Consider the following 72,089-nt stretch of genomic DNA (forward strand, 5'->3'; position numbering starts at 1 on the left):
AATTCTTTTCTTTAAGAATGTTGAATACTGGCCCCCACTCTCTTCTGGCTTGTAGAGTTTCTACCAAGAGATCAGCTGTTAGTCTGATGGGCTTCCCTTTGTGGATAACCTGACCTTTCTGTCTGGCTGCTCTTAACATTTTTTCCTTCATTTCAACTTTGGTGAATCTGATAATTGTGTGTCTTGGAGTTGCTCTTCTCAAGGAGTATCTGTGGCATTCACTATATTTCCTGAATTTGAATGCTGGCCTGCCTTGCTAGGTTGGGGAAGTTCTCCTGGATGATACCCTGCAGAGTGTTTTCCAACTTGGTTCCATTCTCCACGTCACTTTCAGGTACACCAATCAGATGTAGATTTGCTCTTTTCACATAGTCCCAGATTTCTTGGAGGCTTCGTTCGTTTCTTTTTATTCTTTTTTCTCTAAACTTCTCTTCTTGCTTCATTTCATTCATTTGATCTTCCATCACTGATACCCTTTCTTCCAGTTGGTCGAATCAGCTACTGAAGCTTGTGCGTTCATCATGTAGTTCTTGTGCCATGGTTTTCAGCTCCATCAGGTCCTTTAAGGACTTCTCTGCATTGGTTATTCTAGTTAGCCATTCGTCTAATCTTTTTTCAAGGTTTTTAACTTCTTTGCCATGGGTTTGAACTTCCTCCTTTAGCTTGGAGAAGTTTGATCATCTGAAGCCTTATTCTCTCAATTTGTCAGAGTCATTCTCCATCCAGCTTTGTTCCATTACTGGTGAGGAGCTGCATTCCTTTGGAGGATGAAAGGCACTCTGATTTTTAGAATTTTCAGTTTTTCTACTCTGTTTTTTCCCCATCTTTGTGGTTTTATCTACCTTTGGTCTTTGATGACAGTGATGTACAGATGGGGTTTTGGTGTGGATGTCCTTTCTGTTTGTTAGTTTTCCTTGTAACAGTCAGGACCCTCAGCTGCAGGTCTGTTGGAGTTTGCCAGAGGTCCACTCCAGACCCTGTTTGCCTGGGTATCAGCAGCAGAGGCTGCAGAACATCAAATATTGGTGAACAGCAAATGTTGCTGCCTGATCGTTCCTCTGGAAGTTTTGTCTCAGAGGAGTACCTGGCCGTGTGAGGTGTCAGTCTGCCCCTACTGGGGGGTGCCTCCCAGTTAGGCTACTCGGGGGTCAGGGACCCACTTGAGGAGTCAGTCTGTCCATTGTCAGATCTCAAGCTGTGTGCTGGGAGAACCACTGCTGTCTTCCAATATGTCAGACAGGGACATTTAAGTCTGCAGAGGTTTCTGCTGCCTTTTGTTTGGCTATGTCCTGCCCCCAGAGGTGGAGTCTACAGAGGCAGGCAGACCTCCTTGAGCTGTGGTGGGCTCCACCCAGTTCAAGCTTCCTGGCCACTTTGTTTACCTGCTCAAGCCTCAGCAATGATGGGAGCCCTCCCCCAGCCTCACTGCTGCCTTGCAGTTTGATCTCAGACTGCTGTGTTAGGAATGAGCAAGGCTCCTATGGGCATAGGACCCTCCGAGCCAGGCACGGGATGTAATCTCCTAGTGTGCCATTTGCTAAGACCATCGTGAAAGCGCAGTGTTAGGGTGGGAGTGACCCGATTTTCCAGGTGCCATCTGTCACCCCTTTCCTTGGCTATGAAAAGGAATTCCCCTACCCCTTGCACTTCCCGGGTGAGGCAATGCCTCGCCCTGCTTTGGCTCACACTTGGTGTGCTGCACCCACTGTCCTGCACCCACTGTCTGACAATCCTCAGTGAGATGAACTGGTTACCTCAGCTGGAAATGCAGAAATCATCCGTCTTCTGCATTGTTCACGCTGGGAGCTGTGGACTGCAGCTGTTCCTATTCGGCCATCTTGGAACCGCCCCATATACAAAAAATTAACAGCATTGAGGCCAGGTGCAGCGGCTGACTTCTGCAATCCCAGCACTTTGGGAGGCCGAGGTGGGTGAATCACTTGAGATCAGGAGTTCAAGACCGGCCTGGGCAACATGGTGAAACCCATCTCTACCAAAAATACAAAAAATTAGCTGTGTATGGTGGCACGTGCCTGAAAGTCCCAGCTACTCAGGAGGCTGAGATGGGAGGATCCTGGAAAAATTTTTAAAATCTGAATAAAGAAAAGTTAAGTACTAATATGTCACTGTATCTTATCAATGATCGTGTGCATTCAAACAGAACATGCTTAGAAATTAGTATTTTCTCATTTTCTGAGACCTATTGAAGCAAAAAAAGATAGGCCCCAATTAAAAAGCTATGCTCAAGCAGCCCAGACAACACAAAGGATGTATACAAAGCCTTCTCACATTGAAAATTTCTACGTATTTCTTAGAAAATTACTACTGCCTCATACCTAATTAGCAAAATGATAGATAGATATAGATAGATAGATAGATAGATAGATAGATAGATAGATAACTTAAATTTCATTGACTATAATCGCTAAAGGAAATTCAGAGAAAGAAAATGTATCCTTGAGTACAGCTTTTCAGGGTAATCTGTCCCACATATACAATGGCTTCTTTTATCACTTTATTACAAGTATCTAAATCAAAACACTGATCTGCTACTAGATATCTCCAGAAGCATAAGAATTTGGCAGTATTCTGGAGCTGGCTTATGGAGCTTGCAAGAGATGACTCCTGTGCTTCAGTTCCTAATTCTGCATTCAGCGGCCTCACATTAGTACTTGAAATTGGCTGGGGTAGATGCATTTACACCACAGAAACTGGCAAGTACTACAAATTAGGAATTTTTCCCTCAGAGAGCAAATTATTAAACATTTACCAGCACACGATTGCTAACTAGCCAAAATATATCAACAGTACTAATATCAATTATGCTCTGTTTATAGTAAATGTGAATTATATAATAAACCATGAATTCACTCATTCTAAGAGTTTCCAAAATTTATACATATATACAATATATTTTATTAGTTTAACGTACTGCAAATTATACAGTTGATATGCCTTAATTATGATGGATTAAATTATAGACCTGTTTCATTACTATTCATAAAACTTCAAAATATATACCAACATTTGACATAATTAGCTAGCTATCTCTGATGTGAAAACCAAATTTACTAAACTTTCAGACTTAAGTGATTGGCTTGGTATGTTTTTCTACTTATTTTTTTTATGTGAAAATGAATTCACATATTTCAATGTTTTTCCCTAAATTTCCCCAAAATCTACATCATAGACCTTGAGCTTCTGTGCCTATTACAATACTATTTGTGCATTTCATTCTAAAGATTTGACTGGACATTTTCAGGAGCTATAGGTAATGTTTACAGCAAGAAAATTAAAGTTAACAGAATTAAGTATTGTATTTGTTTAAGATATTTACATTTCAGTACATTTATTTTAATCATACATTTTAAAACAGTAAAATTACCTTATTGGTGCTGCAATACTCTTTTTTAATATGCAAATCTTCTTCCATATAAAATAGTAATCTTAGAAATGTATTTTATAGCATATTGAAAAACTTTAATAATCTAGTACATTTATAAGCATCAGAAAGTATCAAGAAACATATTATTTTCTGAAATAGTACCTATTGAAAGGTCTTTATCCACCTCTTTCTGCACACACATGCACGCACACACACACACACACGTGTATAACTTGTTTTTAAAAATCACATAATCTAAAATTAATAATGCAAGTCTCTTGATAGGAGAAAATAGAGAATTCAAATTACCAACAATGAGGGTCAACATAGCTAATAACTTTTGTTCTCACACGTGCCGTTTCCTTCCAAGTTGCCAGAGAAAAGAAGGTAGAGAGGGTGAAAGTTGTATATGCCTTACTATTGGAAAAATAAAAACTGTAGCTTTTCCAGGGAAATAGCATTTCTCCTTGCTTAATTCATTTAAAGAATGCATCCAATAAATACTTATTAACTGACTACTACATGTTAGGCACAACACTGATGCTGAGCCCACAGAAATTAGCCATGGAAGGCAGATATAAACATCAAAAAAATGGAAACAAGTGTAACGTGTGCTGTGCTGTAATGGATACAGATCACTGTGGGGCACCAAATAAATGAGTAATATATTTAATCTAGGAGGAAAGTTTTCATAGAGATTTGTCACCAAAAGTCTTTAAAATTAAATGTACCTTTGTATGACAGGCATTTCAAATACAGAGTGGCACAAGCAAAGGAACAAAAACTCATAACAGCAGGGCACATTCATGGAACTTCCAGTACTTTTAGTTCTAGTGGAATATAGAGTTTGGGTAGATGGAGAAAGATTGAAGGTCACAGCACACAGACAGTAGCAGATAGCAGGTGAAGAGAACTGGAGACATTAACAGAGTCTACTCTGAGAAAAAATAAGCCTCATCCTCAGGCTAGAAAGAAAAGAGAGTAATAGGAAGAAAGAACATATTTCTAGACACAGAGCTCTCAAAGAATGAGTTAGGAAACTAAGACATTGTGGTAAGAATAAGATATTATAACTTAATCTTTCAGAGGCAAACGAATTCAAAATTCCTTCAGATCCAGAGAATTTCTATGGAGTGAGATGACCATGGTAACAAGAGCGAAGATAACTGAAAATGAGGAACTCACAGAATTGAGCTTCTAAGGTCTGGCTAGAATATTCAAATAAATCATAGGAACTAGGGAAATCGGGATCCATAATATATCTATGCTTCTTTTGATCTTTAAAACACTGTACATTATTCAGTAGTTAAATTATTTAACTTTCTTCAGAAACTTTTGCATGTAAATGGTGCTGGAGTATGATTTGCTTTATTTATCTTCTGACTTGTCACTTATGACAAACTGCCACATTCCCTTGTGCATAAGTGTGTGTGCAAGTGGGGAGAAAGAGGGTGGTTTGCATGCTCCAGCTTGAGGTATACAAAATAAGAATGAAAGAAAGCAGGTTGGGATTTGCAATCAAATGTGGGTGTTTTCTTTCTGTCTGGCACATATTTAGATCCTATTATTATCACTAGTTTTCCAATAAGGATGGAGACTGAGAAAAGTTTAAGTAAGTCTATACTATCAGACTAAGCTTCCCCCCTTAATATTGTAGTAGGCTAATTACTTAATAATTTACCTCAGGATAACATCTACATTATAAAGGTAGAATTATTAATTAGAAATAAAGACTAGAAGTGGTTGAGAACTGTCAGTTTTCTTTGCCTCCAGGTCAGATGTTTGTTTATAAATGTGTGAGTCAACATATATTTGTATGTTCTCATTTATTTGACAACTCATTCTAAAAAGAACTTTATAAGTGTTCAATGAGTATGTAACACCTTGAACTATAATGACTGAATTTGATCATGCACAGGCACAAAATAATCACATTAAAGAAAATGAACTTGGAAAACATTTTTACTTCTTTATTTAAAAAAAACTAATAGTGCTTTTAATGTATGTAGGAAAGTTCTAAGCAAATTACCCATTACTTTATTAACTCAATAATATTTATTACAATATAATTAGCATCAACATAAACCAGAATCAAATAAATATAAAGGCACCTAAACTATTTTTTTTGACATGGTTTCATTCTCTGTCACCCAGGCTGGGGTGTGGTGATGCTATTACAGGTCACTGCAGCTTCTTCTTCCCAGGTTCAGGTGATCCTCCCACCTCAATTTCAAGACTAGCTGAGGCTACCGGCATATGCCACCACGCCTGGCTATTTTTTTTTTTTTTTTTAAGAGACAAGGTCTCACTATGTGGTCCAGGCTGTGAACATTTTTTAATAAGATATTTTTCTTTGCATTTCACTTATCATTAGTGCTGTTGAGCACTTTTTCTTATGTTTGTTGCTCATTAGTATATCTTCTTTTGAGAATTGTCCATTAATGTCCTTAGCCCACTTCTCGAAGGGATTGTTTATTATTTTCTTGTTAATTTGTTTGATTCCCTTGTATATTCTGGATATTAGTCCTTTTGTCAGATGTATAGATCGTGAAGATTTCTCCCACTCTGTGAGTTGTCTGTTTACTCTGCTTACTGTTTAGTTTAATTAAGTCCTACTTATTTATCTTTGTTTTTGTTGCATTTGCTTTTGGGCTCTTGGTCATGAGATCTTTACCTAAGCCAATGTCTAGAAGGGTTTTTCTGATGTTATCTTCTAGAATTTTTATAGTTTCAGGTCTTAGATTTAAGGCCTTGATCCATCTTGAGTTGATTTTAGTATAACGTAAGAGAGGAGGATTCAGTTTCATTCTCCTATTTGTAGCTAGCCAATTATCCCAACACCATTTGTTGAATAGAGTGTCTTTCCCAACTTTATATTTTTCTTTACTTTGTCAAAGATCAGTTGGCTGTAAGTATTTGGCTGTATTTCTGGGTTCTCTATGCTGTTCCATTGGTCTATGTGCCTATTTTTATATCGGTACCATGCTGTTTTGGTGCCTATGGCCTTATAGTATAGTTTGAAATCACATAATGTGATGCCTCCAGATTTATTCTTTTTGCTTAGTCTTGCTTTTGCTGTGGGAGCTCTTTTTTGGTTCCAAATGAATTTTGGATTGTTTTTCTAGTTCTGTGAAGAATAACTGTGGTATTTTGATGGGAATTGCATTGAATTTGGAGATGGCTTTTGGCAGTATAGTCATTTTCACAATATTGATTCTATCCATCCATGACCATGCCAGGTGTTTCTATTTGCTTGTGTAGTCTACAATTTCTTTTGGAAGTGCTTCATAGTTTTCCTTGTAGAGGTCTTTCACCTCCTTGGTTATGTATGTTCCTAAGTATTTTTTTTTATTTTTATTTTTTTGCAGCTATTGTAAAAGGGGTTGTGTTCTTAATTTCATTCTCAGCTTGGTCACTGTTGGTGTATAGCAGAGCTACTGATTTGTGTAAATTAAGTTTGTATCTTGAAACTTTACTGACTTTATTTATCAGTTCTAGGAGCTTTTCAGAGGAGTCTTGAGGGTTTTCTCAGTGTACAATCATATCATCAGCAAACGATGACAGTTTCACTCCCTTTTTACCAATTTGGATGCCCTTTATTTCTTTCTCTTGTCTGACTGCTCTGGCTAGGACTTCCAGTACTATGTTGAATAGAAGTGGTGAGAGTGGGCATCGTTGTCTTGTTTCACTTCTCAGAAGGAATGCTTTCAACTTTTCCCCATTCAGTATTAGGTTGGTGTGGGTTTCTCATAGATGGCTTTTATTACATTGATGTATGTCCCCTGTATTCAAATTTTGCTGAGGGTTTTAATCAAAAAGAGATGCTGGATTTTGTCAAATGCTTTTTCTGCATCTATTGAGATGATCACGTGATACCACCTTACTCCCAAAAGAATGGCCATAATCAAAAAATCAAAAAATAATAGATGTTGGTGTGGATGCGGTGAAAAGGGAGCACTTCTACACTGATGGTGGGAATGTAAACTAGTATGACCAGTATGGAAAACAGTGTGGAGATTCCTTAAAGAATGAAAAGTAGAAATACCATTTGATCCAGCAATCCCAGTACTGGGTATCTACCCAGAAGAAAATAAGTCATTATCAGAAAAAGACACTTGTGCACACATGTTTATAGCAGCACAATTTGCAATTGCAAAAATATGGAACCAGCCCAAATGTCTATCAATCAAGTGGATAAATAAACTGTGAGATATATATATATATACACACACACACACACACACACACATATATATCACAAATCATATATCTCGTATATATATCATTACATCATATACGTGATGGAATACTAGTCAGCCATAAAAAGTAATGAGTTAACAGCATTTACAGCAACCTGGAAGGGATTGGAGACTATTATTCTAAGTGAAGTAACTCAGGAATGAAAAACCAAACAAACATCGTATGCTCTCACTCATAAGTGGGAGCTAAGCTACGAGGATGCAAAGGCATAAGAATGATACAATGGACTTTAGGGACTCAGGGGAAAGGGTTGGGAAAGGAGTAAGTGATAAAAGGCTACAAATTGTGTTCAGCATATACTGCTCAGGTGATGAGTGCACCAAAATCTCACCAATAACCACTAAAAATCTTATGTAACCAAATACCTCCCATTTCCCAAACACCTATGGATATATATATATGTATGTGTATATATATATGTGTGTGTATATATATATGTGTATATATATGTGTATATATATGTGTGTGTATATATATATGATTTTTTATGCTGTTTACCTGGATTTTTACAGTTGACAATAAGAGGGGTGAAGACAGAGTACAAAAGGTGGGTTTGCTAATTATTAGTGGATATGTTTGAAGCATTGGGGGAAGGTTATGGAAAGAGAAGAGTATAGTATGCTGACAAAAATTACTCAATGTTTGCAATAACATCCAATATAGTAAACAATTTCCTCATCAATACCTCCCACTTTTTTGCAACATTCCAAAAGTATCAAGTCTTTAGTATTAAGTCAAGTTTCAACTATATTATTTTTAGTTATAGGAAACTTAAAAAAATTAACCTCTTTTCTAATTTAGTAGGCTATCAAACCATTGTTTTTGTTGTTTCAAGTGAAGCTTATCCCCAGGAGGAGTAAATGAGGCCACTAGAGAAAGAAGCCAATTCTGAAGATGGAGAGAGAGAGAAGTGAATGAAACTACAAGCATTGATACCCCTAGATCAAGCCATGACTGCAATCCACTGACTTCTTAATGGCATGACCCCAAATTTTCCAAAAGTTAGCTTGAACTATTTTCCATTTCTTACCATCCAAAGAGTCATGTTTAACAACTTCAGATATAAACCACAAGCTGGTTTCTAATTCCAGCTAGTTGTGCAACCGTAGGCAAATCACATCTTCTCCCTGGATCTGAGCCTCCTTACTTGTAAAATGATTGAAACTGGATTGATCCCCAGGTTGTCATCTTTCCTGACGTTTCATGATTCTGTGATTTATCATATAATTAATTTCAATAAAAGAACCACTTCACACTGTATCTTAGTTTTGCTCAAGTATCATTTCATCTCTGTTTTTCTGATTATAGCCCTGTATTATTCCTACATAATGGAATCTACAAAGAAGAAACAGAGCACACAAGGAAAGCACAACCAGTGGTTTTTTGCAGGTTTTAATATTGACTAGACACTGTTTTTAGTGGAATATGCACTGTAGATTAGTTACCTCCCAAAATAGTTATTTATTCTCTATGGAAACATTCTGAGTATGTTTCTTTAAGTGTATTACTAAACAGTTTATCTTAGAACTTATTATCTGAGCTGAAAGCCCTAATAAAGTCTCTGCCAATTAGATTTGATTCAGAAAAGTTTATTAAACACTTATCCTGATGAAAAATAATTTACATATCACCCAAACTGGGTCTCTTTGGTCTCATGCTTTGTGCTTTGCTTTGCACATTAGACACTCAATAAATGTTTGTTAAATTAAATTAAATTAAATTAAAGGAGTTGCTTTTACTGCAGCTTACATGCCCTTCTATGATTAATGAATCATCACTAAGTGAGAAATTAATGAGTGTGCTTTGCATATCAGGAAAAAAATGTGTTCTGTTTCAGAGAGGGACAAAATTTTACAGCAGGGGAAGAAGACAGGCAACTCCAGGAATTAACAAGAAAGAAGCTTGCAATTACCGCTACTGACATGTGGATAAACTCAAAATAGCTGCCAAAATCACTACCTGTGAGATGACATACCCACTAGCTTCGATTTCATCAAGGCTTCACAAATCCCTTCTCCATACAGTTAGAAAGGAAAAATAGAAATGGAAGAATCTCTCCAGGACAGTTCCAAAGCAGAGAACACTCCAAAGTTCAGATTTTTCACCACTGCCGTGTTTCCAGTCCCTCGGCACATACTGTCCTTCCTTATTCTTATAATCAAAGAACCATAGCACACAGCAAAGGTCAGACAGTAAAGTTAGGCTGACAAGAATAAAAAGGAGAGGCTACTAGGGATGGATCCCAAAGTAAGCAGAGTAATTCTGAATCCACATGTGGCATGTTAGGGAATTATAGCAAACAAAGAAATGTAAGCTGTCAGGCAACCCAGCCTGGAGCAGCAGCTCCTGAAGACGGAACACAACTACCAGTAGAAAGCAGCTGCAAGCAACAAGAAGTCTGTACATGCAAACAGAAAAAGTTGCAAAGGCCTTCAGGAGTTTGGTATTAGGTAAAGCTGGATAAGATTCAAGGACAAGGATAAGTTATGGAAAAATTAAGTAGGAGCCAGGGAAAGGTCACACTTTTAGTCAAAGGCTTGACAACACCAGTTATTACAAGTGGAGCACAAGCAATGGGCAAGGCCATTCAGGTGGATGGCCTGATGCTGAGTCAGCAAGTCATTGTGCCAAGGCTTTTTAATATTTTTCAACGTTGAACAGAATTGGTCTTGGGCTTGGATCACTGGGAAAATTATTGTGATGATGTGTGCCAAGTATCTATCACAGAGGAAACACTTCACTAGTGCCATTCTCTTTCTTCTTTTCTTTTCAATTGTATTATTTAGGAAACTGAGGGGAAGAAAAATCACACAAGTAATACCTTCTACAACATATAACCAGTCCCACAAACAGCTGACCATTTAGAGGTTTAGCATTACATTCCCCTTAGTTGTTTTGCTGTTACTGACAGCACCATGCTCTAATAAGCTACTAATGTTAGCTATATGCTGTGAACAGACAACAAACACAGAATTAGTGGCCTTGGGAAATAACGAGTAAGGCTAATGATAAGAAGAAATAAGCAGCAAAACGTGGTTTTCATAATCCTGGCAAAGTACTTGTAGGGCCCTCTCAGAACACTTAAGTATCTATACAGGTAGGAAAGAGTTCACTCTTACTTCTCATGTGCTCCATGGATGCTGCTCGATGTGGTCTTGAGCATTCATTCATAATAACTTGCATATTTACACATGTAGAGAGAGTAAAAGAGCTGGATATAAAATTATACCAATGTCTCCATTATCACTTTTCTATTCCAAAATTACCCTTTCACTGATATCCTCCAACTCTCCTTCTTTCTTGGGTCTGATAAAATACAGGGCTCAACAATTTACTGTACAAGACTGTCCCACTTGTTATCAATGACCAAAAAACATGAGTGGTTGCATTTTTGGGTCAAGGTGTGTATGCGGGTATAATAATAGTTTTCAGATTTGACATTGACTCCCATTAACCTTATAATATAATGGCAATTAAAGATAATCCTGAAAAAATGGAGAGCATAATGATTCACTGAAAATTATTTCTTCTACTATTGTCAATTAATTATAGTAGTTTCTCCTTTAGTTACAAAGTTACATTCACCCACAGCCACCTTCACATTGTCACAAACTTTTTGGTATTTCAAAATGTAACTTTCACATAGTCACAAACTTTTTAGTATCTCAAAGTGTAAAAATCCATGTGAACTACTTTTCTTCAATTATACTACGATTTATTTATCCTTTATAGCAAGATACTACCATCATAATATTTTTAAGGGTTATAATCTTCATTCTTTCCTGCTTAAGGCATGATTCCATCATGAGGATTTGATTTGGTTAAAATTATGATGAAAAATGTTAATTTTATGACTCAATTCTACAAATGATGCAGAAATTTAAATCCACAACTTTTTAAAATACAGTCTTGATATGGGATAAAAGAAAACTTGTTAAATTTTACATCAAAATAACTACTAAAAAGAAACTATGAACAGGTTTAATATAGGACGTTGTAACAATTAGTGTTCACTCCTGCCAACAGGTTATTTTCTTCATTTATGATTTTAGGTTTTACAATGTAATTGCCAGGCCAGCAATAGCTAATCAGGGCATAAAATAAAGTTAAAATGTTTTACCAGCCTTATAAACATTTGTGCTGCCATATTTTTCACTAGTTGAAAGCAACAAGACAGCCTGTTAGGTAGCTGAATATAGAGTATATTGGAATTGCACCATATGCTGTTTCAAAGCAACATCTGACTTAGCTAAGAACACGCTTTTGATTTATTAGCTGACTTCTGTGCAGACATATGTGATTTCTTGATTCTTTTATTCGTGTCACACTTTTGATGCAATCAACCCTTATATTCTCGTCTCCTTTTCTTCAATTCCTGGGAGAAAATACAATCAATCACTGGGGAAATGTAGTAGGGTAACAGCCCTTTTTCTAATGCAATTTTCCTTTTTTATCTTGCTGCTTTAAATATATATATTTTTGAAAGAGAAAATAAATGAAGTGATTTAGTGGTGATCTTTCTTTCTACACATTTTCAAATTTGAGCTGCCTTGATTTGTTAGTTTTGATATTGGAAATTGATAGAAAATGATAAAATTCCTCTTACTTTTATACTAATTTGTTACTTAAAAACTGTTTTAGTTTGTCAGATAATCCAACCAATAGAATTCCAAAATAAAAATGAGGTTTAAAAGACCAGATAGTCAATTGGTATATACTTCAGATGCAAGAGGCAGATCTGATACTAAAGAGAAAAGGAAATACATTTCATTCTGAGTTAATACTTATTGAAGACATACTGCATGCTGAGGAATATTAAAGCATTTTACCTGGATTATCACAGTTAATGCCCCCAACAATCCATAGGCAAATGCCGGCCTATGTCCAGTTCCACTGTTAAATTAACTGAGTCTCAGGATTTAGGTCACTGTCCAAGGTCACACAGCTAGTAAGTTACAAAGCCATGATTGCAGACATAGGCCATTTGGCTTCATGGCTTGCAGTCATAAATTGTTCTCCTTCTTAACAACTTTAAAACATGGGAAATCACCTACACTCTCTTAGCTTACGCTTCCAAATCTCTAAAACATGAATAATATTACCTACCTCCTCAGACATTTTGGAAAAATATGTTGATTTTTTTTAATTGTGTGAAGAGCTGAGGGCAATAAGGCATTGACTTTTATGGATATGAGAAACCAGAAAGACTCTCTCATTTCAGAGCTAACATTTTCTTAGTAATTTGCCCAGATACCCTTACAACTAAGAACTTGACTGAATCACACAATTATTTTAGAATCAGGGATAGAACCCAAGATTCCCATCAACTATTTTTTTTCCAACTGCCTTGAAACCAAACATGATAATTTCAGCCTCTTAAATCCTAGTTCCAGCTGGCATTTGATTTGATAGGAAGAAAAACACTCTGAATTAGAAGGGTAAGAAAACTGTCTCCAAAATTAAACTACTTAGTGCTAACCTTGAAGCTAAGTGGTGAGGTAAAATACAATCATGGTTTCAGGGGTTCTACAAGCAGATCAGACCAATGAATGAGATGAAGACAATGTATTAAAATAGATATAATAACCCTATCTCTCCCACTTTCTAAGGAAACATCCTTTGCAGCTCTAGCTACTGGGATGGTTCAGTTTTGATTGAGATAATTGGCAGAGATGCAGAACTGAAGAAACAAGGAGAGGGGGAGAAATTTATTTACCTAATGAAGAAACAAGACACAGATTCCATCTCCTCTTCAACCCATTGCAATTAGGCACCAATCTTATCACACCACCCAAAGCACTCTACCCCAAGTCACCAGTGACCTGTGTGGCTAAAGCAAATGGTCAATTTTTGGTCTTCATCTCATGATAAATGAGATATCCTTAACTGCATTGAGGACAATTGCTATTTTCTCCACTTGGCATCTAGGACACCCCACTTTCTTGGTTTTCCCCTCCTTTGTTGGTTGGTCCTTCTCAGTTTCATTTGGTTCCTCTTTTTCTCCTTGATACTTACATATTAAAGTGTCTATAGATATGGTCCTTGTTCTTCTTTTCTATTTGTTATAGTAGAAGTGAAAAAACAAATGAGTGAGTTTCAAGCACAGTGAACTAAAGAAAATGGGAAAAAGTGTGGAACTGACATAGATTTCTGGCTTGTTTGTGGAAAGTTTGAAAAAGCATGAGAGGGAAAATGAAGATTTGGAATCCAGGAAGTGTGTGAAGGTTCAATTAACAGCATTGTCTGAAACATGGTGTTTGTAATATAGAAAACATGGTCAAGTAACAACACTTCAAATGGGAAGATGAAGCCTAAAAGAAGCATGAGGATTCTAGAAAACAAAAACTGAGCAAACAGGCAAACTGAATGAGGGTCAGTGTAGTATTATGTGAGTAAATATTCTATAGCAGAATGAAGTAAAATTTTTCCATTGGTCAAAATAGCTCAATGAAAGACATCTGAAGAAGTGGCTCTTTCACAGAAGATTAGACTTTAAAGTTACCAACAATTAAGTTTAGAGAGAGGGATATCTTCCAAAAAGAATCATCAGTGTACAACTGGCAAATTGTGCTAACCAGAGTTAGATACAAAAGTGTTTTGAGAGAATTGTACTATGACCTACCTGAAGAAAAAGAGATTGTGGTCATTTGTTACTTAATATGTCCTTTGGACTCCTAACATTCAGATGCAGAATGCAGGCGCTAAGAAAGCTACTCAGGGCTGGGTGCGCTGGCTCACGCCTGTAATCCCAGCACTTTGGGAGGCCGAGGCAGGTGGATCACCTGAGATCAGGAGTTTGAGATCAGCCTGGCCAACATGTGAAACCCTGTCTCTACTTAAAATATAAAAAATTAGCTGGGCATGGTGGTAAGCACCTGTAATCCCAGCTACTCAGGAGGCTGAGGCAGGAGAATCACTTGAACCCGGGAGGTGGAGGTTGCAGTGAGCCGAGATCGTGCCATTGCACTCCAGACTGTGGGACAAGAGCAAGACTTTGTCTCAAAAAAAAAAAAAAAAAAAAAAAAAAGAAAGAAAGCTACTCAGTACTCCATCCCTGATGCCCTCTTCAAGTGTGGTCATGAAGCCTGATGCAGAAGAAAACCAGAGCTAAAGATCACAGAAAACAGAAGAGAAGGGAGCTACTTTCAGGGAATAGAACTGGAGCCTAATCAAAGGACATTTCTGCATTCCTAGGCTAGGGAACTATGTAAGACGAGGTCTGAAAGAAGCAGATTCCAGGACAGAAACAAACATGAAATGATTTTATTAGGGAAAATTCCTATGTGGAAGGGAATTGAAAGGGAGCCGGATAAGGCTCTGAGAGTCTGTCAGACAATGATACAAGTCTGTCCCTGACTGAAGAAGAGAAAAAAAGTTTAGGTGGAATCATTCTAGACTGCCATTCACTAGCAAACCCACTGAGGAGTTGTCCTTGGGCCAAAGTGGGAGTCCACACTGTTGGTCCCATAAATAGCCTCTGTCTCTCCCTCTGTGGCTGCTTCATTCATGTGCCCACCATGTCAGTTCTAGGGTGGCCGTCATTGGCTCGTATTACTTGGTCAAATTATTTTTTTTTTTTTTTGAGGCAGAGTCTCGCTCTGTAGCCCAGGCTGGAGTGCAGTGGCACGATCTCGGCTCACTGCAACCACCACCTTCCAGGTTCAAGCGATTCTCCCGCCTCAGCCTCCCAAGTAGCTGGGATTATAGGTGCTTGCCACCACTTCCGGTTAATTTTTCTATTTTTAGTAGAGATGGGGTTTCACCATGTTGGCCAAGCTGATCTCAAACTCCTGACCTCAGGTGATCCATCCACCTCAGCCTCCCAAAGTGCTGGGATTACAGACGTGAGCCGCGGTGCCCAGCCCTGGTCAAGTTATTTTCTGTGCTTGGTTTCCTAGTGCCTCTTCCATGATCGGTACCTTCTGGTGGTCATTAAGGATAAAGAACAATTTGCACTTTGTTCACACTCCCATACGTTTATCCACATGCCTCGCCTGCAGGTCTCCTTATCTCCAACCTTTCAGTCATTTTCCTTCCAGACCCCTGAAGATCACCTGGCCGCTGGCCACTCTGCTGGCTGGGAATCTATGAATATTCTCACCTCAGGCTATGTCTCCTTCCACACAAAGCAGACTACCAAATACATTATTTTGTTTTTGTTTGTTGTTTGTTTGTTTTTCCATTGGGAAGCTTTGCTGCCTCTACTGTCTGTAGAGAGACAGTAATATATTCTACTTCTGGCTGGCACTCACTACCTACCCAATACGCTGATAATTCAAACTTGAACTTTTTCTTCCTCTTTCTACAAATGAATATTTCACCTGACCCATACAAATGCGAACTGTTTCTGATTTCCTTTTGTCATTAGAATGAAAAATAAAAGATTTGCCAAATCATTGGCTACATCCATGTACCTGAGGTCTTGTTGATCTGTTTTAGCAACAGTGCCAAATCTGGCGCAGCGGCTGCAATCATGGCTACTACTTGTTTAGCCTGCATTAGTCTACAGCCGTTTTCCTGGCTCAATCTTGTTGCTGCAGGGGCCAGAGTGGCATTAAATTGATACGTGACAGAGACCTTTACCCCTGTATCATCTAGCTCTTTAATAGTGCCACTTATCTCCACCATGTCCACTGGGATAAAATATTGTTTTGATTTACTATCTTGGCTGGGGGTTAGGGAGAGGGAATTTCAAAGTTTTCTCTTTAGCCTCCCCTATTATAATAGGTTTTTCTCCACAGAACCAATGTGAGAATTCAATTGCCTGGTATATCAATTCTGATTACACACTTGGGGACTGGAAAAATTACCACTGAGTGGGTCATTGGGACAAGTGGACTCACTGTGACATGGATTTTAGTTAGATCTTCATTTATTACCTGTCCTCCATAACCCCACCTCAACAGGAGGCCATGATGACACTTTGGGTCTCTGGCTATCAATGTCAATTCAGACCTTGAGTCCAATAGTCCTCAAATATTCTGCTATTCCGCTTTATCCAGTGTACTATTTCCCAAGTACATGGAATTCCTTTTGGGGAAAGATGAGGGGATTTTCAAGGTATATAAATGTCATAGAGTTCAAGAGGGCCTACTCTTAGGGACCGAGTCACCTCTTCAGCCAGTGGGTTCCAGACTTGAAAATTGACTGATGGGCCGGGCACAGTGGCTCACGCCTGTAATCCCAGCACTTTGGGAGGCCGAGGTGGGCAGATCACCTGAGGTCAGGAGTTTGAGGCCAGCTGGTCAACATGGTAAAACCCTGTCTCTACTAAAAATACAAAAATTAGCCAGGTGTGGTGGTGCACGCCTGTAATCCCAGCTATTTGGGAGGCTGAGGCAGGAGAATAGCCTGAACCCAAGAGGCAGAGGTTGCAGCAAGCTGAGATTGCACCATTGCACTCCAGTCCAGCCTGGGTGACAGAGTGAGACTCCGTCTCAAAAAAAAAAAAAAAGAAGAAAAGAAAATTGACTTATGTCTGGGGACAGAGAAAGGGACCCTTTTTTTTTTTTTTTTATTGGGCAGGACAACTTTTCAGCCTCTTTCTACTCCATCATCTGTTTTCTCTCTCTCTCTCTCTCTGGATCTGTCTCTCGCTCTCGCTTTCTCTCTGCCCCCACCATCAATGTTAAGCAGCAGGCTTATTTGCCCCTGGGACACCATATGTTATTCATCATCTCCACAATTCCCTTTGAGCTCACCAGTTTTACAGTAATTGTGGCCTCTTGGCTTCTGCTGGTTTTCCACCACCGCCAGCCTCTACTATTGATGGGCCCCATAAGTCATCAATTCATGAAATAAGCCCAGTTCTATCTGTGCCCACCTCTCCTACTTCATCCCTGAAGTACCTCTCTCACCAGCACATTCCTAATGGCTTTAGTGAATGTATGCCCTCTGAGCCTCTCATGGGACATAATCCTTTCATGGCTCTTCTGGCTTTACTTTATATATCCAATCCAATATGCCCACTTTACTCAAGCTTTGTTTTTTTTCCTTCTTTTAATATCTGCCAAGTTAACCAAGCATATCTAATTTACTGACAATTGGCCGTTATTTTTTCCCGGTTTCTTTTTTTTTTTCTTTATTTTACTTAAGTTCCAGGATACGTGTGCAGAACGTGCAGGTTTTACATAGATATAAGTGTGTCATGGTGGTTTGCTGCACCTTGTGCCAGGGGCTATTCATCTCCTACCTGCCTATCAGGGCAGTGTCCAATTTTCCATTGAGTGGTTGGTAGGCCAGTGCCAAATCTTCATCTTACTCCTATTTTCTTAAACCAAACTTACTCCCACTTCTTTTAGTTTAGATCCTCCAACAAGCAAATGCCTAGGCAAAATTAAGCATGTAAGGATTTTAGTAGAGCAAACACTTGCAGGCAAAGAAATAGGGAGAGAGTTAGACAAGGGTGGGAAAGCCATTAGACTGTGAATGAAGGAAAGCGAGAGAGAGAGTGTGTTGAGGAAAGGTGCTTAAACTGCTTTACAGAGGAATAAAGGCTCAGCAAAGCTGCTAAGGTTGGTCTAAAAAGGGGTACCAGGTCTCCCAGGAGCAATTCTGTTTTAGGATTCCAACTCTCCCTCACGCAGTCTTTGGTGAAGAGCAGACCATGGCAGACATGGCCTCTACTCCAAGGCAATGAAAGATGTATCACTGGAGCTCCTCTAGGTCAAGTGTGCTCCCCTGTATTAAAACCTGCAGACACATTCTCATGGCCTTCACAGCCCCTCACATTGTTTATCTAGTAGGACTTTACAACCAGTTGCAGAAATCTATCCAAGCTTTAAGGTCTGTGTCAGTTAGCATTTGCTGCATCACAAACAACCACAAAACTTTTCCAGTGTGTAATAGATATTTATTTAGCTCAAATGTCTGCAGGTCAGTGAGGTTCAGCCGATTTGGGTTGGGCTCAGCTGCACAGCTCTGCTCCAAGCCTTAGTCCAGCTGGACATGGCTATTCATTGAAGTTTGGGCTCAGGTTTGTCCACATGTGTTCATTTGGGGCCCAGCCAACAGGGAGCTCTTCTCATGATGAAGAAAGAGATATAAGACAATGTGCCCAGCTACTAACCATATGTCAATTCCCTGCTTGTGGTCACTTTTCTAGTGGTCTATTGGCCAAGGCAAATTAACAAAGCTAAGGCAAAAGTCAAGGAGAGAGGCATGGCAGGAGGGGTGGGAGAGGGGACCTTTAAACAGTAATCTATCACAATGCTCTTTCCAGCAAAGACAGACTATCCATATGCGTTGGTAGAAGAGCCAACTTGGATACCTCCCCTGACACACAGTGTCCATCAGCATGGGCCTTACACAATTCTTTGGCATACAGGAGAGGATGATGCTCCAGTGGGGAGGGCATATGAGAACCAACCAGGGGGATATTCTGAAGTGTTTCCTTTCTTTTATATTATTATTATACTTTAAGTTCTAGGGTACATGTGCACAACGTGCAGGTTTGCTACATATGTATACATGTTTCCTTTCTTATCTCTTGCTATGTGAGAAACACTTTGTAGTGAGCCACTATTATCAATTCACTCAGCAGATACAGACTAAACAACTACATATGACAGACTCAAGGTGGGGCCCTGAGGAGACAGGGAAGATCCAGCCTCTGCTCTTACGTGGTATAGTAAAAGAGACAGACGTTAGGAAAAAATAATAATAATTAAGCAAATATTTAATTATAATTGAAATAAGTGAAATAAGAAAATAGTAACAGGGAAAACTGAGTTCACCTGGGCATTGAGGAAAGTTTACTTAAGAAAGAGACACCTGAACTGTGATCTGAAGAATAAGCAGAAGATGCCTCAGTGGAATGGGGTAGAAGTTGAGGTAGAAGATTCCAGAAGGGGATTCCAAGAAGAAGGAATAGCAGGAGTGATGGTCCTAGGACAGAAAGTAGTAGGGCATTTAAGAGAAGCCCTCATAGCACCTTCTCTACAGCAGGGCTTTTTCCAAGCTACTTTGGAGGACCTCACTGTATTTCCTTCAATAACCTAAAATTATCTTTTCTTTTTACTTATCTATTTTCTATAATTAAAATAAAAATTCCACAAAAGTGAAGAAGTTTTCGGTCTTATTCACCCAGGTTCTGTATACATGTCTATTGAATTAATTGATAAATAAACATAAAAAGGCTTACTGCCTGAAGTACAAAGAGCTAAGGTAAAATGGCTGAAATAGGAAGAGGAAGAGGCCACAGCTGATCTAACAATACCTGCAAGTCATATTCAGGATTTAGGTGTTAAATCTAAGAACAATATTGTGCCATTAAAGGTATTAGAATAGAGAAATGTCATGCTTCAAATTACCTCTCTAAAGTATCATTCTAGCTGAATTGTGCAAAATGGATAGTAGGGATGAGTTAAGAGGTCATTGTGGTACTCCAGGGGACGAAAATTGGCTTAAACTAGGAAGAGGTATAAGAGATGGAGAAAATTCTTGTATTGTAGTCCTCAAGGATTTTGGGAAATAATAGACTTGAAAGCCATATGCTTTAGTGCTCATAAGTCTCATAATAGTAGCTGACTGCTGTGTGTCAGCAGTGGTAGGAAGTTTGGATAATCAGGGGATACTGAAACTTCTAGTTGTAAAATGAATTTTTCTGGATGGATGACAGTGAGATCATGAGCAGATTCTCCAGTGATTGTATGTACCATTTTGGTAGGAATATAAGTACATACTCTTCTAGCATCTTGTCAATATCTGAGTAATGGTGAATAAACAGATGGATACTGACAAGTATGGCAAGTTTGAATCTTGCCTTCCCAACCTGGTTTGAGACTGGGAAGCATGGAGATGGAGATGAGAGACTGTAGCTGTATGTTTTTTTAGCATCTCTTTAGCACCTAGCAGTATTTGAATAAATGGCCAACAGATCAACTGAAAGAAATTGGGGGTTGTTAGTAGTGTGGGGGAGAGGAGGAGTGTTTCAGGTAAGTACACTTCCCACCTGATGAAGTATACTAACACTAAAATGGATTGTACCAGGATTCGGAGAAACAATGATGGCAAGGTTAGGCCTGAAGTGAAATTCATCCTGATGGTATGGGAATGAAGGGGTCAGTAACATTGAATAGGAGTTCCCAGAGTTGGCATAAGGGCTGCTGTAACCTCGTCTTAGAGATGAACAGGGTTAATTAGACCTCTTCGCAGGGTAAGAACAGTCAGGTCAATCAAGTAGGCTTTAGATTCCTGTAACATGTGACCCCAGAAGGAAAGCATCTTGACCACTTTTAGCTTCTTTGAATGCAAATGAAATCTGAGAAAATGAAGGATGATGTTTTTCCACAGAGTTGAAAAGATAATGAGATTAGCATTTTGGGAGTGTCTGATGTCCTTGCCTTGTTAATCTTCTAAGAGACAGACAGGCATATCTAGATCCAAAAGACCTCTTGCTGGCTTCCTAAAACATGAGTGCCAACCTAGCACCACCTGGAGATGTGCTGTATAAAGTCTGTTCCCCTGGCTGTTGACTTGAACAAGGCGGGAGGAAGGGTCCTGAGGGCCAGGCAGATTAGCTGATCTTGAGTGACAGGTCCCGGATGCCAAAAGTGCCTGGTTAAGAGCCTGCTCTTGAGAAGTTCCTAGACTCTCAGGCTCTGATCCTAGTAATTTAGTGAGTGAATGTGTAGAGGGAGTGCATCACCATGTGTGTTCTCCAGTTGCATGTCCAATATAAAAGCCACTAGACACATGTGGCTACTTGAATTTAATTCAAATTAAATCAGTTTAAACTTCAGCTTTTCAGTGGCACTAGCCATGTGTGGCTAGTGATGATTATATTAGACAGCACAGGTAAAGGACACCTCCATCTTTGCATAAAGTTCTGTTAGACAGTCCTACTCTAGACTTCCTAAGCTTTCTCAGCTGTAAAATGGAAAAAAATTCCTGCCTTTCTCATAGAGATGTGAGCATGAATAAACTAATGAGAATGAAAATACTTCAAAAAATGTTGCATGCATTATGAGGCAGGGTTGCAGTGTGATTATTGCTTGCTTTCTGGCCGCTGGATTTATCATCTACCGTCAAACCAGCACAGCAATTTACTGCGGGAGTGAACCATCTCACAAGAACCCAGGCCATTCTGAGAAGGTCCCTCAGTCTGTGGAGGGTGTTTACTGAGCATGGTGTCGAGCAACTAACTGGCTTCTCCAGACTATTTTCCAAGCTACCTGGCAAGAATCCTTTGGAAGTCAATCTCACCTTGGCTTGATCACCTGTGATCACACCTAACCTTCCCAGGCCAATTCTTTCTATCTTTAGTCCATGTTTGGGGTTGACTGGAAAAATGGTGTGAGGCCAATCCAGCTTTCGATTCAGCTAATGGCCCCGACTGAGCAGGTCCCACTTCAGAGATGTAGGACCTGTGTAGTCATACAGTGCCTTGCACTCAAAAGGACTCTGCTATTGCCATGGTGAAATTCCCAACAATTTCATATTTAAACATATTCATAAGTGAAGTCCAGTGTTTCAGGGGAATATACACTGGAACAGAGGAGATACAAAGCAAAATCCAGGTATCTTGGCCTGTTCTACTCCTTAGCTCCCAATTCACACAGTATTCATGATGTCCAGGAGCACAGGATTCTGGTGGACCCATGCTAAGTGGAAGTTCATGGTTACTCAAATCAAGTATTCAAGATCGGTGTCTTATGTCCACTACTGAGGAAGCAAAGGCACTGATAGCCCCAAAAGGCTATGATTTTTATTCAAACCAGAGCTTGCTTCAAACACAGAAAGAAAACAATAGTGTTCTAAGAAACATGAACAACCAAGGAAACTTATCATACTTTCTTTTGCATATTAGTTTCCTGTGTTAATGACCTACTTACATTGAAAATGATGACAAAGGAGGAAAGAAAAAAACAGGACAACCCATATTTCATTTTTTTTCTGTCTTTCATTACTCATCAGTAAGCTGAAGGTAGAAAATGCTGGTGGAATGTATGCATGTCAAGAAGTAAAATAAAAGCAGTTGAGTTAGTTTATGCAATTTCCACTGTTCTGGTAAGGAAAAAAAAGATATTCATGTGCAAACTACAAAAAAATAAAATAAAATAAAGTAAAATAAAATAAAATAAAATAAAACCATGGTGGAATTTTGGTGATTCCACATGCAAATTAAATACTCCCATATTTGCATTTAAAAATAGGTATTGCACAATACAAAGATGAATGGTAAAATGTATGCTAATCATTTTAAATTTTAATTTTCCTTTTCTTAAGATGACACTAAATGGCAAACAAAAACTATCATGACAAGAGAAAGATCGTAAACTAAAGGAAAAGCTTTATATTTTAGTATGTTTAATTGTACTTTTTTTTCCTAATTTTTGAACAAGCAGTTTCATTATGGACTTGGCCCTGCAAATAACGTTGCCAGCTCTGACTATAAGCTAGTTATTTGACTTCTTTCCATTTCATTCATTCAATATTGAGTGATTAACTGAAAAACAGATTTTGACTGCAGGTGCTCAAGTTTAGAATGTGGCTCCAGGTCTAAATGAAGGCAGCTGAAGTGCAGACTGTATTGAGAGGATGAATAGTATAGTGATTAAAGCACTGATGCCAGGAGCAGGGTGCCTGACATTTCATTCTGGCCCTGTCAACTTTTTGATCTGGGGTAATCTATTTAATTTCTCTGTGTCTCAGTTTCTTCATCTGTAAAATGGAAATGTGGTAATAACAATGCCTACTACATGGGGTTGTTGCAAATGTAAAGTGCATTAATATTAATAAATGTAAAACACTTAGAATAGTGTGTGGCATATATTTGGTACTATTAACCATTACTATTATTTTATAAAATAGAGGGAAATAGCCTAACTTTAATCATAAATCTGAGTCACCTATAGTACATTATTATAAATTATCATTATTTTAAAAATTATATATGACAATACTTAGAAATATTTAGCTTTGAGCCAGCTGGCGTGTGAGGGGTTTGCTAGTTCTAGGGAGATTCTTCAAGCAATCATTATGTCAACAGACACAGATGCTTCCCTTTCTTCATATGATGAAGATCAGGGATCCAAACTTATTAGAAAAGCTAAAGACGCACCATTCATCCCCACTGGAATGGCAGGTTTTGCAGCAATTGTTGCATAGGGATTATACAAATTGAAGAGCAGGGGAAATACTAAAATGTCCCTTCATCTGATCCACATGTGTGTGGCAGCCCAAGGTTTTGTTGTAGGAGCAATGACTCTTGGTATGGGCTATTCCATGTATTAGGAATTCTGGGCAATCCTAAGCCTTAGAAGAAATGAAGCTATCTTAGTCTTGTTGCAGGAGCTTGCTTTAGTTAGGCATCTCATTACTGAAGTTACATATTAATGTTAAAAATAAAGTATTTGAGTGGGTTCAGATGGTAACATGGCATTTTGAATATTGGCTTCCTTTCCTACAGGCTTGATTTGCCTGGTGATTGAATTATTCGTGACTAGTTTACCAACTAGGTCATTCAGGGGAGTCAAGTTAACACAAAAGAAACATGTCACCTAAATGCACTTGATAGCGTTAAAATGTCCACCTTCTTAAACTATTGAGGTGAAATTAGTTCTAAAGAAGACAGCAGGCCAACCCTGAAGTACTCCCAGTTTGCTGCAGAATCTCGCATGTTTTGGATGTTATATAAGAGTCCTATTTGCCCCAGTTAATTTAACTTTTTTTCTACCTGTCTTGTGGACTGGCTGGCTCTTTTAGAGCTCTGTCTAGAAAGTGCATGTAATAGAACTTGTAAAGCCTCCCACAGCTGAAAGTATATATGTGTGTGTGTGTTTAAACCAAATCTAGAAAGCTTACAATAGAACTGCATACTAGTAGTATTTATTAAAGAATCGCGGCAGGCCGCGGTGGCTCACGCCTGTAATCCCAGCACTTTGGGAGGCTGAGGCGGGCGAATCACGAGGTCAGGAGATCGAAACCATCCTGGCTGACACGATGAAACCCCGTCTCTACTAAAAATACAAAAAAATTAGTGGGGTGTGGTGGCGGGCACCTGTAGTCCCAGCTACTCAGAAGGCTGAGGCAGGAGAATGGTGTGGACCCGGGAGGCAGAGCTTGCAGTGAGCCGAGATCATGCCACTGCACTCCAGCCTGGGCAACAGAGCAACACTCCACTCAAAAAAAAAAAAAAGTAATTATAAACATGATAATAACTTATGGATTCTAGTTTAGTTATCTTGTAATTGCAGAATTATATTTTTGCTCCTGTTGTATTAGAACAATTTTAAAATATCATCTTGAAATAGAAATGTGTATTTTAACCACTCATAGAAAGGCAAATAAACACTTTCTAAATGTGTGCGTTGCTGGCTGTGCACGGTGGCTTATGCTTGTAATCCCAGCACTTTGGGACTCCAAGGTGGGCAGATTGCTTGAGTTTAGGAGGTCGAGACCAGCCTGGGCAACGTAATTAAACCCTGTCTCTACTAAGAATACAAAAATTAGCCAGGCGTGGCGGCGCACACTGGTAGTCCCAGCTACTCAGGTGGCTGAGGCAGGAGGATTGCTTGAGCCTGGGAGGCAGAGGCTGCAGTGAGCCGAGATCACACCACTGCACTCCAGCCTAGGCAACAGAATGAGACCCTGTCTCTAAATAAATAAATAAATAAATAAATGTGTGCTTTTCTTATTTTCTCCATAAGAATTGTAAACATTAAACTAAACCAATTACCTATAATGGAATTGATTAATGTTTTATGAGCAAGCTGGTTTGGTCAGACAGTGTATACACACCTTTATATACAACAGAATGCTATTACACTTGTGAAATTCTCTTGTCTAACCTGAATTTACATTCCATAGTGACAACATGGTGTATGTATTGTTATTAAATCAAGTGACCATGTCTAAAAAAAAAAAGAAATATTTACCTTCACTAAACACTACTTAAGCACACATGTAGTTTGAGGTTCTGATAGGTGAGCAGAAATCATCATCCTCCCAAAACGAACATTTTCTGGTTGTCTTAAGCTTATGACTAAACATGCTCAGACACTGCTTCAGGTAATCTGCCCATAGACAGCCAGACTACATTAGTATTGCTTTGTGTTTGAGCTACAATTACTTGTGAAAGAGAAAGAAATTATCAAAATTTATTTTCCAAATTATATATTTAATTGGTAAGTTACTAACCACTTAGAAAAAAGTAAATCATAACAAAGCTAGCTGAAACAAACTTGCCTTCATCTATCCTAGAAACTTACAAATGTTTGGATGTTCAGGCACAGATCATACATTATATTGATGTATCACAACTTGGAAGATTCAATACCGTGGAGAATAGAGCCTGAACTTAGAACTGGAAAATAACGTTTGCAATTATAAAGACCTAAGTTCTCATTTCTCTAAATAGCTATGAAATTCTTCCATGTTCCAAATCCCCTTGGAAGTGTGTGAGTGTAAGAAGGAAATAAGTGGCCAGCCTTAATAATTAAAAATACCACTGCAACATTTATCTTTAAAGAGAGCTCTGCAGGCTGGAAAAAGAAAGATTTCAATCTGCTTCTAAGTCAAATAATCTTTAATTTTAAAAAGTACTCCCAAAATTATTTCATTAAAAAACCAAAGGATACATTCTTTCTTTTAGAATAATTCCATTCTCCTGCAAAATGTCCTGAGCATTTTGATTCTTTCATTCTTGTTCATATTTTTATTTCTTAGTGACTTTTCTCTTCTCCTAACATACAAACTAAGGGCAAGCATGCTCCCGTAAATGTTTATATCCTCGCAAAGTGACTAATATAGTGTCATACATTCAGTACAAATCTTATTCCATTGATTGCCATTGGATTAATAAACCTTCATAAGATTTTCTAACAAGGATAATTTTTAAATAATAGGATTTAAAATGAATAAGTAAAGAAATCATAGATTTTATACTGTCTTTCTGTAATAATGGCTAAAAGTCACCTTAAATTTACTAAATCTTTGTAAACTGAATATTATAAAACAAAACACTTCAAGATGGTGTAGCAAAGACTAGCCTAGTCTTCTATTCTCAGGGCTACTCATCCCTCAGAAGCTTTTGGAAACCAAGTGAATTAAGCTTTCACCTCTACTACTCTGGATAACGTCAAAGCCTAGCTATGCAGCACCACCCGCTGACATTCGCCTTGGTGCCCGGGTGTAATCCAAAGTATCTGCAGACATTTGGCAACTTACTCTTAGAATCATAGAAATTTAGAATTGGAAAAGTTCACTAAATTTATCTAGCCCATATTCTTCATTTTCACATGAGGTACTAAAGCCCTCAGATGTCCTATCATTTGCTCAAGGGCACTCAACTCAATGAGTATGTGGATGTGAGCTATCAGGTCTCCTTAACTTCAAGCCCACTTCTTGTAACTCTACAGCATCTTCTTTATCCAACTCTCAGAGAATTTCTATGACCCAGAAGTACTTGGGAGCAATGTTTAATCATTAGATCCTTCTAAAATGAGGAGGAAAAATTCATTAATTCAGGAACTCAAGAAAAACCAGGACTTCTGGATACTTTCTGTTTGGAAATCATGTGAAACGCTAGTGTATATAATCCTTTATTCTACTCATATTTTTTGTGGGATACAAGAATATTGACCTCAGACTCGTCCTGAAACTCTGAAGTAATGAGTGTTCAAAATACCTTATCCAGAGTTCCAAAGGCTTCTTTTCAAAGAAATGTCCTGCCTCTAAGGGTGACTGCAGTCTTCCAGGGTGGGAGCGTAGGGGCTGGGGATGAAGCTAGGTATTGGATGCTGAGACTGTTAAGGTTAATGATGTCAGGTCAAATAGTTGCCATATATTTTTCCTCATTACCTCACTGGCTTCCTCTGTTATAGCAGTAAGATATATAGTACAAACACTTAAATACATACAGAAAAGGGAGATATTTTAAAATGAAAGGGCTTCAAGATTATTCCTCTAGGGATGGTACAGAATCTGTCTGCCTATGAGGTAGAGGAAGTAGCCTCTCCTAAATTTTAAGATCAAAATTAGCAAGAAGAGGAGCCAAACTTGGGCTAGGCTAGGAATTTAGGACTTAGCCTCTCTTATGGATGTAATTATGTTATTCCTGTAAAGCTACAGACATAGAAAAGATGACTTCAAATAAAACATACAGACAGCACAAAGGCCCACATGTTTAACTGCACAATCAGGTTGAAACCGCAGCCATAAAAAATTGGCCTGTAGAATCCTAATCCATTAAAACAAAAGAAAAATTTTAGAGGACATGTCAAACAGATGAGAGATTAAGAAACTGAGGGCCTTGACAGTTAAGAGACCTTCCAAAGGTCACACAACTGTCAGAGGCAAATCAGTCAGGCCTCTGCATATATTTTATATTATCAACTGCCTGCTTTGTACTGTTTTGAAGCAGAAGTCCAACCCCAAATTTAGGAATTGAAATGTAAACTGCTTTAATCTATGAATAGGAGAATTTTGAGATAAGTCAAGGTCAAAGAGAGACTATAGGAAAAGATATTACATATTTTCCTTTTGTCATTATTCAATGAGCTGTCCATTGGCTAGGTATAAGCTGTGGAAAGATTTCTCCTGGATTCATCTATTCCCTGGAAAGAAAACTCAATCTGGCTTAAGAGAAAAAATTCCTCTCCATGTAATGATAAATTGTCTAAATTGAAAGCTCACACCATAATCAAAGTTGAACCGTACAGACATCCTACAAAATTAAATTTTCATCTAGTGAATCTGAATGTTTTGAGGAAAAAATACTTCTGTTTCTAAGGCCTACTCCCAGGTAACTAAAACATAATCATAATGATATTTTTTATTCATTTCTATAAGCTGTTTTTAGTGGAATGCTTAATGTTCTTTGAATGTAACCACCAATAATACTATTTTTATAAGAAAAAAATGCCTGTATATGTTGATATATAATGATTCATGCAGTTTTGCTGAAACTAAATATAAACTTAACACATTTTTTAATGTGTCAAGAAGTTTAACCACACAAAATGTTCAGTGTACATTCATAGTTTTCTTTTGTACTGTACTGAAACTAAATTTCATATTTTCATACATTCTATACAATCTGATTCTCTGTGTGTTTCAAATTTACCCAAATATTATCTCTATAATAGTGCCACTAAATAGTTTAAGATGTAGTTGATTTAAACTACTAGTCACAAACCTCAAGAATCAATAATTTTATAAACAATACATTCATTTTTTTTTTACATAACTATCTCCAGGTCCCAAACTATCTTTCTAAATTTATCTCCCACTTGTCCTCATCCTGACGCAGCTCTAGACGCTGTGAGCTGGTGTCTTCCAGCTCATGCTTCTCCAGCTGTCTTGCTCAGCTGATTATGCTCTTTCCTCTAACAGCCAGAAGCTTAAATTCTACCGAGCCTTCTAGAGCCATGTCAGATACCTTTCTAGTGCCACAGCATTTCCTAATAACTTGGTCAGGGATAATCTCATCTGCCTGACAGACTGTAACTTTCATTTCTTCCTGCTGCACCATCACCTTTTGCCTCATAGCATGGATCTTTAGGGAACAATTTTTTATAGTGGTAAGAGTGAGAACTCAAGAGCCATACAACCTGAGTTCAAATCCTGCCAATCTATTGGCTCACTGTGGATCTTAGGAATATAGTTTAACCTCTCTTAAATCCAATTTTATCATTTATCAAATGAGATAATTATAGTACCTACTTTGTAAAGTTGTAATAATCTAAGATTATAACATATAAAATGCATTGAAAGGTGTCTAATACCTAGTAAGTGCTCAATAAACATAAGCAACTAGCAATACTTTAATTTTCTTACTATTATCATCATTATTTGCAGTGGAAAGAGCGTCTACTAATAATTAAGTGACCCAGGAAGTTGCCTAATCTTTCCAAGTTTTTGTTTTCTTATCCGTACTAAAGCAAAACTTCTGCACAGCAAAGGAAACAATCAATAAAGAGACAACCTGCAGAATGGGAGAAAATATTCGCAAACTATCCATCCAACAAGGGATTAACAACCAGAACATATAAGAAACTCAAACAACTCAATAGCAAAAAAACAAATAATCTGATTTACAAATGGACAAATGATCTAAATAGATGCTTCGCAAAAGAATACATACAAACGGCCAACAGGTATATGAAAAAAAAATGCCCAACATCACTAATCATTAGAGAAATGCAAATCAAAACCACAATTATATCACTTCACTCCAGTTAAAATGACTATTATCAAATGGACAAAAATAATAAATACTGGCAAGGATGTGAACACTCACACTGTTGGTCGGAATGTAAATTAGCACAGCCACTGTAAAAAACAGTATGAAAGTTCCTCAAAAAACTAAAAATATATCTACCATATGATCCTGCATTCTCACTGCTAGGTATACATCCAAAAGAAAGAAAATCAGTGCATCAAAGAGATTATCTACACTCCCATGTTTATTGCAGCACTATTCACAATAGCCAAGGTAAGGAAGGAACCTAAGTGTTTATCAGTGGATAAATGTATAAAAGAAAACATGCCATACATATAATTAATATATATGGCATTTATACATACATATACATATATGGCATATATTACTAATATATTAATATTATATTACATATATTTATATATATAAATAACTTTTTGTATATTTCAAAATACCTACAAGATTTGGAATGTTCCCAATACCACTAAATAATATTTGAGGTGATGGATATTCAAATTACCCCAGTTTGATCATTACACATTGTATGCATGTATCAAAATATCACATGTACCCCATAAATATGTACAATTATATAACAGTAAAATCTTTAAACATTTTTGAAGTCAACAGCAAAAAACTGTATTTACTTATTATTCATTATCTATTGCTGCATAAGAAATTATCCCCAAACTTAATTCTTTGAAAAACATTTATTATCTTGTAAGTCCTATGGGTAAGGCATACAAGGTCCTCTGGTTCAGAATTTCTCACAAGGCTGCAATCAAGGTGTCCACAGAGCTGCAAGCATTTCAAGGATCAACTAGGGAAGGATCTGCGTCTCAATTCATGCTCTTGTTGTAGGCAGAATTTAGTTTTGCACAAGCTGTTCGTTTTGGGGCTTCAGTTACTTTCTGGCTGTTGGTCACAGGTGATGCTCAGTTTCTTGACACGTGGGTCTCTTTCAAAGGCAGTTTACCACATTGCAGCTTGCTTCATTAAAGCAAGCAAATAAGAGGGCAAGAGAGAGACAGTGTAAGCGAGAGAAAAGTCATAGTTTTCTGGAACCCAATCTCAGAAATGATATACTATTACTATTGTCCTACTCTGTTCATTGGTAGAGTCACTGGGTCAAGCCTACATTCAAAGGAGGGAGATTACACAAGGGGGTGAGTGCTATGTGATGAAGATCATTGGGTCATCTTAGAAGGCCTCCTACCACACCTCATAAAGTTATTGTGGAAATTAAATGGGATTAATGTATCTGTAGTTCATTGTAGAGTACCTAGGACTCATCAGATATGCAACAAATATGAATGTATTCTTCCCTCTCTAGCAGAATAAAAATCCTAGGAGACAAAGACATAATCAGTGAGCCCTGCAGTACCTAAGCATTCTACTAAGCCAACTTTGCTCTCAACAACCGGTAGAGTCATAAATAATACTGACACTACTGTTAACAATCTAGCTAACATTTATCTTTATTTTCAGAAGGTACAACCTATTACCTTTCTGCAGTGACTCATTTACAGTACAAGAGTGTGGTAGGCAGAATAATAGTCCTCCAAAGAGGTACATACTCCAATCCATAGAACTTGTGAATAAATTACATAGGGAAAGGAACTTTGCACACATAATCAAATTAAGGTTCTTGAAATGGGAAGACTGACATGGTTTATCCAGGTGGGTCCAATTTTATCACAAGAATCCTTTAAAAGCAGAGAACCATTCCTGGCTGTGGTCAGAGAAACACTTGTGATTATGCCAGAATGATTAGAGAGATGCAACATTGCAGGCTTTGAAGGTAGAAGAAGGGCGCCAAGAGCCAATGAATGTGGACAGCCTCCAAAACGGGAAAAGGCAGGAAAACAGATTCTAGCCTGCACTCTCCAGTAAAGAGTGCTACCCTGCTGTCAACTTGATCTTAGGTTGGTGAGATTATTGTCGGACGTCTGATCTATAGAACAATAATATAATAAATTTACGTTGTTTTAAGCAACTAAGTTTGTGGTAATTTGTTATAATGGCAACAGAAAAATAACACAAAGAGAAAATATGTAAGTTTGTCCTGAGAGAGATCACACACAGGTACTCTCTAAATGTTGAAGGAATATATATGATCATTCTATAATGTACAATATTAAAAATCATTGAGTAAAAAAACTTCCAGTTCAAAACACCATTAGAAAGCACGGGACTATTTTTTCTAAATCATTGTATTTCAAGACCATTACCTATCATCAAAAGCAATGAGAATAAAAACTATTATGTTTTTATTTAACAAACATTTGTAGAACATTTACTATGTAGTAGATACTATTATAGAGTCTAAAGTCATAGATACGTTATAAATATTATTCATTTAGTTCTATTAACTTGAAAGACAGTTACCATTATCATCCTTCTTCTACAGACAAAGAACAAATACAATTTTGATGAGCTTTCCCAAGCAAACTTCCCCAAGCTTGTAAGTGGCAGAGCCAGAATTCAAACTCAGGCACTCTGGCTCCAGAGTACAGGAATTATGCTTCTTCTAAAATCATAACTGAATTGTATATAATAATCATAATGAAATCTATCTATTCCCAATACATCGTTTCATATATTTATTTAGACTGAAGCAGACTAAAAAATTGTATATATTCTGGATTATTTTTCCCAAATCATTCATTGACCAATTACTAAGTACCTCCTATGCCACAGGCATAGAGGAAAAAGAGAAATGAATAAAACAATGAGTCTCCCCTTAAAGAGTTCAAAGATTAGTGACAAGAGACAGATGACACAATAATACAATAATTTATGTTATCATGAAATAATATAAATTCATTAAAGCAAAACCATCTCTTATGGCCCTATTCTTCATGAGTTCCTGATTTAGAAGGGAAGATACATATTTAAATAAACAACTGTGTGATACCTTTTAAGTTACGGTAGAAGCATGTAGCTGGTACCAAGAGGCACAGAAAAAAGAATAATATTTGTAGGACCTGGCAGAGGGAACACTGAATGGTTTGAAGAAGGAGAGTAACATATAGAGTTTTGTAGTTTAGGGATTATTCCAGCAAGCAAGGATAGTAAGCCTGAAGGGCAGTGAGGCTGGAGGCCACCAATTTGTTAAGAGATGGCTTAAAGTGCAAGGATAATGAGGGTTTGAATTAAGGCAATTGCAGGAAAGATTATTAAAAGAGAATGAATTTGGAGTGGTATTAGCATGCATTATGGAAGAGGACCCAGGATATGACATTGTCCATACTCCCCAGAATCCCTTCCACACACGTCTCCCTCAAAGAATAATAATAGCAAATGAGAGCAGTGAGAGGTTACAACTGATGGCTGTGTAAATACCCAGCAGACAAATGGCAAGAGAGAGTCTCTGGAATGTGTGAAAAGTCCTGGTGCCCTTCTAGAGAGTTTGAACTAATGTATAGCATGCAAATACTAGGATCTGGACAAAGTATTTAGAATGCATGATCAGATAACACTGAAGATACCATGGTTACAAAGACAGATGCTAGCCTAGAGTGAGGAGAAATCAGAGTCTGAGAAAGGAGATAGCACTATAGTGTACTAAAGTAAAAATTTTAATTTTGTTTTCATTTTACAAGGAGATACTGATATCTAAAGGAAACATTTCTTTTTATAATAAATACTGTTTTCAAAAGTTGAACTGTCATCAATAATTACAGCTAGCAATTGCTTGCACTACATAATGATGTCTCAGTCGATGATGGCCCACATATACAACAGTGATCCATAAGATAATACTGTATTTTTACTGCAATTTTTCTACGTTTAGACGTGGTTACATACACAAATGCTTACCACTGTGTTACAACTACCTATAGTACTCAGTACAGTAACACGCTGCACGGGTTTGTAGCCTAAGAGCAAAAGGTTATCCCATATAGCCTAGGTATGTAGTAGACTACATCATCTAGGTTTGTGTAAGTACACTCTATGATGTTCAACAAAATAGCCTAATGACACACTTCTCAAAACGTATCCCTATTGTTATGAATGACTGTATGTAGAGGCAGTGCTCTGAGTACCTTAAATATCGTATTTGTTTAATTCTCAACTATTATCATTGGTTCAGTTTATTGTTAAGTCTCAGAGAGGTCAAGTCACTTGCCCAGGGTCATTCAGTAATGGGTAGGTAGAATTTGAATCCACAATGTGATGTCAGAACCTGAATTCATAGCCACTGTATTATCAACTTGTGTTTAGTTAAATCCAGGTATGTAGAAATTATTTTTACTATGTTGAGCTTCAGAGCATGCACAGGCTCTGGAACCAGACTACCTAGGTTCAGATCTCCATTTCACCATTTAATGGCTGTGAGAAATTCGACAAGTTACTTCAGCTTTCAGTACCTGTTTCCTCATCTGTGAGAACAATAACAGTGTTTGCCTCCTAGGGTAGTTCTGAGGATTAAATGAGTGAATTTAGTAAAAGGGCTCAGAAAAGTACCTTGAGCATATTATATAACCAATAAAATATATCTATTTTCAATATTATTGTTCTAACATAAAGTATTGAGAATAGTGGTATGAAACACTGGATATACTGCACGGCCCCAATTGAGATCTGAGATAGGTGGAAGAATGGCTCCTAAATATATCCATTCCCCAATCCCTGTAAGCTGTGAATATGTTACATTATTACCGCAAAAGCGACTTTGCAGATGTAATTAAAGTTATGAACCTTGAGCGGGGGAGATTCTGTCTAACCAATGGATTCTTAAAAGGCTGTAATTGGAGAGATACAGCAATGGAAGAAGAGGAAAGAAAGATTTAGAAGGATGAAAGGGTCTCAATCCACTGTTGCTGGCTTTGGAGACGAAGAGGGCCATAACCAAGGAATGTGAGTTGCCTCTAGAAGCTGAAAACAGCTCTTAGCTGACAGCCAGCAAAGAAACAGGGAGAACAGCTACAAGAGCAAGGGACTGAATTTGTCCAACAACCTGAATAAGCAAAAAAAAATCAGATTCTTCCCTTAGTTCTCTAGAAAGGAACACAATCCTGTGGACACCTTAATTTTAGGCCATTGAGAACCATGTTGGATTTGTGACCTACAGAACTGTAAGGCAATAAATTGGTGGTGGTTTGAGCTTCTAACTTTGTTACAGAAATAGTATTAATAGTAAACTAATATAAGATCCATACTTAACTTTTTCCTAAAAGACTCAAATATACTGATTTAGGAACTATGTAATATTCTAGAATAAATTTAACTTCTTAAAGTCAGCATTTTAAAACTATATTAGGGACATAAATCAATGTCTTATTTACATTTCTTATTTACATTTCTATTGTTAAATTCTTAGAATCTAAAAGTTGCTAAAAGACTAAAGAGGATATAAAATGCAATTATAAAATATTTTCATCTATGTAAAGGTAAAAAAAGGTATAAAAAGGTAAAAAAAAGGTAAAAATCAATTCTAATTTTTCTCCTTTCTCATAGTTAACAAATTAACTTTGATTTTTTCCTAATATTTTTTAAGTCCACAGCCAAGTTCTAAGACATGACTTTTAACATGTCACTAGGAATATATAAATTCTAGGTTTAAAATAACTCATGTTTTGCATTTACAGAGGTAAACATTTACTAAGAAGCAAAATATTCTATGTCTTGGTTATTATTTACTTATTCACTGCCTCTGAATTGATATGAATTAGCTCTGAAAGAGTAAGAGCTGTGTCTGTTTTCTGTCTTCACATTTTTATCAACACTGCCTAGCAAAACTCCCGGGCCTCAGAAAGCTTTTGTTAAATAAATGAATGAAAAATAAATACATCTTTCAAAAACTGGAAACAAAGCTTCCCTGGAACCTCACCTCACTAGCTCATGGGAGAATTAACAAGGTATGCTGTATCTACAGCTTAAACATTAAAATCTAGAACTTATTTTAAACATTTTCAACAGAATTTTAAGTGTTGTATGTTTCCCCGCATTCTTGAGATTCATTAAATATGATTCAAGTTTCTTGATATCTTTATTATTTTCATTCGCTACTGTGTGATGTTCACATGACATACATAAGGCTCTATGAACCAGAATTTGCTTTCTGAAAATGTCCTCTATGTCAATCAAGTCTTTGTGTGTACTTTCCCCCGTCCCTCTCAAAAATTAAGTGAAGCATAGCACATCTGTAGGCTACCTGAGAGGTGCAGCGTGGTTGGTTTTCTTCACAATTGCTAAACGAAAGGCCTACTCTTCTTCAGTGAGATTTTTTTACTCTCTAGAACAGCAGTATCCATAGAAATATAATGGAAACCACGTAATTTAAAATTTTCCAAAACATTCTCATTTTGACATGTAAGCAATATAAAATTAAATACTTTACATTCTTTTTCTTTTCAGACCACGCTTTAGAAATCTGATGCATGTTCTACACTTAGAGCAGACCTCAGTTCACACTAGCCACTTTTCAGGTGGCCAGTGACTACTATACTGGACAGTTGCAGCTCTAGAAAATCCACTCCCAAACCCCGAAGTGAACTACATACCTTATCAACTTATAGCTTCTACTCTATCTCATTTGTACCATTGTTTCACAATTTGGATAGCATTAGAGTTAATAAATTTTATTTTGGCAAGTCTGCTCCATGGGTAGTTTCTGAAATAAAAATACAAGCAAAAAAAAAAAAAAAACTTTTCTAACAACACCGGTTCTACAGTATAAGCTCTCCCTCGAATGTCTAATAGAGCTTTCGTAGAAGTGAGTGCTCCTTGTAGGGACGGTGTGTCGAGACTGGAAGCAAGAACTAAGACGTTCTTAAACCCTACTACGTGCTGGAATCCTGAAGTGCCTGCCATCATTCAAACCTTAGCACTAACTCTCTAGAGAGACACTGCTACTCATACCACAGAACGAGAAGGCAGTGGCGATCCTCAACGGCTACATGTCACTGCCTGGTGAGCACTCTTCCCTCAGACTCCATTCCCAGAAGCTCTGCCTCGATTCCCCAGGGGTAGGCGAGCTGGCTGCCCGAATTCCCAAGCGTTACCGGGGAGATCTGAGGGCCTCCGGGGGCGGGAAACCTGAGGCCAGGACCGCGCTGCCCCGAAGGCGAGCGCGCGTCCGGTCCGCTCCACGGAGTCTCCCGGGAGCGCTTTGCAGGGCGGATGACTGACGGGCCAGCTACCTGCCTTCCTGAGCCTGCAGAGATAAACAACCTATCCTCCCAGTGCACACAGACCCCGAGAGCGGGCAGGTCTCCAAGCGCCGCAGAACTGCCCCAGGCCCGACGCGGCCACCTGCCCGAGGGCTCCCTCCCCACCAGGTCATCCCTCAGCCGGTCCTTCTCCGACAGCGAACAAGGAACCCTAGAGGCGCGGAGGCGTCCGGCGCCTGCCAGAGGCCCTTCGCGATGTCCGCAGGCAGAGAAAGCCCTGCCCTCCCGAGCCCCGGCTTCCTCTAGGCCCCTTGACACTTGCAGCGTCCTCACTTGCGGCCCCTGACCCGGGGCTGACCGGTTAGTGACTCTCCTGCCAATCAGAGACAGATTTCATCCGGCCAACCGACCAATCACCGCGCGCGGGTGTCCGCTTCGGCTTTTCGGCCCTTCGGCTCTTCGGCTTGTCGGCGTTCACGGTTGTTTGGCCATCCCGGGCCTTCCGCAGCGCCGCTAAAGCGCAGTTCTCGTTGGTGTAGTTTTTCTTTTTTTTTTTTTCAGCCACTTCCGGCTCCTGCGTCGCTCCGGAAGCCTGCGAGTTCCGGAAACCTTGGCAGTCCAGATTCGGCTAGGAACAGACAAGCTTTCCAGAGAATGTTTCAGAGAAAGTTACGTGGAGCGTGGGCGTTTCGCAGACTCCTAAGGTCAGTGTCTGCCCTAGAGAGCCGGAGTGCAAACCCGAGGTCTTGTTTTCAGCTGGGAGGTCGTGGAGTTTCACGACCTTGTAATTGTCGCCGTTTGTTTTTTTCCCTTTCCTGTCTCCCTGGAAAAGGCAAATGAAAGCTTCTGAATTTTGGGAAAGGCAGTGAAGCAAACCTAAACTCCTAAAGATGTTTTTAGGATCGCGGCATTAAAAATAAACACACACACAGCTGCAATTGAGCCCCTCTGCATTCCACGTAGCGACTTAAGAGACGAACTTCGACATCTTTTTGTCTCATTTGACGGTCGTGAAGATATTTACCTCTTAGAAACGGCTTTATAAAGAATTGAGGATCCAAGCTTTACTTCATATCTGAAAGTTCATGTAAAGTGTTATATGTAGTACAAAAAATTTGAATATGCTTAGTTTTCTAACGTTGAAAGCGCACGTAAAAGCAGTTTGGTTTTATGGAGGAAGAGATAATGAAAAGTTTCTGATAAAATTGCTTGCGATAAATTAGTTATTTCATATTGACTTTTTATAAGAAATGTGAATATGAGAATTGTTAACTTTTTTCTGGGTTCTTAAATTAAAAATCGTTGTTTATTTATTGAGGTACCATTTTCCAAATTTTCCACATTTAGTGAAAGGGCTTTTGGCAAAATGAGCAAGCTGTTGAACGTTCAAGTCTAACACATTCTGTTAAACTTCCATGATGCCCCTCGGAAATATTTTATCTTGACGTTTCAGACAATTAAATGATACTTGGGCGCTCTCAACACCACAGCTTGTAGTCTAAACACCTTCCCCTAAAGTGTTACCTTTACTTAATCCTGAACAGAATGAACTTGGGGTGGCTCTTTTAACTTACCTGATCTCACCAATATTATCAGTTACTTGTTTCCGGAAAGATTACAGTTGAGTGATCTTGAGCCAGAAAGAGATTCGAAAGAATTATTTACAGAGTCAAAAAAAAAACAAAAAAAACTCTTCATATTTTTTTCTTAAAAAAAAAATAGAAGTAACAGGACATAGAGCGAATACTAGACTATTAAAGAGTATTAGACTAAATCAAGACAATTGGGTTCTAGTCCTGACTCTGGTTGCCTTTGTACAATTTTACCTCTTGGCCGTATTCTCCTTATTTTTAGAAATTAGTGTTAGTACTCAAGCTGGGGTTTTAAAACTGTTCCATAGGAGAACTTGTGTACAGATTTTCTGGAGCCATGCAGGGAGAGACAAAGCAAGCCCACCCTCAGGTTTGTTTTAACAAGAGCAGCTATTTGTGTGTTCCGCTTGAATAACAACGTTCTTGTTAAGAAGATTATATCTTAAACGAGATGATCTGCCTTTTCTTCTAGCATTAAAATTCTGGTTTTTTTGTATAGTTATTCATTTGTACTCAATGTACATTTATTAGTTTTTAAAAATAATATATTCACAGCTAATTTATTTCTAAAAGCTACAAATATGTCCCTATTCTGTTTCAATTTATTTTATAAATACAAATTTGAGATGGTTTTCTTTATGATCAGAATTAGAATTCATTATTCTCTCTTCTCCATATCCTCTTATTTTAGCCATAAAAGTTTTGCTTGTATTTGATGCACATGATGATTCTTGCCATAGGGAGGACAGGTATTTTTCATTTTACGTATCTGGTACCTGAACATTAAAGGTATTAGCAAGCTTGCTCATCATCACATCGATTAAAAGATCTCAGTCCTAGTCCCATGTTTTTCTCACAACATCAAATAATTGTAAGTTTCTTTCCCTCTTGCACACCGTTCACATGCTCAGGTTCCTATAGCACAAGGAAAATGTGTGAATGTGCACAATCTTTATTTCTGGCCAGAAGTTCTCTCCTGAATTATTTCATTTTTCCTCTTTTGATGATCTGAGTTGGACAACCTAGAAGCAAATTGGATGTTCTCTGTACTTCTTTTCTGTGAAGTGATAACAGTTTGTAAATGTTTCATGTTCCTTTTCCATTCCTTTGGAATGTACAAGAAACCTCAGAAGAAAAGCCCTAAATTGCTCCATTCGCCTTGTGTCTGTAATCCTGCTCTTTTAAACCCAGCCCTGTGGTTTCTTTACATGGAAGTGGAGGCAAGGCAGGGATGTCTAGTATCCTCTGCCTTTTTCCGTGTGGGATATTAATCTTCCTAACATATTCCCATACAATAAAAATACCTTGTTCTGTGTTGCTTCTTATTCAATTTATTTCCTTTTTATCAGACATCTCTCTTATTACTGCCTGTCAATAAGATGAGATAAAATTCCATCCAAGTTATCTTTTCTTTCTTCTTACTACTAAAACAAAAACCAAGAACTTAAGTGTAATGGTATTTTGATTATGCCTAACCACTGTCTTTTCTTTTTTTTTGAGACGGAGTCTCGCTCTGTTGCCCAGGCTGGAGTGCAGTGGCATGGTCTCAGGTCACTGTAACCTCCGCCTCCGGAGTTCAAGCAGTTCTCCTGCCTCAGCCTCCCAAGTAGCTGGGATTACAGGCGTGCGCCACCACACCTGGCTAATTTTTGCATTTTTAGTAGAGACAGGGTTTCACCATGTTGGCCAGACTGGTCTTGAACTCCTGACCTCAGGCGATCTGCCCACCTCGGCCCACTTGTCTTTTAGTGTTAGATGAATGAGTTGACATTGCCTCTACCTTGCATATATGTGTTCGTAATAGTTAATGTTCACACCTTGAGTTTTTCACTCATCTATTCCCTTTGTTCAGATTTGACATGGTCCTTTGGATGGTCCTTTGAGCCATGTATAGAGAGGCAGGGAGAGGGAATATAGACAAGATATATCCCAAGCAACAAGGAAAACTTTACCTCATTCCTTTAATTTCTTTCCCCATCTACAGTCCTGACAGCTTGACTGGCAGTCTGGTCTTTTGAATGATCTTGAAGGAGAAAAAGATTCCTTTTGAGTTCTGTGGGATTAAATTTGATCCAAGCTTAGCAAATATCCATTCTACTAAGCGTATTTTGTATGTTCTACAGTTTTTCTAATGTTTACCATAAATTTACTTATTACCAGCTTGACTTTAGATGGGTTGTTAATCTTCTCAAGCCTTAATTTTTGTCTTCTTAAAATGGAGATGATAATACTGTACTTACTGTGTTGTGAGGATTAAATGAAATAAAGAATGTAAAGAAAAGTTACGGTGCCTTGTACATCACATGTATCACATGGGAGTTCCTCCTATTCCATTGCTAATGGCTCTTTGTTCCTTTGGGGATATTTCCATGTTCTCTTGTACCATCAAATGTGCAATTAAATGTTTGTTCCAGTTATTTTCAAGTCATTTAGAATTCTTAAGCAATTAGATTCTAAAGCCCATTTTTAAATTTAATAGAGTATTTAAAGATCTAGGTGCTCATACATTTCATGTGTGTCCTGTTTGTTCATACTCGCACTAGTATTTTTCCCATAGTTTATGCCTGTAGTCTTAGTACTTGGCCTCTTTAAGGTAGCCTCATCTATGTGACCTGTGGTACCATCCCAAAGTGTTTATGTTTAACTTTTGGGTCCATCACCACGTTGTCAGTATAGGACACTGGTTTAGAGCCGGTTCTGCCCCTTCTGGTCATAGGATTTTACATCAGTCATCTAATCTCTTTGCGCCTCAATTTCCTTCTTTTAGAATAGAAGTAATAACAGAACCTCTTTATTAGTATTATAAGGATTAAATGATTTAATATTTAAATTTGTACCTGGTAATTAGCTATAGTAGTCACTTGTTAGCACTCAGTAACTGGTAAGTGTTATGTGTTTTCTCTGGTTGTAAACTAACAAGTTCATTGGGATTGTCTTCCTTAGTGGTTCACTGTTACTCTGCATGAATACTGTCTCTGTCTCCTGTGTCCTGCTCTGATTTCTCTATTTTCCTCATGTCCTATATTGCTCTTTTGCAATTGGAAATAGCTGTTCTTTTATTTTTTTCCCTTTCCCTTCCAAGATTTCCTAAAACAGTTTCTATAAGGATTCTAGATAGGTAGGTAAACTTACAGTTGCTTTTTTTTGGTGGTTTGTTTTTTTTTAACCAATGAAGAGTATAGCGTAATAAAATGACTTGTCTAGAGTCACACAATCTGTTAGTGAACCTGGGCTAGAATACAGAGCTAATCAGAGGCAGTTTAACTCTGCTTTCCCCAGTACTCGCTCCAACATCTGTTCTTTATTTTCACAATAAGCATTCTCAGACTCAGAAGTATCAGGTTTCTGAAAGAAAAAAATATGAGTGCCATGCTGTTATCTTAAAAATATACTTACAAAGCTAGGCCCAAGTATTGGAAATTCTTTTCTAAGGTTTAAAAAAAAAGTATTTTGTGCTAGTTTTAGATACTTGAATAACTATATTGTATATGAGATAAGTAAGGCACTCAGTTGATTGTATAAGACTCAGTATAGTCTTGAGTTGTGCTGAGTTTCCTCTTCTCCCTAAATGGGGAAAAAAAAGATATTTTCCCCTCTTCTAGGGCAGGTTACTTACGATTGTCCATATTTTTGAGAAATCTGTGCAACTTTGAAGTTTATCTTTCAGATATATTTTAGAAATGTTTTGTCATGTATCCACTACCACTTCAAAAAGAAAAATCCTATTTGGATTTTGATGAGGCAATGTTCATTGAAGTTAAAAGTAATTTAGAGGTCTGTTGGACATAACAGTTTTAAAATTTCACATATCTTGGCTATATTCAAATGAGCACAACTGGGATTTACAACACCAGGTGTCTATAAACTATTAAAACGTAGTTTATGTATGGTGAAAGAGAGGAACAAGAAAGTAGTGACAAGGCACTTAGCAAGTCTGTGGCAGAAGTGGGATTTGAACTTAGAGTTGTTAGGCCTGTTCACAGTGCCAGAGGTCACAGTGTTCTAATGGGCTTCAGCCATAGCCTTTTTTCTTTTGCCCGTATTTGAAACGTGTTCTGGGAATCAGTGTCCAGTTAAATCCCTCTTTGATGCATGTCCCATTTATTAGTATTGATTTCAATACAGTGGACAGTGAATCCATCTGACTACACAAAGGAAATAAAATAGTAGGTTATAGGTTCAAAACTTAAGATGTCTAGTCATAGAATTTTATTCATATAACCTCATAATATGAAATGCTAGTTTAACATTTTCAGAAAGAGAAAACAATGAACGTGGTCTCATCCACTTTGATTGCTGGAGCATTTAAGATAGTGTGGCAGTGACATTTTCACTCTAAAACTTAGTTTATTATTGTGGAGACGGAAAAGAATAGCCTGGCAGGGGGTGCATGAATGGGTATGACACAGTAGAGATTACTTGAGAATCACATGTTTCTGCTGACAAAGTTTACAGGACTGTAAATTTAAATGCAGAATTTTTGTAGGCAGTATGCATTGACAAATATGCCTAATGGTAATACATCTAATACTGAGAGTCTTGGAACAGGTCAATAATAATGTGTATATTGATAGCAGCGATGTAGGAGATGTTACATGGTATTATAGCTAAAATCCATGTTACCCCTTAATCATAATTACGTTAATATTGACAGGCTCTTGACAATACCCACATTATTATTGATAGATTTCTGTCAATAACATGTTTTTAAAGAAAATGTATTCATTCATAATATGTACTATACTCAATAAAACTATAAAATACATCCTGAAAAATTCCTTCTTCCTCAGTGAGATACAGTCTTTTGTTTAGTTTTTGGAATGTGATATAGATGGCAAAGTTTTTATTTTAGGATATGAAAAACATAAAAGGAAAGCATGAGTTATTTAAGTTATTTAAGGGATAAGGTTATATATTGCTGCTCTTAGTAAGTAATTTTTGTCTTTTTCTGTGAAAGAAAAGCAGTGTGACATGTTTAGTGATAAAATGTCAGCAGGAGACCCTTTTAATAGTTAGTACTAGATCATTTTGTCTTAAACATATTTATGTGACAAGTTAATCACACTAACCCTAGTAGATGCTATACTTTTTATCTGGTCTTGATTTTGCCTTAAGCGTCTTTTTCACATATCCTTAACATGGTAGAATCCTTCACTAAACACTAAGATTATCTAGTGCCAATTATAATTTTAGTTACATATTTTATATATCTCTTTGCATAGCCAGTAAATGTATCTCTCCCCACCCCTGGGTTAGCATTTTGGAATCTTAAAGTTAGCATAGTTTGAGAATTACAGGAGTGGGTGGCTGGTAGGATTGTGTATGAAAAGGTGGAATAGAAAAAAGCATTGTTTGTTTTGGCATTTTGGAAAAATCAATTAGAATTAAATTTAATGGTGGTTTCAATTCAAAGCAATTCTTTTTTAAAAAAGGAGTTAGCATGTAATTTTTAAAAATATTCAAGTTTGAGCTTACATTTATGAAACTAAATACTAATTTACAATGACCAATAATATAGAAATTGTTAAAGCTTACTTAAATTATTGAAGGTAAAGTCAAAATAGACTTACCAGTGGTTGGGCATGGGTGTTGGCAGTCCTTGTAACAGAAGTCAAGAAAGTACTAGTTTACCAAAAGCATTGGGAATTTTTGACCCAAAAATGTGAAGGGATAGTATAGTCTTCCTCTTGATTTCCACGGTTCTTAAGTAAGTTAAATTACTTTGACTTTTCGGGGAAGTTGTTAGCATCACAGGTAGGCCCCTGAATTGTTGCAGGAATCCTATAAATCTGGTCTCCCAGAACGGCAGTTTTTCTTTTCTTCAGTTTTATTGAACTCTGCCATCAGATTAATCTTTTGAAATTTATATCCCGTTATGTCTCTTCTCTTCAATGATTATTCATGCCTACAGAATCAATACAATTTCCTTGACCCAGGTTATTTTTGCAATGTGACTAGGTTGACACTTCAGCCAGTCTCTCCTGCCAGCCTGCTTTGGTCATGGCAGATGACTTGTCTGCTTCCAGATAACAGGTGCAGCCACATTGACAGGGGTTAAATAACCAAGGATGCAGCTCATGCTGCAACCCGTCTCCGTATGTCCCAGCTAGGCTATGGTCAGGAGCTTGCACATTTCTGGGCTTTCACACAACCTGTTCCCTTGCCTTACATACCATTTTCCTCTTTTCTGCCTGGTAAGTTTTGTGATCCTTTATAATATTTTTACGTTTTGGGATCCTTTCTTCACTTCAGAGATCAATGGCCAGTCCTGATTTCCTATGTCTTTTAAAATGCTTGAATAAAAGGAAGTTAGCTGACAGTTAAATATTTAGATTGAATCTCTGGTACCTAGGAGAATGCCTTGTATTTGGTAGGTGTCCAATACATATTTGTTACATTGAGTACCCATTTGTCAGAGAATTAGAATTCACTAAAACACAAACTGCTTACACTATATTGGGAATAATTTTATGTGATAGAAAGTCATTTATGGCATTTGTGCTTCATACTTATCATAGCAAATCTTATTGTACTGTTGTAGAGGGAAGAAGATTCCATAATTGGGTTAACTGAACTTCTAGTTATTTTGATTTCATCATTTTCTTCTACTCCTTGGCTGCCCTTTTCTAAAGAGAGTATTCTAGAATAGCTGTACCTGCCAGAAAGAGAGGGGTGGGGTGGGAGTATGTGTGATGAGGAAGAACTGAATGTAATATGCTGGTGATGAACACAAGCTTGTTGCTTGTCTTGGACTGCCTGTACCATGTTGTGTGCAGCAAAGCACCCTAGAGTCAAATGTTGTAAGTGTGCATTCATGAGGTTTCTTTACTTCAAGATAACAGGCACAACTATGTTGATAGGGGCTAAATAATCACGGGAGCAGGTCATGTGGGAACCCATCTCTTTTTCTCAATCCACACTGTGTCATATCCTTTCAGACAAGGTGCAAGTTAAGTGGGCAGTGAGTTCCACTGAACCATCATATCTCTGCCCCCTCCTGCCTGGCCCCTCCCACATGCACACGTAAGGGTGACATCATGTTCGTGGTTTAACTGCCACAATTTATGTCTTGATGTCAATATTGCCTGGAAAAACATTTTGATACAGGTTGATTGAGGCATTACTATAACTAATAGTGAAGGTTTCAGTCTTTTGAAATGAGATTTGCCAAAATTAGTTTGGGGCCTGTTACTTTTCATGCTCATCCCTAGCCAAAGCAACAATAATGTAATAAAGAATACTGCTTTATGGCTTCCAAACCACTTTCGTAACATTATCTGGTTTCATCTCAACAACTTTGTGAGGTAGCTGTTATTTCCAACTTTTAGGAGAAGAATCTGAGGCTAATGAATTTTTTTAAGATCTCATAGCAAGTAAGTGACAGAGCTAGAACTTGAGCCCAGGCCTGTTTGATTTTAAATCTGCTTTTTCCACTCTTATGACAGACGCCTAAAGAAGAATGTAGAGCATGGGAGAAGTATTCCACTTTAATGAACTGTGGTGTGTAATAGACAGTGTCTGTTCTATGTTTACAACTAAAAGAAGTCACAAAAATGACTAAAATGTTGGAAAATAAAACCTAAAACAAAAAATAGAGAAATTATTCATCTGGAGGAGCAAAGGCTGAAGAACAGTTTAATAATAGTCTTTTGGTCTATTAAAGAGTCTTACGTAGGGAAGAGAGCAAGCCCAGCTGTTCCTAATCTACACTGAGGCCACGCCTGGGGAGAAAAAGAAGAAAGAAAAAAATGTTAAACTGTAACAGGAGGGATAAGAAAGAATTTTTTGATAATAAGTATTGTTAAATATTGTATTGGTTAAAGACTGTTTTAGGTCTCCTTTCCTGGCAGTCATTAAAAATTCCTATTTTTACTGAATGTTTTTATGTGTGATTCCTCCAAAAACAAGAAACTTGAAATAGATGATTCTTCTGAGAAACCACTCCCTCTGACCAGTTTCTCACTAAATATCACTAAGGAACCTGAAGAAGAGATGCAGTTATGCGTTGCTTATCAAGGGGGTACATTCTGAGAAATGCATAGTTCGATGATTTCATCATTGTGCGAACATCATAGAGTGTACTCACACAAACCTACTTGGTATAGCCTAGTTCACACCTCATTATATTTTTCTGTGCTTTCTTCTGGTTTGCAGATACTGCTTTTACAAATTAAAGGTTTGTAGCAAACCTGAGTCAATCAAGTCTATCTGCACAATTTTTTTCCAACAGCATGTACTCAACTTGGTGTCTCTGTGTAACATTTAGGTAATTCTTGCAATATTTCAGGCTTTTTTTTATTATGATATTCTTAATGGTGACCTGTGATCAGTGATCTTTGTTATTACTGTTGTAACAGTTCTGGGGTACCATGAACTGTATCCATGTAAGATGGTGAACTTAATAAATATTCTGGGGCACCAAGAACTGTATCCATATAAGATGGTGAATTTATATTCTGAGGCACATGGTAGAATCCTTCACTAAACGCTAAGAACTGTAGCCATATAAGATGGTGAACTTAATAAGTATTGTGTGTTCTGACTGTTCTGCCGACTTGCCTATTCCCTGAGACACAACAATGTTGAAATTAGGCCAATTAAGATAAGCCTACAATGGCCTGTAAGTGTTCAAGTGAAAGGAAGGGTTGTACATTTCTCACTTTAAATCAAAATCTAGCAATGATTTTGCTAGATTTTGCTAAGCTTAGTGAGGAAGCCATGTCAGAAGCCAACACAGGCCAAAAGGTAGACCTTTTATACCAAACAGCCAAGTTGTGAATGCAGAGGAAAAGTTCTTGAAGGAAATTAAAAATGCTCCTCCAGGGAACACATGAATTAAAGAAAGTGAACAGCCTTATTGCTGATGATGTGGGAAAAGTTTTAGTGGTCTAGATAGAAGATCAAACCAGCCACAAAATTCCCTTAAGCCAAAACCTAATCCAGAGTGAGTTCCTAACTCTCTTCAATTCTTTAAGACAGAGAGGTGAGGAATCTGCAGAAGAAAAGGTGGAAGCTAGCAGAGGTTGGTTCGTGAGATTTAAGGAAATAACCGTTTATAATATAAACATGAAAGCTGAAGCAGCAAATGTTGACATCAGAGCTGCAGCAAGTTATCCAGAAGCTTTAGCTAAATAATTGATGAAGGTGACTACGCTAGACAATATATTTTCAAGGTAGACAAAAGGCTTATATTGGAAGAAAATGCCATGTAACACTTTGATAGCTAGAGAGGAGAAGCCAATATGTGGCTTCAAAGCTTCAAAGGACAGGCTGACTCTCCTGTTGGGGGCTAATGTGGCTGGTGGCTTTTAAGTTGAAGCCAGTGCTTACTTACCATTCTAAAAATTCGAAGACCCTTAAGAATTACACTAGAACTACTCTGCCTGTACTTTATAAATGAAAAAAACAAAGCCTGGATGACAGCACATCTGTTTACAGCATGTTTACCGAATATTTTAAGCACGCAGGTGAGACTTGCTCAAAAAAAATTATTTCAAAATATTACTGCTCTTTGATGTGCACCTTAGTCACCCAAGAGCTCTGACGAAGATGTGCAAGGAGATTAATGTTTTCATGCCTGCTATCACAACATTCATTCTGCACCCTGTGGATCAAGGAGTATTTTGACTTTTATATCTTATTTTTTAAGAACTACATTTCATAAGGCTGTAGTTGCCAATAGCAATTTCTCAGATGGATCTGGGCAAAGTAAATTGAAAACCTTCTGGAAAAGATTCGCCATTCTGTGTACCATTAAGAACATGGTTCATGAGGGAAGGTCAACATATCAACATGAACAGGAGTTTGTAAGAAGTTGATTCTAACCATTGTGGATGACTTTGAGGAGTTCAAGACTTCAGTGGAGGAAGTAACTACAGATGTGATGGAAATAGAGAGCTAGAATTAGAGTGGAGCCTAAAGATGTGACTGATTTGCTACAATCTCATAATAGAACTTGAATCGATAAGGAGTTGCTTCCCCTCTTTTTTTTTTTTTTGAAACGAAGGTCATGCTCTGTCACTCAGGCTGGTGAACAATAGCACAGTCAGCTCACTGCAGCCTCTCAATTTCCTGGGCTCAAGCAACTCTCCTGCCTCAGCCACCCCTTAGTAGCTAGGACTACAGGTGCATGCCAGCACGCCTGGCTAATTTTTTTTTTTTTTTAAATTTTTGTACAGATACTGTCTCCCTATGTTGCCCAGCAATCCTTCCTTGGCCTCCCAAAGGGCTGGAATTATAGGCATGAGCCACTACACCCAGTGAGTTGCTTCTTATGGATAAGCAAAGAAAGTGGTTTCTTGAGATAGAGTCTGTACCTGGGGGAAATGCTGTAAACATTGTTGAAAAGATAGCAAAGGATTTAGAATATCCCATAAACTTAATTGATAAAGCAGTGGCAGGGTTTGAGACTATTGACTCCAGTTTTGAAAGAAGGTTTACTCTTGGTAAAATGCTATCAGAAAGCTTCGCATGCTACAGAGAAATCTTTCATGAGATGAAGAGTCAATCCACGCAGCAAACTTTGTTGTTGTCGTAAGATATCGCCACAACCACCCCAGGCTTCAGCAGTCATCACCCTGATCAGTCAGCAGGCATCAACATCAAGGCAGGACCCTCCACTATCAAAAAGATTATAACTCACTGAAGGCTCAGATGGTTGTTAGCATTTTTTAGCAATCAAGTAATTTTTAATTAAGGTATGTACATTGTTTTTAAGGCACAGTGCTATTGCACACTTAGACTGCAGTATAGTGAAAATATAAGTTTTATATGCATTGGAAAACCAAAAAAGTTGTGTAACTTACTTTATTGTGATATTTGCTTTATTGCAGTGGTCTGGAACCTAACCTGCAGTGTCTCTGAGGTATGCCTGTTTTCTTATGTGATTCTGATGAACTTGCAAGTTTGAAAACCACTAGACTAGAGGAGCAGAGACCACAGGACTGTGATGGTGAAGACCACAGTTTAGAAGGATTAAAAGCCCAGAGATATATGTATCTTTATCGTAGACACATATATCTGTTAGCAGTTAAAAACTACCAGAATAAGATAATGTTGTTACAAAGAAAGTTGAATGTGTTACAAATGGACAGGATCTGTCTTGTTTTAAATCACTGCCTTCTTGATTTTAGCACTTATGTAGATCAAGTAGATTTAAAATAGATTATAGTTTTACCAGAGGAGCATCAGACTTCTAAAATTCTACCCAGATTTTTTCTGTCGTATTTACATAACTGCCTACTGAACTTTTCCACTTAGATGTCTCATAGGAGCCTCAGATCTTTAAAATTGCATGTATTTGTTATCTTTCTGTTCAAACCTGTATTGCCTCATGTATTTCTTGTTTCAGGGACTTGGATCACTATCACTCAATTACTTAAGTCAGTTTTTCTTGGCTTATTTCTCTCCAGATAGTGTCACTTATACCACCTCACCGCTGTCAAAGAAATGCTTTTCTCTCTGTCCCCATTGATACTTTTCTAATTTAGGCCATCATTAGTTTCTCACTAGATCATTTTAACCTGTTAACTCGTCTCTATGCTTCCAGTCTTTCTCTCAGCTTCTAATCCATTCTTGCTCAGGGTGGCCAGAACAAGTAGTCTAAAATGTAAATCTTACTAGTTTTTTGCCTACCACTGTTGAGGGCTTCCCATTACCTTCTTCATAAAATACAGCCTCTTCAGCTTGGCTTCTAGGGCCTTTAGGACCTGTCTCCTGCTTCTTTCCAGCCTTATCTCATCTGTGCACCTCTAGTCCTTAGTACCTACTCTTACCACCATTGGCAATAATATTCTTACCCTCCTTTACCAGGCTGACATGCTAATGCTTCAGGTGGCTGCTTAGGTATTGCCTCTCCCAGGAAGCCTTCTCTGACCTTCTGAAGTTTGGTTGTAACCATAGTGCCCTGAATTTTCCCTTGCATATCACTGATCGCACCTTGTTATAATGACCTGTTTATTTTATATAGCACACCTTTTACTTTTCTCTCTAGTTCCACAACCCTCCACAAGGGTTGAGACAGTGTTGTACCACTACATCACTAGCTCTCACATTAACAGGTAAATAACAGATGCACAATAAACATGTTGAAATTAGTGAAATTAGTAATAATCATCTTTCTGGATATGGTAATTTGAAATAGTTTTAAAGGGTAATGGTTGGGAATTTATATTTTCTATCCTTCATACATTCCAGACTTCGATCCTATTCATTTATTCATTTATCTAGTGCTTGTAGAGTGCCTTCTGTGTACCAGGAACTGAGATAGTTGTTCTGATTCAACTGTGATAAGGCTCAAATAATCTTTACAACAGGCTTATCCTCTAGTGAAGGAAATAAACAATTTAAAAGTAGTTGATGTACAGTACATAAAGGCCAAGAAAGAGAAAGAATAGAGTGCCAAGGGAACAACTAGATGGGCAGCAACCCAAATTTGGAGTCAGAAGGAGGTGATGTCTGAGCCAGTGCTTAAAATCTTTGTATGAGTTTTCAGTTAAAAGATTGGAAACAGACTGTTCCACACAAAGGGAACAGACAGTGAAGTCTACTGGTGAACAAGAGAAGGGGGTACTTTTTGACTGGATGTGATGCGTAAGGAAGGAAAGCAAGCTGGGAGTGGATTTGGGGAGGTTTGTGTTTTAGAACACTGGCAGTGTGGGGAATGCACTGAAGGAGGCAGAAGGTAAGGTAGACCAGTTTGATGGAATCCATGAGAGGAGAGCAGCCAGAATTCAGGAAAAGGCTTGCGGGGGATAGGGAGTGACAGATGGGTTAGGAAAAATTTTGGACCACGTACCAACAGTCCTTGGCAATGGATTTGATTTGTAGAGTGAGGAAAGGGAACTCCCTTTTTAACTTTATTCTTTTTTGTGTGTAGCTTCTGGCAAGTATGAGGCAAGGATTTCACAGAAGAACTTGGAGCAAAAATTCCCACTGCCATAGCTATAGGCTGTCCGGTCTTGAGGGAGCTGCAGGAACGGGAAAAAGGTGAGATCTCCCCAGAAGATCATTGGCATTTATGGTGAGAAGCATTCCTGTTGTATATCTGGTTTGAGAGAAAAATAGCACCAAACAACCTGTTATTCAGTGATCATTTTTGTTTCCTGGACTTGAACTTGTTAAACATGTAGTCTTCCGCCACTAAGTCTTCTAGGATGCATGGGTAAATTTAGAACTTCCCTCTTGAAAACATCTTCGGTTGTCAAAGATACTCCCAATTTCAAGAAGTACAAGTTTACTTTACCTTCTAATAAATTGTGTTTATCATCTTTTTACTAAAAATCATAACAGAATAGAATTTGAAAGGACTTTGAAGGTCATTTTATCTCCAGCCCTTTGTTTTATAAGTGAAGAAACCAAGGCATAGGTCAGGGTCAGGGGAAATGACTTGTCGAAGAATATGTGACCAGACCGTGGCAGTGAGCTCTGGCAGGATCCATGCCTCCCTCAGTAACTGTTCTTTCTGTTAGTGTATTGGCCTTTTAAAGGCTTAGACGTGATAATCAAGCCCAGTGTGGTGATAGCCCATTTTAATTTTTTTGTGTTTTTTTTTCCCCTAGCTTTATTGGAGTATAATTGGCAAGTAAAAATGGTATATATTCAAAGTGTGCAATGTAATGATTTCATATGTGTATCCATTGTGAAATGACTGCCACAATCAAGTTAATTATCACATCAATCGCCACCCATAGTTACTTACCACCTGTGTGTATGTGTGTGATGAGGACACTTCAGATTTGCTCTTGGCAGATTTCAAAGAAACAATAGAGCATACTAAACAATAGAATTCCCCAGAACTTACTCATCTTATAACTGAAAATTTGTACCCTTTGACTAACATCTCCCATTTCCCTCACCCTCCCAGCCCCTATCACCCACCATTTTACTCTCTGTTTCAATGAGTTTGACTTTTTTAGAATCCGTATATAAATGAGATCATACTGAGGTCCATTTTAGCAACTAAATTTAAGCCTGATTTTTTTTTTTTTTTTGTCATGGGTGGATTTGCCAGTTAATAATATTTAAAATATCTGAACTGGTCTGTATACTGGATTATAGCAGTGACTTGGTGTTTTAATTATATCAGCTTGCACATAATACACATTTATAATAATATATGTGTATTGAATCAGTAAGCTGTACCTAGCTAACCATTAATCAGCTTCTTATATTTCATTTAAATTTTTTTCCCTTTAGCACCAATTTGTTTCCTTAGTCTATTTATGGCATTATTGTGGCATATATTTTTATATCATAGTTTTCTTAGAGTACTGTGTGATGTGTACATTTTTAGTACCTTAATAACGATATTTCTGCATTCTTGTTCCTTCATACTAAGATTTAGTACTATTTATTTTTGGCAATAGTGTGATAGAGTAGTAATCATGTATTGTTCATTTATTTTTCTTTTTAACTTCCTTTACACATATAAAATGTATTTGAGAAAGATTAAATGACTTGCTGAAAAATAACACCTTTGGAGTCAGTAGAAGTGTTGGAAAATAAACTGAGGTCTTGACTTAACCATCTATTGCAATGTTCTATATAGTTGTTGTATTTATTACCCTCCTATATCTCTTCATTAGTGGTGTTATTCAGCCTCCTTTCTGTTAGCATCAGGATTTTAATAGCTCCCTGCTAGAATATCTGACCAAAGTGTATTGCTTAGAAGTATATTTGTGGAAAGAGGGTACAGGTTTTGTTTTGTTTTGTTGTTATTTCTTTGAGGAAGAGGGCCAAGGAAAAAGAATAAGAAATTAAGAAAAAAGGCAGGGGGAGAAAGAAAGGCTCTGAGAGACAAGACAGAAGTTTCAAGTAAGAAGTGATTATTTGCTATACTTGTTAGACTACTGAAAGGCTCATCTCTTATGTGTCCTGTGTAATTTGTGTATGACAGTTTCCAGGCATAAGTTGAGGAGGTTGTACAAGATTGCAACTCTTTGCTAATGTTCTTCAATTGTATTTTTTCCTAGAGACCTTCAGAGAAGACATGGCTTCCAGAAAAGAGAATGCAAAGAGTGCAAACAGAGTGCTAAGAATAAGCCAGTTGGATGCACTCGAACTAAACAAGGCCTTGGAGCAGCTAGTTTGGTCCCAGTTTACTCAGTGCTTTCATGGATTTAAACCTGGGCTGTTAGCTCGCTTTGAGCCAGAGGTGAAAGCATGCTTATGGCTTTTCTTGTGGAGATTCACCATCTACTCCAAAAATGCCACAGTGGGACAGTCAGTTTTGAATATTAAGTACAAAAATGATTTTTCCCCTAACCTGAGATATCAGCCACCCAGTAAAAATCAAAAAATCTGGTATGCTGTTTGTACAATTGGTGGGAGGTGGTTAGAAGAACGATGCTATGATTTGTTTCGAAACCATCATTTAGCATCATTTGGGAAAGTCAAGCAGTGTGTGAATTTTGTGGTTGGACTTTTGAAATTAGGTGGGCTGATTAATTTTTTGATTTTCCTTCAGAGGGGAAAGTTTGCAACTTTGACAGAACGTCTCCTAGGTATTCAGTCTGTATTTTGCAAGCCTCAGAACATACGTGAAGTTGGCTTTGAATACATGAATAGGGAACTTCTCTGGCATGGTTTTGCTGAATTTCTGATTTTTCTCTTACCACTTATCAATGTCCAGAAGTTGAAAGCCAAGCTGTCTTCATGGTGTATTCCTCTTACTGGTGCACCTAATAGTGACAATACATTAGCCACCAGTGGCAAAGAATGCTCTCTATGTGGAGAGTGGCCCACCATGCCTCACACCATAGGATGTGAGCATATTTTCTGTTACTTCTGTGCTAAGAGTAGTTTCCTATTTGACATGTACTTTACTTGTCCTAAGTGTGGCTCAGAAGTACACAGTCTGCAACCACTGAAATCAGGAATCGAGATGTCAGAAGTAAATGCTCTTTAGAAACTAAAATTGCTTCCTTTGAGGAAAAAAAATGCACTGTGTTTAAATTCTTAATATTAGTCATCCTAAGTATACCATTTATGTATCCTTTATAAGGAATGTGCTGCCTAGCCACTGTCTTCTCCTTTCCAGGCATGAGTGAATTCTAATCACTGGAAACCATGTGATTCTAAATATATTATATAAATATTAATGTATTATGTTTTTTAAATCGTTGCATTCAATTAGTGTCAAGAATAATGGACAGCTTCTGTCAGGTGACTACTAACAATGCTCCTTCATTTGACTACTTCTTAAAACGAGGTTGGATTCTAAAGATAAAGATTTTGGAGACTGTGGGATGAGTGTGCATTTATTTTCAGAGTTGACATAATATGATAATGTGACAACTATAAGACTGTTTTAAACCTTAAGACCTGATGCCTCAGTTGTAATTTTTTTTTTTTTTGAGATGGAGTCTCACTCTTGTCACCCAGGCTGGAGTGCAGTGGCGTGATCTCTGCTCACTGCAACCTCCGCCTCCCAGGTTCAAGCAATTCTTCTGCCTCAGCCTCCCAAGTAGCTGGGACTACAAGTGCATGCCCACCACGCCCGGCTAGTTTTTGTATTTTTAGTAGAGACAGGGTTCACCATGTTAGCCAGGATGGTCTCTATCTCCTGACCTCGTGATCCACCTGCCTTAGCTTCCCAAAGTGCTGAGATTACAGGCGTGAGCCACTGTGCTCAGCCACCTCAGTTGTAATGTTATGCTTTTCTCTGAAGCCAGTTTTTAAGAAGTTCAGTCCTCAGCTGTCTGACCCCTCCACAGTTGGCTTTATATTCAGAAAGTAAAAATTAAGGCAGCTTGGAAGTGAGGCCTGGGAACTACTGGGGCAACTAGTATGGACAGTACTATTTACAGGTCTCTTTCTCTTGCCTTTGATTCAGAGCTCTCATTCTCAGTAAATATTGATAGTTTTATTGAAACAAAAGAGGTCTTTAGCATGGGAATAATAATAGCAGTGCATAATCAAGGTAATTCTGTATCCTTCACTCTTTTTCTCCGCATTTTTTTACTTAAAAATAAATTCAGACTCTTAAAATGGTATAGAATTATTAGCTTGAACATTGAATTATCTCAAGTCTTAACTAGAATGTTTTTTAAAAAACAGTTTTTAAATGTTTTTAAATAAACGTCTTGCTAATATGGTGGAAACACACTGCCAGTTCATTCTCTTCACCTTTCACTGAACAAGCACTCAGGTGCCAGGTACTGATGTAGCCATTGGAGGCACAACAGTACATGAAGCAGGAAAAAGAAAGTTACCTTCATGGAGTTTACATTCTGTGATTGAATGAACTGTAAGTTTAATTTAGGTTCAATTTAGTGTAAGATACTGAAGAAGTTTTGTAGTTTGAGTTAAGAGTATTTTATTTTACATCTTAAGAATTTGCCTTCTTTTGTCTTCTGTAATTTTAAAACATTATTGTAGAAAACACCAACAATTCAGGAAAAAATATAAAATCAACTTTCCCACAATTTTTTGAGAGATATAATCACTATATTTTGCTATATTTATAGATTTGTTGCACATACATTTCTTATTTATAAAATTATAATGAATTAAAAAAATAAAATAGCATTTTTTCATATGCATAAATATTCTTCAAAAATATTTTAGGGCTGAGCACAGTGGCTCATGCCTGTAATCCTAGGCTCCCTACGTAGGGAGGCTGAGCCCAGGAGTTTGAGGTTGTTTCTAAAAAAATAAAAATATATACAGACGTCTTTGTTTTTTGTTTGTTTGTTTGTTTTTGGTGAGAAAGGGCCTCACCCAGTCACCCAGGTTGGAGTGCAGTGGTGAGATCATGGCCAACTGCAGCCTTTCCCTCCTGGGGCTCAAGCGATCCTCCCTTCTGAGCCTCCCAGGTTGCTGGGGTCACAGGCCCATGCCACCATGCCTGGCTAATTTTTGTAGAGATGAGGTCTCACTTTGTTCTCCAGGCTGGTCTTGAATTTCTGGGCTCAAGCAGTCCTCCTACCCTGGCCTCCCAAAGTTGTGGGATTACAGGCATGAGCCGCTGCACCCAGCCATAATATGTTTTTAAAAGGCTATGTATGTGCCATCATATTCCTATTCCTATTATTATTTAACCACCATCATAGAGCATTTAGGTTCTTTTCACTTTCTGTTGTGAATAATGCAATGATGAATCTGAGTTCATTAAGTGAAGAGTCCAGCTGCACACTGCAGGCCCAATCTGGATGTAGGTGCTCAGATGGTTCTCTTTGAGACAGGCTTTATCCTTTGGCTGTCATTTTTTTGATGAGTGTACATGGCATGAGGGACACAGATTCCGCTAGAATTCACATCCCACTTGTGTGTAACCTAGGGCAATGTGCCACATCTCTGCACGTCTGTACATTGTAAGGATTACATGTTTAGTGGATATAAAGCTCTTAAAACAATGCCTGACACATAGTAAATAGGATATAACAGTAGTGCTGTTGTCAGTATTATACTGAGTCGCTTTCATTCTCACACAGAATGATGGCCACTAGAAGCTCAAGGCTTATACTCTGCTAGCTTTCTGATCCCTCTTGCCTAATAGTTCCAGCTAAAGCCCAGGAGCTCACTGTTAACTGGTCTGCCTTGGATTATGTGCACATTCCTGAACCAGCCACTATAGCTAGGGGATGGAAAATACTGTTCCTGGTTACTTAAATGTAGGTGATGCTCCTCCCATATACCACATGAACTTAAAGGAGTCCTGGAGGAGGCTGCTGACCACAGGAAACTGAGGTGTTCTTAGAAGGGTGGATGCTGGCAGATAGATCTCTATTAGAGTCTACATTTACCTTACTCGTTTTGAAAGTCCACATGCAGTCTCATTTTACCAGTGATGTAGTTTGATAAGGACATTCATAAGCAACTGGATGATTCTTTTTTTTTTTTGAGACGGAGTCTCGCTGTGTCGCCCAGGCTGGAGTGCAGTGGCACAATCTCGGCTCACTGCAAGCTCCGCCTCCCGGGTTCACGCCATTCTCCTCCCTCCGCCTCTCCGAGTAGCTGGGACTACAGGCGCCCGCCACCACGCCCGGCTAATTTTTTGTATTTTTAGTAGAGACGGGGTTTCACCGTGGTCTCGATCTCCTGACCTCGTGATCCGCCTGCCTCGGCCTCCCAAAGTGCTGGGATTACAAGCGTGAGCCACCGCGCCCGGCCTGGATGATTCTTTAACATTGCAGATTTGAAAGGATTAAATAAAGTCAACAAAATTTTGTTATATCAACAATTGTTACATTATTTTGATAGAGTAACTTCTAAGTAGTTATCCATATTGTCAAAACCTTAAGAAAACAGTACTTCACATATATGCCAGCTGATAGACTTGTCAGTATGGGAGGGGGGCGGATTTTTTTCCACAGACCCTAATGACACTTAGTAAAAATAGGTTTTTGTTATTTTTCATTTTTATTTAACATCTGCCACCCCTACTAGGTGATAACCCCCATGAGTTCAGATACGATGACTGTTTTGTTCATCACTAGATAGCCAGAGCCTTTTAGTTCTAGTGTAGCAGTAGGAACATTTTATTAGCTGAATAAACCTAAGGTCACAGATAGGGTTCTGCAGAAGCTGTCATTGAAAGGGGTTTGAAGTACAAGAGATTTTTATGTATAACTCTCAGGGATCCATGCCTGTGAAGGGAAAGAGCAAAGCAGGAATAGGCAGAAGAAATGAGGGTACTCTAAAGCAGGCCTGAAAAAAGTTGGCCAACCCAGAGGGGAGCTCTGAGCTAGTGTCATCTGTCAGAATGTCCTAAATTAGGCCAAAGTAAATAGGCCTTTTTACCTACACTTCTATCAGTCACTGGGTGTGGGCAGCTCTGGAAAGGTTGTGATCTCAAGCATGGCAGCTCTGTAGCGGAAGCAGATCCTGTGGGAGCCAACAGCTGGAGGCAGTCCACTGACCACTCCACAGCTGGGCACCATGTCCATCCTTGCAGGAGGAGCCGGGTGGCATATCTTGGTGTGTACCACATCTAATACTGTCCATTTTTTCCTTTATGGTTTCCTGTTTTTTGTTTTTCTTGCATATAGCACTTGACAACACACTAATGCCAGGTAGTGTTCAGTTTATAAACAATAGATTTATGACTGACTGACATACCCAAGTGTCTCTTGAGTATCTCCGCCCCACTGCAAATACCAGACTTCCTGGCCAAGTTGCTATGACAGCCCCCAGGAACTCCATTCAGTCTCTGCCTCTCTGGGCACTACCAGAAGAGTTGCTCTACCTCTAGTGCAACTGTTTCTACTCCCTAGCAGCCTCCAGGCTCAAGCTTTAGGAAGACACATGGAATGATGTGTTTCCATGTTAGCCTCAAGTACATAACCATCAGTTACAAATGTTCTTCCTTAGGAAAATAAAAACATTTACACGTAACATTTTTCTTTTCTCTCCCATGCACTTGCTCTCAAATCAAGTTTGCTACTTTTGTATTTAAAGTACCCAAGTGACTTCAGTGATCATATCTAAATTACTCAGATATCAATCAGAGCTCACACAAGGCGTGTCCTACTCCTTAGCTCTCAGCTCCCCTGCTTTCAGTATTTAGTGACTGCATTTGGGACAAGTTTATTTAACTTCTCTAATATTCAATTTGTTCACCTATGAAATGGACATTCAATAATGTCTACCTCTTAGAATTCTAATGGGAATTAAATGAAGCATTCTCTCAAAAATTATCTGTTGAGCCCCTGCAGACATTCCTTTTCTGTACTCAGGGAATGCATTCATGAATACCACAAAACACCTGCTCTCATGGAGTTTACATTCTTAGAGGGGTGATAAATAAAGATAATTTCAAATGTTAGTAGTACTCTGAAGAAAATAAAACAGGCCAAGAAATGGGAAGTGATAGGGGTTTGCTGTATTGAATTTTGTGCTTGTGGAAGGCCTTTCTGAGGTGAAATTTAAAAAGAGATCTGAAGGAAACGGAGAAAGCCAAGCAGAAAAGGGGTGCTAGGATGAGGAAATGGCTGGCGTCCAATCTCTGAGATGAGTCTTTTACCTCTTTGAGGAACAGCAAGAAATCCCAGTGAACCAGAGGAAGAGGTGGGAAATGAGGTAGGCGAGGTGAGGTCATGCAAGCCAAGGGGAAAATACCTGGATTTATTCCAGGTCTGAGGAGGCCAGAGAAAGATTTTAAGCAGAGATGTGACATGATCAGATTTACATTTTTAAGGGATCAGTCTGGATAATTTGTGCAGAGGTATGAGTCAAAGCAAGAAAACCAGGTCAAAGGCTATTGCTAATAGTCAACATGAGCCATGATTGTTATTTCCATTAACAATGTCACTGAAATGGTCTGCAATCTGAAATAAAGCCTGAAGAAACCTAAATAGATTTTAATAGATTCTGTCACCAAAGCTATACTCATGGGACAGTTTCTCAAGTCTCCAGAAGAGGCTGCTTTATTTTGAATAGAATTCTAATCAACTTTCACCAACAGATTAAAAATAACAGACTAAAGAGAAGAGGAAAACTGGTAAAAGCAAGCATGGTTTACCATAACAAGCAATAATGAACAACTTGGTATCAAAGAAGAAAAACTTAAAAACAGACGTTAGTCTGGTATCATTTAGAGTAGGGACACACAGGCTCTGAGGACTAACTGAATAGTAATTGTGGTTTTAAAAAATGACCTTGGATCATCAACGAAATCTACCCTATATTCTGTATGATTTGGTTAAGAAGGCAGAGAAATTAGTATTGCTCTGTTTGAGAAGCCTTCAAAATGGGATGGCGCTTAGAGGCAAAAATTTGATTTATTTGAAACACTCAATTTTAGCAAAAAACATTCAGTAAGTGTTGTTACTGTTTAAGACAAGATCTTTTCAGCAAGAAAACAGTTCTAAACATGCTTTTTAGCCAAACCAATTGGCCATATTGTATATACAACTGATGATCCGTGGTCCTCTGCAGCTAGAACTACTATGTAGTGTACGTTTATACTCATCACCACAAATAAGTTAGCAAATATTTTTCTTTGGTAAAAAAATAATTTCAGTCTGGGCACGGTGGCTCACACCTGTAATCCCAGCACTTTGGGAGGCCAAGGCAGGTGGATCACTTCAGGCCAGGAGTTGAAGACCAACCTGGCCAACATAGCAAAACCCCATCTCCACAAAAAAAAAAAAAAAAAAAAAAAAAAGCCAGGTTTGGTGATGCATGCCTGTACTCCCAGCTACTCGGGAGGCTGAGGCAGGAGAATCACGTAAACACAGGAGGCGGAGGCTGCAGTGAGCTGAGATCACACCACTACACTCTGTTGCCAGCCTGGGCAACAGAGCGAGACTCTCTAAAAAAAAAAAAAAAATTCAACTTTTATTTTATGTTTAGGGGGTACCATGTGCAGATTTGTTACCTGCATATATTACATGATGCTGAGGTTAGTGGATCCTGTCACCCAGGTAACTGAGTATAGTACCCAATAGTTTTTTTTCCAACTTGTACCCTCTTTGTCTCTGCCCACCTAGTAGTCCCCAGTGTCTATTATTGCCATCTTTATGTCTATGAATACCCATTGTTTAGCTCCCACTTATAAGTGAGAACATGTGGTATTTGGTTTCTTGTTCCTGCACTCACTCAGGATAACAGCCTACAGCTGCATCCGTGTTGCAAATAACATGATTTTGTTCCTTTTTATGGCTGCATGTGTTCCATGGTGTGTATGTGCCACATTTTCTTTATCCAGTCCACTGTTGCTGAGCACCTAAGTTGATTCCATGTCTCTGCTATTGTGAATAGTGCTGTGATGAACATGGGAGTGCATGTGTCTTTTTGGTAGAACGACTTATTTTCTTTTGCACATATACCCACTAATGAGCTTGCTTTGTCAAATGGGAGTTCAGTTTTAAGTTCTTTGAGAAATCTCAAACTGCTTTCCACAGGGTCTGAACTAATGTACATTTCCATCAACAATGTTTGATAAGCATTCCCATTTCTCCATAGCCTCGCCAGTACCTGTTGTTTTTTGACTTTTTAGTAATAGTCATTCAGACTGGTGTGAGATGGTATCTCGTTGTGGTTTTGATTTGCATTTCTCTGATTAGTGATTTGGAAAATTTTTTCATATGTGTGTTGGCTGCTTGTGTAGTTTCTTTTGAGAAGTATCTGTTTATATATTTTGCCCATTTTTAATAGGTTTTTTAACATGTTGATGTATTTAAGTTCCTTATAGATTCTGGATATTAGACATTTGTTGGATGCATAGTTTACAAATATCTTCTCCCATTCTGTAGGTGTTCTGTGTACTCTGTTAATAGTTTCTTTTGCTGTGCAGAAGCTCTTCGGTTTAATTAGGTCTCACTTGTCAATTTCTGTTTTTGTTGCAATTGCTTTTGAGGACTTAGTCATAAATTCTTGCCCAAAGCTGATGTCCAGAATGGTGTTTCCTCGGTTTTCTTATAGGATTCTTAAGAGTTTGAGGTCTTGCATTTAAATCTTTAATACATATTGAGTTAATTTTTGTATGTGGTGAAAGGTAGGGACTCAGTTTCATTTTTCTACACGTGGCTAGACAGCTTTCTCAGCACCATTTATTGAATAGGAAGTCCTTTCCCCATTGTTTATTGTTGCCAACTTTGTCAAAGAATGGGTGTAGGTGTGTGACGTTATTTCTCGGCTGTCTGTTCTGTAACATTGGTCTTTGTGTCTGATTTTGTATCAGTACCATGCCCTTTTCGTTACCATCACCTTATAATATAGTTTGACATCAAATAACATGATGCCTCCAGGTTTGTTCATTTTGCTCAGAATTGCTTTGGCTATTTGGGCTCTTTTTTTGTTGTTGTTCCCTATGAATTTTAGAATACCTTTTTCTAGTTCTATTAAAAAATGACATTGGTAGCTCAATAGGAATAGTACTGAATCTGTAGATTGCTTTGGGCAGTATGGCCTTTTTAGCAATATTGATTCTTCTTATCCAGGAGCATGGAATGGTTTTTCATTTATTTGTATCACCTGTGATTTCTTTCAGCAGTGTTTTGTACTTCTTCTTGTAGAGCTCTTTCACCTCCTTGGTTAGATGTATTCCTAGTTTTTTTTATTTTTATTTTTATTTTTGCATCTATTATAAATGGGATCATAGTCTTGATTTGGTGCTCAGCTTGAATGTTATGGTGTATAGAAATGCTACTGATTTTTGTACATTGATTTTGTATCCTGAAACTTTGCTGAAGTCTGTTATCAGTTCCAGGAACCTTTTGGCAGAGACTTTTGGGTTTTCTAGATGTAGAATTGTATCATCAGCAAAGAGATAATAGTTTCACTCTTCTTTTCCTATTTAGATGCCTTTTCTTTCTCTTGCCTGATTGCTCTGGCAAGGACTTCCAATACTATATTGAATAGGAGTGGTGAGAATAGGCATCCTTGGCTTGTTCCAGTTCTCAGGGGAATGCTTCCAGGTTTTGTCTATTCAGTATGATGTTGACTGTGGCTTTGTCATAATGGCTGTTACTATTTTGAGGTATTTTCCTTTGATGCCTAGTTTCTTGAGGATTTTTATATGAAAGGGTATTGAATTTTACCAAATGCTTTTTATTTGTCTACTGAGTTAGTCAGATGGTTTTTATTTTTAATTCTGTTTAGGTGCTGAATCACATTTACTGATTTGCATAGGTTTAAACAACCTTGCATCTCAAGAATGAAGCCTACTTGATCATCATGAATTAACTTTTTGATATGCTTCTGTATTCAGATTGCTAATAATTTTGTTGGGGATTTTTGCATCTATGTTCAACCTTGTCTTAGATCTTGGTGAGCTTCCTTGCAATTCATGCTTTGAATTTTTTATCTGTCATTACTGAGTTTCTATTTTGGTTAGGGACTATTGCAGGAGAGATAATGTTGGTGATGTCACTACATTCAGATTTTTTACGGTGCCACAATTCTTGTGCTGGTTCCTTCTCATCTGGAGACACTAGTGTTTCTAATTTTTGTAGTTATTTTAGTGTAGGTAGGATTTTTTCTTTTTCTTTCTTGCCCTATAATTTTTTTTATTATACTTTAAGTTCTAAGGTACATGTGCATAATGTGCAGGTTACTTACATATGTGTACATGTGCCATGGTGGTGTGCTGCACCCATTAACTCGTCATTTACATTAGGTATTTCTCCTAATGCTTTCCCTACCCCCTACCCCCACTCCACCACAGGCCCTGGTATCTGATGTTCCCCTTCCTGTGTCAAAGTGTTCTCATTGTTCAGTTCCCACCTATGAGTGAGAACATGCAGTATTTGGTTTTTTGTCCTTGCAATAGTTTGCTCAGAATGATGTTTTCCAGCTTCATTCATGTCCCTACAAAGGACATGAACTCATCCTTTTTTATGGCTGCAGAGTATTCCATGGTGTATATGTGCCACATTTTCTTAATCCAGTCTATCATTGATGGACATTTGGATTGGTTCCAAGTCTTTGCTATTGTGAATAGTGCCGCAGTAAACATACGTGTGCATGTGTCTTTATAGCAGCATGATTTATAATCCTTTGGGTATATACCCAGTAATGGGATGGCTGGGTCAAATGGTTATTTCTAGTTCTAGATCCTTGAGGAATCGCCACACTGTCTTCCACAATGGTTGAACTAGTTTACAGTCCCACCAACAGTGTAAAAGTATTCCTATTTCTCCACATCCTCTCCAGTACCTGTTGTTTCCTGACTTTTTAATGATCGCCATTCTAACTGGTGTGAGATGGTATCTCATTGTAGTTTTGATTTGCATTTCTCTGATGGCCAGTGATGATGAGCATTTTTCCTTGTGTCTTTTGGCTGCATAAATGTCTTCTTTTGAGAAGAGTCTGTTCATGGCCTTTGCCCACTTTTTGATGGGGTTGTTTGTTTTTTTCTTGTAAATTTGTTTGAGTTCTTTGTAGATTCTGCATATTAGCCCTTTGTCAGATGAGTAGATTGCAAAAATTTTCTCCCATTCTGTAGGTTGCCTGTTTGCTTTGATGGTAGTTTCTTTTGCTGTGCAGAAGCTCTTTAGTTGAATTAGATCTCATTGTCTATTTTGGCTTTTGTTGCCATTGCTTTTGGTGTTTTAGTTATGAAGTCCTTGCCCATGCCTATGTCCTGAATGGTATTGCCTAGGTTTTGTTCTAGGGCTTTTATGGTTTTAGGTCTAACATTTAAGTCTTTAATCCACCTTGAATTAATTTTTGTATAAGGTGTAAGGAAGGGATCCAGTTTCAGCTTTCTACATAGGGCTAGCCAGTTTTCCCAGCACCGTTTATTAAATAGGGAATCCTTTCCCCATTTATTGTTTTTGTCAGGTTTGTCAAAGATCAGATGGTTGTAGATGTGTGGTATTATTTCTGAGGGCTCTGTTCTGTTCCATTGGTCTATATCTCTGTTTTGGTACCAGTACCATGCTGTTTTGGTTACTGTAGCCTTGTAATATAGTTTGAAGTCAGATAGCATGATGCCTCCAGCTTTGTTCCTTTGGCTTAGGATTGTCTTGGCAATGCAGGCTCTTTTTTGGTTCCATATCAACTTTAAAGTAGTTTTTTCCAATTCTGTGAAGAAAGTCATTGGTAGCTTGATGGAGATGGCGTTGAATCTACAAATTACCTTGGGCAGTATGGCCATTTTCACAATATTGATTTTCCTATCCATGAGCATGGAATGTTCTTCCATTTGTTGGTGTCCTCTTTTATTTCGTTGAGCAGTGGTTTGTAGTTCTCCTTGGAGAGGTCCTTCACATCCCTTGTAAGTTGGATTCCTAGGTATTTTATTCTCTTTGAAGCAATTGTGAATGGGAGTTCACTCATGATTTGCCTCTCTGTTTGCCTGTTGTTGTATAAGACTGCTTGTGATTTTTGCACATTGATTTTGTATCCCGAGAGTTTGCTGAAGTTGCTTATCAGCTTAAGGAGATTTTGGACTGAGACGATGGGGTTTTCTAAATATACAATCATGTCATCTGCAAAGAGGGAAAATTTGACTTCCTCTTTTCCTAATTGAATACCCTTTCTTTCTCCTGCCTGCCAAACTGAATCCAGCAGCACATCAAAAAGCTTATCCACCATGATCAAGTGGGCCTCATCCCTGGGATGCAAGACTGGTTCAACATATGCAAATCAATAAACATAATCCAGCATATAAACAGAACCAAAGACAAAAGCCACATGATTATCTTAATAGATGCAGATAAGGCCTTTGACGAAATTCAACAGCCCTTCATGCTAAAATCTCTCAATAAATTAGGTATTGATGGGACGTGTCTCAAAATAATAAGAGCTATTTGTGACAAACCCACAGCCAATATCATACTGAATGGGCAAAAACTGGAAGCATTCCCTTTGAAAACTGGCACAAGACAGGGATGCCCTCTCTCACCACTCCTATTCAACATAATTTTTTTTTTCCCACTTTCCCTTTCCCGCTCTCCCTAAGTGGTATCACTGTAGAGAATGCTGTGTAGGATCTTCTGGCTTTGCTTCTGTTGCCCCAATAGGCACTTCTGTTGTTGGGTTTTATATTGGGCTGTGCATTTCAACCTGAGAACCAGTGGATGGTGCTTATGGGTAAGAGCCAGTTTGGGCCAACACAGCTGGATATATACTTGATCATTGTATGCTGGGAGAAGCTCTGTTGCCTCTGGCAATGGGCTTATTCACAGAGTACACAGGGATCTGAGCTCCCTCCTTAGCCCCAGTGGGGTGGGGGCCAAGATGGTCAGGACTAGACAGGTCTGCCTGCAGGCCCCTTGATGGCATGCACATGCAACAGTGCCAAGGGAGAATCCATTGGGAAGTCACCAAGTGCCCAGAGGCATGCCTAGGCATGGAGCTGGGAAACTTCCTCAGTCCCAGGTTCTCTGCACCGGGGATGGGGCAGCCTAAACTCCCTGTCCATGAGAGTGGGTGCTCCAGATGCCTGGAGATCTGCCTGGGTAGGGAGCAGAGAGGGCCTCACTGTACCAGAATCTTTGCCCAGGAGGATTGGGCTAGCTCAGGCTGCTGGTTCTGGTGAGCAGGTACTCCAAATGCCTGGGGATCTGCCTACACGTGGAGCAGAGAGGGCCCCACTGTACCATGATCTATGCCTAGAAAGCATGAGGCAATTTAAGCTGCTGAACCAGGGGAGCATGTGCTCCTAATCTCTTGAGATCTGCCTGTGTATAAACAGCCCCCTTCCCCTGCGCCTGCACCATCGCACCATGATCTATGCGTTGGAAGGGTGGGACAGCTCAGGCTGTTGATTCAGGCAAGGGAGTGCTCTGAATAGCTGGAGATCTGCCTGGGCATGGAGCAGAAAGGGCCCTATTCTACCACAATCTACGTCAATGAAGGATAGGGTAGCCAAGCTACTGGTCCAGGCATGTAGGTGCTCCAGATGCCTAGATTTTTGCCTGGGGGTGGAGTGGAACAGGCCCCATTGCACCACAATCTCAGGAGAGAAGGGAAGGGCGCCCAGCAGTAACACATGCAGACCAGTTCCAGGTTGCCAAGCTGACACTGGCTGCAAGTCTTGTCATCCAGTAGAAACTGCAGCTGTACCAGATCTCCTCCTACCTCAGGCCTGCAACAGGGGAGACCACAATTCTGGTACCTACTGCTGAGACACTTTCCACAATTCTGGCTGTGGAGTCCCTACTCTGCTCCAGAGCAGGTGCTCCAGTCTCTGGCCTGATACAATGCCTGCATGGCTGTGCTGCTAGGTCACCAAATAATGGCTGTGACTTTGTATGCACCCTGATCAAAAATGGCATTCTGCTCTCAGTCCTGGGTGTGGGAAAATGCCTGCAGCTTTTCCCAAGGTCTCTTACTCACAAAGTCTCCAAGCCTCTCCCCAAGTTAGCTCTTGGCTTTGGGAGAAACAAAGTGTTCTCCCTTGGCCTGGGTTTCTTGAATCTGCAGTGAAAAGGTCAGTTACAGAGGCAGGTCCTTGCCTCTTTCACATACTGGAGGTCACTCATTTTTATCAGCCGGACACTGATAAAATCAGAATCTGAGGTGTCCTTCACAATTGTGATGGATTCCTATTTTCCTTTTTGAATTAAAGCTGACAGAGTTGGTCTTTATGCACTGTCTTGCTATTTCCAAGTGGCAGAGGTGTACTAAAAGTCTCTAATCCTCTGTCTTGGGGGGAACAAAATCAATTTTTTTTAATGTCTATTTCTTTTATCTTTCAAAGAGTACATAAATCATGAAACCAGACAGAATATGAGAATATGCCTTCATGTTTTCAGGTAGTCTCTTATTTCCCCTCTTTTCCAAAAAAAAGCTTATAGTTTTAAAATGTCGGGAAAAAATAAAGTAAGCACCATTTTGTATAATGTCTTTTACCTAATCCTAAATTGAATTGTTATTCTGGAAACTATAAAAAGTCAAACAAGGTTGAGAGCAGTTACTCTTAAGGCCAGGAGATCCATAAGTGTAGTATTCTGTAGGTAGTTCACTTCCCTTGTCATTAGCAGCAGAATAATATATTCTCATTAACAGGTTCAACTTATGTCTATGCTGAAACCTCAGAACCAATAAATTATATATCTAATTAAGTAAAACTGATTTTCAAAATCAAGTGGATGTGGACATGTTTATATTTATTAACTTCAAGAGATCTATCTGAAGGAAATGATAATGTTTAGTGCCAGACTATTCATAATAAAGATGTGAAACAACATAAATGCTCAACAATAGGGAAGTAAATAAAATAGCATAGCAATTTAGTTGACTAAAATGATGTAATATAAATACAACAGGAAAGAATTTCATGCAGAAATATTTATGAATATTTTCAATTGCATGAGAAAGTCCTCATAATGTAATACAAAATTAAAGAAATAGGATACTAAATTAAGTATAATATGACCTCGCCAATGAGATAAATAGGCACATAGTATGTCTTGCTAACAACAAATACCTCTCAGTCATCAAATTTTGATTTTCTTCTTTATGTTTTTCTGTATTTCCCAAATTTTCTACAATGAGCATATAATTATTTTTAATAAGACCCAAACAGGTTCTTTCTTTAAAATCTCATGACCAGTTTTGTTTCAGTTAATCCAAAGATAAAACATCTTCACAACTTGTAAACAAGTTTTTTGATGTGAGATAATTTAGGAGGTAAAAGATTCTAAATTACTATAGTACAGATTTTTACATTAAATAAAGCCTGCCTTTATAGCCAATCACAACTGTAGAAAGTCTGAATTATTTCATATGTCTTAAATTACATATTAAATATTTGACTCCATACAATATATGCATTTTAATCACTTAGAAGTATGTAGGAAAGTCTAGAGCTAACACACCAGATCTGAACAATTGACATGAATATTGAATATTGTCAACTGCCTAAGCTTATAAAGTCACTATATTTCTACAACTAAGAATCTAACAGGGTTTGACCTAGGATTTTGTATTTCTTCCAGATATCAACACAAATGCTGACATTTCTGAGTATTGTTATGGTTTGGCTGCCAATAAGAGACAATGCAAACTTGAATCTCAACTGAAACCTAATCTAAATAGTCACAGTTGGCCAGGCATGGTGGCTCACGCCTGTAATCCCAGCGCTCTGGGAGGCCGAGGTGGGTGGATCACCTGAGGTCAGGAGTTCAAGACCAGCCTGGCCAACATGGCAAAACCCCGTCTCTACTAAAAATGCAAAAAATTAGCTGGGCGTGGTGGTGCACACATCTATTCCCAGCTACTTGGGAGGCTGAGGCAGGAAAAGCACTTGAACTTGAGAGGTGGAGGTTGCAGTGAGCCGAGATCGCGTCAATGCACTCCAGCCTGGGCAACAGAGCAAGACTCTGTGTCAAGAAAATATATAAAATAAATAGTCACAATTCTGAATTATTGGAGGTGAAGTCTTTACTGTTCTTGAGGTATTCAGAATGATTCCTTGGTAAATATATCTCACTATGCACTCAGAAAATATCATCCTCTCCTGACAGCCTCTATTTTAAATCCACACCAATTTGTAAGAGTGCCTTTCTAGTTACCAAAAATAATAAAATACTACATTTTTTTCACTACTTGAAATTATAATTACTTGCTTTAAAAATACTTAGTTCTAGACTAAATATAGAGGGCAAAAAAAAAATTTAAGAGCAAGGATCCTCATCCAATATTGTGAGCATTATTTCTTAGTTTTCCTTCTCAGACCTAGTGGAATATTTCTCAGTTTCAACTTGATGACTCTCTCAAACAGCAAAATAGCCTTTGAGCTCAGTGAGGACAGAGACTGTATCTTTCTCATTTTTGTGGCACTACAGCCAAAAACTGACTGACACAATACAGATGCTCTGTAAATGTCTATAGAAACGAAGAGAGTTTGCAGTTTGATCATCAAGCCCTTCACAAAGATTGAGCAGAGCAGCCGATGGTATTAGCGTAGAGAGAATTCTATATGCATGTCTATAATGTTGTAGAAAGGCCACACCTCAGATTTGTAGTGTATCTTAGTATTGCCATTTTTAATTTAAAATATCCTGTGGCATTCTTGCTTTGAGAAAAAACCGTTGGAATTCAAGAGCACAATAAGAGAATTAATAATTTTGCTTTGAAAATACATGCAATTTCAGAGCTGTCAATTTTAGCTATGTCTCTTTAAATACTTTTTTCTCCTAGAATCCAACTGGGTAGATGAAGTTTGTTTTTTTTTAATTCCATTATAGAAGTAATAGCCCTGTTTTGGTGTTTTGTAAGCAGATAATATTCTGCTGGTGACTTTGCAATAACGCATTGCTCTGAATTCTGAATTCTATTATTTTACATCTACAGCAGCGTAAAGTGTATTTTTTATAAACAACAAACTTCACCTCATAAAAATTCATTACATAAGGGCATAAGCAAGTGTTTTTCCTTCTAGTCATTGGCAGTAAGTGATTCATCAGTTTTCCACAGAAAACCAATTTCATTGCAGATGTTCTGTAATTTCCAGTCCTCCTGAATTGTGGAGCCATATCACACAATCCCAATGCAAAGAACATAAGGACTTTTTAAAAGGTCTGTGCTTAGTCTCTTTAATAGGATTGAATATCACTTGCTGTCTCATTGGTTTTATTTTTTAAAAATTAAGAAATCAGACTCCTTTTCTTTCCTATGTATGTTGATTCCACACAAGGTGGATAACTGTTAGCAAATTCAAAACCAACAGATTTCTTCGTATTTGAAACAATGACATTCATTCTTTTCCCTGGAATCAAAGCAGAAATATTAAGAGAAACAAAAGTTTTCCCAAACGTAAATTCTTTTTCTTCAATCGTGCTTAATTTCACTCTTTTTTTTACCCCAGGGTAAGGAAGTCAGGCAGAGGGCTGGGGGAAATTCAGGAAGTGTCCATCTGTCAATTAATGGAGCTCTTGAGAATTTTCCTCAGGTAAATTTCTTCCACTGATAACTTGAGTGTGGTTTTGTCTAATGTTTCAAGGTTGAGAAGTGGAAGATGGGTATTCAGTATAAAATATGGAGATAAGAGTGGGGGAAAGCCTGCAGACTCAATGATGGTCTAAGGCCATATATGATAAATGAAAATTTCTCAGAAGTACAGAAGATTTCTCTCAGAAGATTAAGCATCTCCTAGAAGGCTTATGAAATTAAAGTCCAATTTTTTTAAGAACATCATCCTTGGATTGAAAGGTTGAATCAAAAGCATGATAATTAAATTTACTTATAATACAAAGTTATGAGCTATTGCAAGGGTGCAGTGATAGATTTTCAAGATAACCAATATGGTTCTGAAGCTGGTCCTTATTTACTCCTCTGCCTTCCATTGCAGCTCTGGTTACCCACATATTTCCTTTAATGAATTAAATAAGTAATGCCCATGGACTTGGTCTCTGCAGGGCCACTATTATGCAGAGGTCTCCGCGTGTGTTTTAGAGGTATAAATATCTGCCCTTAGCTCTGCCATGGTTCCTGGCATTTAATCATCAATTAAAAGTAGTATGTCTATAAGGGCAGAGCATTATCTATAACATAAATTCCATGCAATGTGCTGCCTTCTTTTGTGGATTTCCTGCCAGCACCAGTCAGACGTTAGAGGCAGCTGGAGTGGGAGAAAGGTGGCTCGTATACATACATCTATAAACTATAGAACCACCAATCAAAGTCTATTCTATTTCCTCATCTCCCTAACCACTAATTATTTTTTACCATTACCTCTTTTTACTTACTATCCTCTAAATTCATGTTCATTTTATTTGTATTATTTTTTTTTAGAGGCAGGGGTCTTGCCATGTTACACAGGCTGGTCTTGAACTCCTGGCCTTAAGCAATCCGCCTCAGCCGCCCAAAGTGCTGGGACTATAGGTGTGAGCCACTGCATCTGGCCCTCTAAGTTCGTGGTAAACTGGCTTCTCCTTTATACAAGCTAAAACTTAAGGCCACATGAATGATTAAGCCTAGCCTCCCTCCTCATTCAGCCAAATGATTATTGAACACTTTTTCCAATATGTTTTTTTCAATATGTTAGGCATTAAGAATCCAAAGATAAATAGGAGATTAGAGTCTACCAAAGGAGAAGGCAATGGGAGTAAATAGACAAAGTGCTTGGAGAGCATTGAGAAATTAGTGATTTATTTCATCAGAGACCTGTAGAGGCCTTCCAGGGACAAAGACATTTCGGTTTAGTCTTGAGGTATGTAGATGATATCTTC

At 38.2% G+C, this 72,089-nt stretch overlaps 1 protein-coding gene and 1 pseudogene across 2 annotated transcripts; both read left to right on the forward strand.

Annotated features, from left to right (window-relative positions):
• The first annotated feature begins 20,073 nt into the window (after positions 1 to 20,073).
• On the forward strand, positions 20,074 to 23,983 carry LOC100601965 (annotated as a pseudogene).
• Positions 23,984 to 37,352: 13,369 nt separating this feature from the next.
• Positions 37,353 to 55,609, forward strand: PEX2 (peroxisomal biogenesis factor 2). 2 transcript variants are annotated; one of them, XM_030795071.1, is made up of 4 exons: positions 37,390 to 37,632; positions 49,353 to 49,384; positions 51,398 to 51,507; positions 53,493 to 55,609. In XM_030795071.1, the coding sequence occupies exon 4, from the start codon at positions 53,510 to 53,512 to the stop codon at positions 54,425 to 54,427; it is 918 nt and encodes a 305-aa protein (XP_030650931.1). In that variant the 5' UTR covers positions 37,390 to 37,632; positions 49,353 to 49,384; positions 51,398 to 51,507; positions 53,493 to 53,509; the 3' UTR covers positions 54,428 to 55,609. The 2 variants fall into 2 exon arrangements, with proteins under 2 accessions (XP_003269509.1, XP_030650931.1); XM_003269461.4 differs by lacking the exon at positions 49,353 to 49,384 and having other exon boundaries at positions 37,353 to 37,632.
• Positions 55,610 to 72,089: the final 16,480 nt, after the last annotated feature.

This window comes from Nomascus leucogenys, chromosome 16, assembly GCF_006542625.1.
Source record: "Nomascus leucogenys isolate Asia chromosome 16, Asia_NLE_v1, whole genome shotgun sequence".
NCBI classification, from domain to species: domain Eukaryota; kingdom Metazoa; phylum Chordata; class Mammalia; order Primates; family Hylobatidae; genus Nomascus; species Nomascus leucogenys.

Coding starts and splice junctions, on each gene's coding strand:
- PEX2 (XM_003269461.4), top strand. CDS start 53,510: ATGGCTTCCAGAAAAGAGAATGCAAAGAGTGCAAACAGAGTGCTAAGA.